The sequence below is a fragment of the Scyliorhinus torazame genome, unplaced genomic scaffold (genome assembly GCF_047496885.1).
Source record: "Scyliorhinus torazame isolate Kashiwa2021f unplaced genomic scaffold, sScyTor2.1 scaffold_959, whole genome shotgun sequence".
Classification (NCBI taxonomy): domain Eukaryota; kingdom Metazoa; phylum Chordata; class Chondrichthyes; order Carcharhiniformes; family Scyliorhinidae; genus Scyliorhinus; species Scyliorhinus torazame.
Window position 1 is genome coordinate 5,493 of NW_027308686.1, and position 72,089 is coordinate 77,581.

Below are 72,089 nucleotides of genomic sequence, written 5' to 3' on the forward strand. Positions count from 1 at the left end.
TAGTAGCTCCCCAGGTTTGGCAGCGCCAACCCTCCTCGGTCCCTACTGCATTCCAGGAACCCTCTCCTTACTCTCGGGGTCTTATTCGCCCACACAAACCCCATAATACTCCTGCCTACTCTCTTAAAAAAGGCCTTAGTGATCACGATGGGAAGGCACTGAAACACAAACAGAAACCTCGGAAGGACCACCATTTTGACCGACTGCACTCTACCCGCCAGCGAGAGCGGTAACATGTCCCATCTTTTGAAATCCTCCTCCATTTGCTCCACCAACCTCGTCAGATTCAGTTTATGTAGGGTGCCCCAACTCCTGGCTATCTGGATCCCCAGATACCGAAAGCTCCCCTCCGCCCTCCTCAGCGGTAGGTCCCCTATCCCTCTTTCTTGGTCCCCCGCCTGTAATACAAAGAGCTCACTCTTCCCTACATTGAGCTTATAGCCCGAGAACTCCCCAAACTCCCTCTGAGTCTGAATGACCTCCACCATCCCCTCCATTGGATCCGCCACGTACAGCAACAGGTCATCCGCATATAGCGACACCCGATGCTCTTCTCCCCTTCAGACCACCCCCTTCCATTTATTAGACTCCCTCAATGACCTGGCCAATGGTTCGATCGCCAAAGCGAACAACAGGGGGGACAGGGGTCACCCCTGCCTCGTCCCTCGGTACAGTCGAAAGTACTCCAACCTCCGCTGGTTCGTCACTACACTCGCCATCGGGGCTCTGTAAAAGGAGCTTAACCCAATTGATCAACCCTACCCCGAACCCAAACCTGCGCAGCACCGCCCAGAGGTACTCCCACTCTACTCGGTCAAAGGCCTTCTCCGTGTCCATAGCTGCCACTATCTCCGCCTCTCCCTCCTCCGATGGCATCATTATCACGTTTAAGAGCCGCCGCACATTGGTGTTTAGTTGCCTGTCCTTTACAAATCCCGTCTGGTCCTCGTGGATTACCCCCGGGACACAGTCCTCGATCCTCGTGGCCAGCACTTTTGCCAGCAACTTTGCATCCACATTGAGGAGCGAGATCGGCCTGTACGATCCACATTGCAGTGGGTCCTTGTCCCACTTTAGGATCAAAGAAATTGTCGCTTCCGACATTGTCGGGGGCAGGGTCCCCTCCTCTCTTGCCTCATTAAAGGTCCTCACCAGTAGTGGGGCCAACAGGTCTGCGTACTTCCTGTAGAACTCCACCGGGAATCCGTCCGGTCCCGGGGCCTTCCCCGCCTGCATGCTCCCCAAACCCTTGCTCAGCTCCTCCAACCCAATTGGTGCCCCCAAACCAGCCACCTCTTGCTCCTCCACCCTCAGGAATCTCAGCTGATCTAGGAATCGTCTCATCCCCTCTTCCCCCGCTGGGGGCTGGGATCTGTACAGCTCTTCATAAAAGGCCTTGAATACCTCGTTTATTTTCGTCGCACTCCGAACCTTGGCTCCCCTTCCATCTTTGACTCCCCCTATTTCCCTCGCTGCCATCCTCTTACGGAGCTGGTGTGCCAGCATCCGACTAGCCTTTTCCCCATACTCGTAGGTCGCCCCCTGCGCTTTCCTCCACTGTGCCTCCGCCTTCCCTGTGGTCAACAGGTCAAACTCCGCCTGGAGCCGGCGTCTTTCCCCAAGTAATCTCTCCTCCGGGGCCTCTGCGTATCTCCTGTCCACTCTCGAAATCTCCCCCACTAAGCTCTCCCTTTCCATACCCTCGGTCTTCTCCCCATGAGCCCTAATGGAAATTAGCTCTCCCCTGATCACCGCCTTCAACGCCTCCCATACCACCCCCACCCGCACCTCCCCGTTGTCGTTGGCCTCCAAGTACCTTTCAATGCACCCCCTCACCTTCCCACACACCACCTCCTCTGCCAGCAGTCCCACATCCAGACGGCACAGCGGGCGTTGGTCCCTCTCCTCTCCCAGCTCCAGTTCCACCCAGTGTGGGGCATGGTCCGAAACGGCTATAGCCGAATACTCCGACCCCTACACCCTCGGGATGAGCGCCCTACCGAGAACAAAGAAATCTATCCGGGAGTAGGCTTTGTGTACATGGGAGAAGAAAGAAAATTCCCTGGCCTGCGGCCTTGCAAACCGCCATGGGTCCACTCCCCCCATCTGATCCATAAACCCCCTAAGTACCTTGGCCGCCGCCGGCCTCTTTCCAGTCCTTGATTTGGAGCGGTCTCGTGCTGGATCCAACACTGTATTGAAGTCCCCTCCCATTATCAGGCCTCCTATCTCCAGGTCCGGAATCCGCCCCAACATGCGGTTCATGAATCCTGCATCATCCCAGTTTGGGGCGTATACGTTTACCAACACCACCCACATCCCTTGCAGCCTACCGCTCACCATTACATATCGTTCTCCATTGTCCGCTACAATAGACTTGGCTTCAAATGACACCCGCTTTCCCACCAATATTGCCACCCCTCTATTCTTCGCGTCCAGTTCCCAGTGGAATACTTGTCCTACCCATCCCTTTCTTAGCCTGACCTGGTCCGCCACCTTCAGGTGTGTCTCTTGGAGCATGGCCACATCCGCCTTCAGTCCCTTTAAGCGCGCGAACACTCGAGCCCTCTTCACCGGCCCATTCAGGCCCCTCACATTCCATGTTATCAGCCGGAATGGAGGGGCTCTCACCCCCCCCCCCCCACTAGCCATCTCCTTTTCTGGGCCAGTCCCGAGTCCACGCCTCCCTCACCCTCCAGTCCCCCAGAGGGGGGATCCCCGTCCCGACCACCTCTTCTGTGTCCCATTCCCTTTCGGCCAGTGCAGCAGCAGCCCTTTCCCCCCCCCCTTCCCCCCGCTAGACCCCTGTCTAGCTTTTTTGCTCCCCCCCATGTCACTCCCGTAAGTCAGCTGACGCCTGCTGACCCCGGCTTCCCCCGCTGTTCCATTGACCTCCCCGCGTGGGAGTCTATCAATCCATATGCATTCCTTCGTTCCCCTTCCAGCCTTTCTTTCCACGCGCGGGAAAACACCCCGCACTTTCCAAAGCCCACTCCGCCCCCTCTGGCGCAGCTCCTGTCGCGGACTTGTCTCTCTCCCCCAGCCCATGTAACATTTCCTGCGCTTGATTGACCCCCTATGTACAACAACCATCACACAGCAAAGCTCAAACATCCCCCCCTACCCTCACAAACCCTCAGTTAGAGTCCAACTTTTCGGCTTGTACCAAGGTCCACGCCTCTTCAGGCGTTTCGAAGTAATAGTGTTGGCCCTTGTATGTGACCCACAGTCGGGCTGGCTGCAGCATTCCGAATTTCACTTCTTTCCGGTACAACGCCGCTTTGGCCCGGTTGAAACCCGCTCTCCACTTTGCAACCTCTGTGCTCCAGTCCGGGTATATTCAGATCTCTGCATTGTCCCACTTACTGCTCCGCTCCTTCTTGGCCCATCTCAGGACCCACTCTCTGTCCGTGAACCGGTGGAACCTCACCACCATCGCCCTTGGCGGCTCATTTGCCTGAGGCTTCTTCGCCAGCACCCGATGTGCCCCGTCCAACTCCAGCGGCCTCGAAGGGGCCTTCGTGCCCATCATCGCCTCGAGCATCGTGCTTGCGTATGCCCCGGCATCAGCCCCCTCCACTCACTCAGGGAGACCCAGGATTCGCAGATTCTTTCTCCTCGACCTGTTCTCCAGGTCTTCGAGTCTTCCCGCCCACCTCTTGTGTAGCGCCTCGTTCTGCTCCACTCCACTCTCACCGCCAGGCCCACGAGCTCGTCCTCGTTCTGACTGACTCTTTTCTGTACCTCCTGGATCTTAGCTTTGTGGACCTTCTGGGTGATCCCGAGTCCTTCAATTGCCGAAAGCATAGGCGCCAACATCTCCTTGCGCATCTCCTCGCGCTGCTCCTCGAAGCAGCGCTTGATGAACTCCTGCAACTCTCCTTTGTCCCTGGCCGCCGCCATTTTGTTTTCTTTCCCTCGCTTCTCCCGTTGCTCCAGTGCCGCTCCTTTGGCCGTTACACTTCTGGTCCGTTTAAAAAGTCTATGGAAACTCCTGAAAAAGGTCAGAGAGTCAGTTTCAGACGGGAGCTGCCGAATGCTCCTCCATGGCCGCCACCGGAAGCCTCGTCCCTGCTTCTTCAATGGCCTTGGTAAATCTTTTCACAGTTGTTCCCTCTGCTGCTAGAATTCACCTTTGATAGAGTCAAGTCAGATTGCAGCTTTAAGCTCGCCCTTCCCCCGCCTGCATGCTGGAAGAGGCCCTTGTCTAAACCTGCAGCCAAAGCCAAATCCTTTACTGTTTCTGCCGGGTCTGGCAGCCAAAAGACATAACATTCCTGGGGGACACTGTCAGGGGAATGCTGCAGTCTTCTTGCCACACCGGGAAATGTCAAACAAATGCCGTGGGGGCCCTGTAAGAGCCCAAAAGTCCGTTCCAAGCGGGAGCTACCGAATATGCGACCTAGCTCTGCATAGTCACACCCGGAAGTCCTCTCTGCAGAGCCTTCTCAAGATTAAGTGGTAGGCCCTGTGGGTCTGCTGACAATAATATTTTACAGCCTGTTATGTCACACACTGCAATTTGCACAGGAACCATCATGCTGCCGTAGTAATTTAGACAGTGGAAGGAAGGCGCACCAAAAAAAAAAAAAAATCAGAGGAAGTTGACGTTACAGCAGAGGAATGAGGTACCAGTCTACCATTGCTGCAAAAAAGTGAGGGCTTGTTGAAGATTCGGCAGCACTGTAGCCCACAACATCTTAACAGAAATAAATCCAAGCAATCTGAGGTTAAAGGTACTAGAACAGAGCACTGTTCAGCTAAGACAGACCAAGCTGAGATGGCGGCTGAGATGCCAGAAAGATATCTGAAGTGATTTTTAGGGATATTTTAACTACAGCCTGAAGAATGAGAGTTGAAATAACTATGGAAATCGGTGTCTGGGTGTGAGAGTTGTTAATATAAAGGAAATCTAAAAGGGGGCAGTGTAAAATCCTGGACTGTTAAAAGTTGAGTGGAAGTTTGGGCTAAAAGAATCATTTGTAAATCCTGGACTAGATTTCGGAAGGCAAATCGCTCAAGGTAAGCATTATTATGATAAGATATTAAAGCCCATTTTTGGGAGTGGAGTTTGGAAACTCTCATCTGGGGGGATTCGGAGGAGAAATCACAGACACTAACCTGGGTTCAGAGCCAATGCATGTATTTGACCACAGTCATCTTGTGAACTTAAAAGGTACTTTTTGTGTTAATGAGACCATTGCAGGGATTCTGGTAGCGGTATGTAGGGGGAAAATGTGCACGAGGTGGCTGCTGCTATGGTACTGTTCTTTTAGCCATTTTTGACCAGTTTCTGGGGGTGTCCGTGTTGTGTTTAAAAACCCACACATTTATTGGAATAAGGTGCCCACATAGAGAAAATGCCCAGGAAGACCAGGGGAAACAGCCTGAAAGTAGAAGTTCGTTGACTGAATCAGAGGCTTCTCCGGGATCATCAGTGGAGGAAATGGCTAAAGCAGTTTCTGTGACTTCGGCCACCCCACTAACAGCAGAGATGCTCACTGGCGGGTAGTGTCAGAGGACATCCAGAAGTCAATAGAGGCGGCCCTGGCTCCCTTCAGTTGGCCTTGGAGAAGACCAACGAATCGGTAAAGATTCATGGTACTGTGATAAAAGGCATGGAGGCGTCTCTTTCGAGGCACAGAGACTGGACTGCCTGACTGGAAGCAGAGATGTCTCTGATGGCTGAGGTGAATGAAGGGTTGAAGGCCAAATTGCACGATCTGGAGAATCTTCAAGGAGGCAGAATATCCAGGTTGTGGGGTCGCCAGAGGAGATGGAAGGCCCAAGGCCCACTATTTTGCAAAGGTGTTTGGGAAGATGGTGGGGGATGGTGGGGGAGGGTGGACTCACGTCTCCTCCCGATGTGGACTGAATACATCCAGCACTCAACGGAAGCCCTATCCTAATGAAACACCCAGAGTAGTTATTGTGAAATGTCACAGCTTTCAGGAAAAGGAGCAGGTCCAAGGTGGACAAAGGAGCCTCACCATTACAGGTGGGAAGGCCATGCCATCAGGCTTGATCAGGATGTGGCTCGCAAAGAAGCGGGCGGTGTTAAACAAGGCCAAAGCCGTCCTGTAAAAAAAAAAAAGGTAAGAATTTGATTTGAGGTGGAGTACACGGCGCAGCTGAGAGCGACATTTCATGGGAAAGATTATTTTTTTTGATGCACCAGAAGAAGCGGATGCTTTTGTAAAAAAGCATGGGCTGGGTGGAGGCTGACTGAGATTTTTAAGGCTCTTTTAAATGTTGGGGGTGGGCATGTGGCTATGGGGAGCTGTTGGGGTTCCTTGTTCATGCACATGCTTGCATTTCTTTGTTCCTGTGTTGGTTGAAGGTTCCGTAAATTGGCCCTGTGTGGAGGTTGAATTCTATGGGGTGCTATGATCTATTTTATATAACTGTTGTGAAAATATGCAGCTTTCTGATGGAGTACTATGTTTCAAGTGTTTTTTATATTTTGTATCCTTTTTCTGAGAGTACTTTTCTTCACTCTGGGGATGAGCCACCTGCCAGCTGCAAAGTTAGCTAATGGGAGTAGTGTGGTAGGGTGGCTGCAGCTCATTATATTAGTTTTGTTCTTGATCATGAGCTTAAGAGTTTTTGTTCTGGTTGGGGGTCAGGTTTTTTGGAAGTAGGTTTTATTGTTTTTTGTTCGCCTTGCTGTTTGTCTGTATATTTGGGTTTGTTTGAAGGTGGGGAAGTAGGGGAAGGGATATGAGTAGTTTGCTGACGGTGACAGCAGTTTTTTTCTTGGTTCAGTCTTGTCAATGGGTTTGGCGGCCATCATGAGTAGGCCTGGTGACTGTACTTTCTCTGAAAAGGCAGAGGGCATTTGCTCACCTGAAAAGGTTAAATGCAGATGTGATGTTTCTGCAAGAGGTTGCACAAGGGATGGTTGGAACAGGTTTTTACATTCAGGCTTTGATGGTTGCATCTGAAGCATGGAAATTTCAGTCAATAAAAGCGTTCACTTTCTGCCGCTAAGATCTTGGCAGATCCCAATGGAAGGCATGTTATGGGTCTCTGGCAGACACCTTGGTGGTCCTGATTAATGTCTACCGCTACAACTGGGGCGATAGGAGTTTTAAGAAGCTCCTAGCATCGATCTCCGATTTAGACTCACATCAGATATCCTTGGGGCATGACATAAACTGTGTCATGGATCCCAGGATGATCTTTATTCTCCCATGTCCACCAGTCCAAAGATGTGAAGGTTAGGTGGATTGGCCATGATAAATTGCCCTTAGTGTCCAAAATTGCCCTGAGTGTTGGATGAGGTTACTGGGTTATGGGGATAGGGTGGAGGTGTTGACCTTGGTAGGGTGCTCTTTCCAAGAGCCGGTGCAAACTCAATGGGCAAATGGCCTCCTTCTGCACTGAAAATTCTATGATTCTATGATAATCTAGGTGTACTCATATACTGACTTTTTTGTGATAGATAGGAGGGGGCAGATTATTTGGTGATTGTGACTTCAGACCATGTGGATTTTGCATCAGAGTCTGGTCCCTCCCAATGTCCACCATGGGGGTTTGATACGGCATTGTTAGCGGACAAAACATTTTGTGAACACATGTCCACTGCCATTGGGGAATATGTTAAATTTAATAAATGTGAGTTTATCTCGCCTTCTACTTTGTGGGAAGCTATTAAGGTGTTATCAAAGGGAAGATAATTTCCCACAAAGTGCATATGGAAAGGACTGAGGGGGGTGGACCCCATCCTTGGGGCGGACCATCAGTCTATTTGCCCCAACCCCAGAGTTGCTGGCAAGGAGTAAACATCTGCAGACACAATTTGAATTACTATCAACGGGTAAGGCAGTGAGCCAGCTGCGACATTCAAGGGGTGTATTTTATAAACACTGGTAAAGGTCAGTTGTCTTTCAGCTCATCAGCTGAGGCACCAAGCAGCTTCCCAGGAGATTGTGCAGCTAAGGAACTCGAGTGGCAGTCTGGTTTCCACCCCACTTAGGGTCAATGGGGCTTTTGAAGCATTTTATCGGGGTCTTTGTAGATCGGAGCCCCCCGGCAGAGAGTTCAGCCATGATGGATTTTTTGGATGGGTTATCCGTCCCAGTGGTGGAGAGGGAGAGGCGGGAAGAGTTGGAATGCCATTTGGACCCGCATGAAATTCGGAAATGTATTGGGTTAAGCAGGCTGGTAAATCTACTGGCTTCCCCATTGAGTTTTATAAGACGTTTGCAGAACAATCACTCCTAATTTTTGTTTAATGACTCCTATCCTGGGGTTCGTTGCCTGTTAGTCTTGCACAGGCCTCTATTTCCCTGATCCTTAAGAAGGATATGGATCCTACAGAATATGAATCGTATCTATTTTGCCATGATGCCAAGTTACTCGCAAAAATGGAGTCCTGCCTCGGCAATTGTTGCCCAATATAAGTGTTATTAAATGTTGTCCTCTCCCACTCTTCAGTACCTGAACTGGAAGTGATTCTTTCCCTGGACGCAGAAAAGGCATTTGATTGGGTGGAATGGGGATATCAAGATTCCTTAGTGGTGCCTCATTATCTGTTCCCACATAGATAGCTGCCCATCTTGCAGAAGTTCACATCAGCCAGGGTCCAGAAAAAGGAGGGATGGATGAAACAACTTTGTACATAACAAGTCACCTTTCCAAAACCATCCAAGCCCATCCATGGGCTGAGAGTTAGGCAGCTATATCGGAAATGGCACCAGATGGTGCAGGATATTCTATGTTCTTCCATAGAGAAGTACACATCCATCTCCACCATAGGGCCTCCACTGAGCAAAAACCAGGACCCCATCACCAAACATTCTTCCCAGAGATAATAGATGCAGAATAAAAGGCTCTCCAACATTACTTAGTACTGTGCCGAAATATCAGCCTCTATTATGTATTCTAATCCATAAACAGGACTTAAACCCACACCTTCTGATGCAGAGGAAATAGTGTTACCAGATGGCCACATGACACCTTGAACTCTTTGGAAAGTTCCACTCAGTGCAAGTTCTGGTCAGCTGGTGCCTCCTTTCTACAGGAAAGTGATGTTTCTCATAAACATGTCGTTTGCACGATGCATCTATGGGCCATAAATTGGCTTATGTGACATGTCATCTGCTGTGGCTTAGATGGTTCTAACTGCATAAAATCGTAATGCATTGGTGACCTTTACAGCTGTAAAAAGAGCTGCTCCTTTTGTTGAATTTATCTGAAGGTCAACCTGGAGCAGGTGGTTTAACTCCAACAATCTCGATTGTGAAGGAGAGGTCTGAAGACAGTTCACTCGCCTTGTCCTGTCAATTCATGTCCTGGGGTAAAATCTGACATTCGCATGAAGTCCCTGGTGTAATCATATGCCGCATACAGTACTGCAAAAAGTTTCGATATCTTTTTCTCACATTAGTCCTGGTTGTTGCAATCAGGGTCTCAGGATGTGATTTCCATCAGGGGGCCTGGCTCTATTGGTACTGAGGAGCTCACTGACCAGGAACCAGATCCCACAGAACTTGTTTCAGCACAAAACATGCTTACTACTACACTCCAAATGGCTTAATATCCCCATTTGTCAATCTAAAACGTACTTTGAAACAGGTTTCCTTCCCTACTGAAAATATTTAAAATTTATAAATAATTGTATGGTCTAATTTTTAAAAATCATTTAAAAACAACAGCATTTAGCTCAGTGAAAAGATAAACCAATCCATATTACTAAGCAACCACCAAGAGGGCTGGAAGAACAGTAAACAGGAGCCATATTTTCTGTCTCTTGTAAAATAAACAGTTCCTAGTTTAAACTAAGCGAGTGCCACCAAATTATGAGATCTGGAAAAATGAGGAATGGGAGGGGAAACAGTTAAAAAAGGATACTATGCCACAAAAATATGGATTGTTTAAATTTTAAGCGATGCTGTAGTTCCAACAACACTTGTTTTGAGGAACATAAAACAACAAAAAAAATGTTTGGCATCAACACTTAAGAACTGTTTGTTCCACCCTAATGTTTGGGTTAATTATTTTTAAATAAAGCTACACCGTCCGTACAATAAAACACAATTGAAATTGATGTTAATCTATGAAAATCTTAGATATTTAAAATTTAACAAAATTGCTGAAGACTTGATTTAGAACAAAGACCAATATCCATTTCAAAGCAACTGGGTCTTAAGCCTTTTTTAAATTTCCAGTCATATGATAGAAAGGTCAATTTTCTAAAACACTAAGCGAGGGCCTTCGGATTTTTTGACAAAAATTGGCACCGGAGTTAAACTATAACTCTAAAACATTACACATTTTTATCTTCAATGAATATTGCAACATTCAGAAATAAATGATTCAGCAATTGCATCAGAACATACTATTTCAAGTTCAGATATACAGCCCTAGCTCTAAATCTGTTGAAACCCAAATGTGTTTAAAAAAAAAAAAAGAAATACTCCAGCCTTCATTTGGATTGAAGCACTCTCGTCACACAAAAGCTATGCGGGCAAACAACAACAAAGGCCTACAGCTCAGTTCAATTCAGCAGCAAAGTTTGTAAAAGAAAACGTTTACATGCTCCAGCAATGCTTACCGTGGTTTAGTTTTCGATTTAATTCTTAGTGAGACTTCAACTTCTACCAACTTAAGAGCCTTGAATCCACTTTCTGGATTTCCTCTGTCGACTGCACTTCTCCCTGTTCTTTGCCTGCTAACCCATCAACAAAGCTCATGCTGACTGAAGCTCTATCAGCAAACAGCATGTCTAGAATATTTGCATTCATTTGGAAGGGGGTGGGGGGGGGGGGGGGGGGGAAGAGAAGGCGAGAAGAGGAGACTTGTGTTTTAAAGTAATATGTATATTGTGGGCAGGCTATTCTGACAGTGCTCATCAGTCACCTGCTCCCAATGTCTCCACCCCCACTTTTGCAGAAGGCTAAAAGGTTAAACTGGGTCACAGAGCCACAAAAGAAAGAAAACCAAATTGGTCATTTGCATTTGCAGACAAAAGTGTCCATTCTAAAACATATGCGATGAAACCAAGCCAATAAGACTCGCGCAGTGGGATTTTATCAGTCAACAATGCAATTAAGATGTGCTAAACCTTTTTGGTAATTTGGTAAATAATTACCAAAACATATGCATTTAACAATGTGCTCATATCACAAACTACCTTGAACAGCCGTTTTCTTGGCAGAAACATCAAGTCAACTGCCCAAAGATAATATTTAAACTTTACTCTGCTACAGCAACAGTATTTATCTGTAAACCACAATTAACAAAATAGCTGATACAAGTATCGTATCGACCAAATATTGGGAGGTTCAAGGTCAAGTGCATTGATTACTTTAATTTTCTGTTGTCTTAAGTCCTTTAAATGTTAAAGGAAACAATTATATCAACTTAATTTTTAAAAACTGCTTTGGCCATAACAGCATGAAACAAATCAGGGCTGTGTTCTTCAACAGTAGGTTACAGATTGATTCCTCAAACTACCTTTAATTAAAAGATTTGAATGTTTAGTCTATTAAGTTAAATTCTAAATTGATGTCTTCAACCACTTCAAAGGACCATCATAAAACTTCAATTTCAGTATGCAATTGTACCTTGTTCGCATTGCTTGTGTGAAAAAATGGAGTATATAGAACCCTAGTGCTTAATTGTAAGAATTAACAATTAGTACTAGGGCTAAGTAAATGGTTTGACAGTCTGGAGCAAATTTAAAAAAACAAAGAACGAAACAAAATGATGACAATCCCGTTTACTTCAAAATTGTTACTATTATTTTTAGGAGACTTTTTAAAAAACGCTATCCAACAGATCAAACCTTAAGCATATGCTAACATTTTGAGTTAGACCCTCAGTCCCTCCAAGAAAGGTTTTACTGCCCATCAGTGAAGGTCCTAAGGTTCACTGCAGGCATCCCACACTCCGCCTTCTTGTCACCACCACATTCTCACGTGAGAACAAAGAATCTCCGTCTTATTGGCTCAGATGAAAATGTTGCGTCTCCCCTCCCTTCCTCATACAAAAGATTTAAAAGGGTTTGCAGGCAGTCATAGTGTTCTGAATGACATTTTAGAATGAAATTTAATGACACAGGATGTGATCCTCACGTGACTTGCAAACACAGAAAGGCAGACTCCTCCATCAGCCAACATTTAAAATTATATTTCTCAAGCTATCTGCAATGAGATTTTACACAGGCAATGCAATTGTCAATTCCAGATAAATACAATCCAAATATAATTTTGTACTCTGTGTACATTTTTCCCAGAACAGGTCAACTTCAAAACCGGAATTGAAGTATTATGTCTCCTGTACCATTTAAAAAAATAAATCACTTACAAATTTCAACAACAGATCAGCATAATGCAAAGGAATTATCATTCAGCAAAACAACACACTGGAGTGACTGAATGGCCTTTGCTGGAAAGATTTGACAATAACCATTTATTCATGGAAATGCTTATGAAAATAAAATTTCTTCACAAGCTATTTTGGTATTCACAGGAGAAAGACGCATGTTGGGAAGGGTCAAGGCAATTACAGTTCGAAGTAGGATTCTCAACTTGACAGCGCAGTCAGCACTATACCAGTCATGTGACCCACCTGACCAAATGCTATTTTGTGACTACATAGTGTTTAATTTATTACCATTCCCAGTGCTCCTTTCTCTTCACCCATCATGCACTTCCACCTCTCCCTTTACCTCTGGATGGTTTCAGACGACTGTCTTTCTGAATTATCAGTGTGCAGGAGAGAAGTTTCAATAGAGAGGAGCTCCCTGGCATGGGAGTTAGCGAGCATTCCATGTGTGGAAACTTCAATGAATAGGGCACTGTTTCTTCTGGAAAACAGAACTTATGTGCTCTCATTTAGTACAATCTACTTATATACAAAGCTGGATTTTCAGTGATAATGAAAACAAAGTACCCAGCCAGGATGAACAGTGACTATGATTGAGGGATTATGCATTTGATGCTGTACATCATTCGAATTATTACTCGTGGGGCAGCACGGTGGCGCAGTGGTTAGCATTGCTGCCTCACGGTGCCAAGGTCCCAGGTTCGATCCCGGCTATAGGTCACTGTCCGTGTGGAGTTTACACATTCTCCCTGTGATTGCGTGGGTTTCGCCCCCATAACCCAAAAAGATGTGAAGGGTAGGTGGATTAGCTACGTTAAATTGCCCCTTAATTGGAATAAATGAATTGGATAGTCCAAATTTAAAAGAAAAAAAGAATTATTACTCGGCATCAGCAACACATTGCCACATCAAGTGAAACAAAAGTTGTTTAATTCGACAACTAATTTTTAATCAAGATAATTTGAGTTACGAGGGTTCATGGAGCTTTAAATAAAACACTTCTATGTTATAAAAATGTAAGCACATATGCATTTTGCCATTCAACAAGAGCTTCATGGTACTCTCCAGTAGGCTCATCTTTATCATCTAAGCCCGAAAGCCAAGAAGTCCTCACTTAAAGCAGTGGTTGAGTCCCTGAAAATCGCTACGACGGGAAACCCCTTTAATTAAAGTATGGTTTCCTATAGGAACCAATGTTAAAGCCAGGGTGAGGTCCTGGAGGACACTTTTTGCCTGGAAAAATAAAAATAAAAATTGAAACAGTACCATACAGTATGGAATGCGGCATAGAGTACAGTGAGTTGAGATTGCTGCCTTGCCTGCAGGCTTCTTCCTTGCAGAGACCTCTTTTAAACATCAAGTATACAACAGGTTCTCCAAACACAGGTACTGTACACAGCAATGCCCCGGTATGGCAAAGAAGTCTTTTAGAAACCAAAGTCCACAGCAGTTCCTCAGGTACATACGGCACAAAGAGAAATTTGAAAATCAAACGTTTATGATACCTGTACTGCACCTGACTGCAAAATACAGAAGCAAATTCTTTCAAAAAACAAAGACAACAGCATTCAACTAGTTCAGGGTACAGTTTTTAAAAAAAAAAGTAAAAGATTGAATTTGGTTCAGTACGGAGGGAATACCTAAAAATTCAGCAAAGAAAAAAAAATGTTCCTCAAATGTACAGCAAGGATAAACTGGCAGCAAAACTCACAAAACCAGACTCCTCCACTCAGAATCACTGGGCCTGGTCACGTGATGACATCATCATGTTGGGCATTTGGCGACACCATCACATTGGGGACGCAATGACATCATCACATTGGGCATGTGATGATGTCATCACTGCTCACACCCATTAAATGGGGAACACCATAAATGGAACCCAACCCAAAAATAAACTTTTTAAAACAACTTCAGGGCGGCACGTTGGCACAGTGGTTAGCATCACAGCACCAGAGACCCGTGCTTAATTCCGACCTTGGGTGACTGTCTGGAGTTAGCATGTTCTCCCCACAAGACCATGAGATACAGAAGGAGAATTAGGCCATTCTGCCCATCGATTCTGCTCTGCCATTCAATCATGGCTGATATGTTTCTCATCCCCATTCTCCTGCCTTCTCCCCGCAACCCTTGATCCCCTTTTTAATCAATCTATCTCGGTCTGAAAGACAAGTCAGTGACTTGGCCTCCACAACCTTCTGCTGCAATGAGTTCCAGTTTCACCACCCTCTGGCTGAAGAAATTCCTCCTCATCTCTGTTTTAAAGGATCATCCCTTCACGTCTGCATGGGTTTCCTCCAGGAATTTTGGTTTCCTCCCACAGTCCAAAGATGTGCAGGTTAGGTGGGGTTACGGGGATAAGGTGGGGGAGGAGGCCGAGGTAGGGTGTGCTTTCAGAGGGTCGGTGCAGACCTGATGGGCTAAATGGCCTCCTTTTGCACTGTAGGGATTCTATGAATTTCAAAGAGGACATGGGGATATACAGCAAAATGATGGATAAATCAGGAACCAATTCAGTGAGACTCATTACGAGATGGAGATGTGAGGAACCTGGGTCCAGATAAGGGATCGAAGATGTAGTAGTCAATTAAGGGGTTAAATAGATGGAGGGGAAAACTGCTAGTACAGAGTCAGAGGGGTACGCCCACATCTGCCCTGAGTTACATTGTCCCATTCAGACTTAAACTTGTTGTTGGGAATACACAGGATGCCCCTTTTCAGCCAGGGTAATTCACTCAATTTATTGTCCTTCGGGACATTCTTGTTTTACCAGTCAACAGCACATTACCGAGTCAGGGCCTCATTTGTCTGTAAATGGGAGGTTAGTTGCATATCAATAACATGGCTCTGTTCTTTTGTGTGAACAGGAGTAGGAAATCAAACATCACAGATAACGATGATGGGTTCCAGTCATGAGAGAACCTTTGTTTGAGGGGCTGGGTAGAACTGACAGAGTTAAAAATAATCCGATTTGAACAGGTGAAAACAAGGATTTGAAAAACCACCAAAACAGGTCATGGAAAACTGCCTCAAAGACATGCTTTCAAAAACGGGTTCTGAAGGAACTTCAGTAACAGCAGAAAAATTGCTTCGTAAATGCGAGTACCACCTTGGCCTGCCTAAGTGGAATAAGAGTTGTGTGTTCATTTGAAGTGCTGTTTAATGGGAACTCGTGAGTTAGGGTTAAGAAACCACATGTGATCTGTTATTGTTTGGGTTGAAGTTTAAAGCTTTAAATATTGTATTTTCTTTTGTCCAGTTTGTTGAGCAAATAACCAACCCCCTATTTCTTATGTTATCACTCCTGGAACAAAACTATCTTTCCGCACTGCCTAAAAACTGAAAGTTATGATTCTGGTCCAGTATCTTCGCCGCTGCTGAGAGCTGACCAGGCATCAGTAACACACAATAAAAAGAGAGTCTGATTACTCTGACATGCCACATATGGTTCCTGAACCACTCCCCAAAGCAAAATGTTTTGTCCCCAAAACACATTGGCATCTTTCTAGTTTGGTTTCTCCATTCTCCTTCAGGCAGACTGTGTGGCTTGGTTTCTGACTTTCAGAACTTTACTGTCATAAACTGAGCTGGGATATGGATTAGAAGAGCATAAAAGACTCCTCACAACAGGAAAAAAGACAATAATGCCTCAGGAACCTCATAAATATGCTACAGGCAAATTAAAAACATCCAACTTGAAATGTTTATGGCACATTATGGTACATTTATGGTACATTATGGCCTGAATTTCACACTTCGTGGGAAGCACGACTAGCGGGACCAAAATGGATATGAAATCTGCTCTCACCTGCAATCGGCTCCCGACAGCAATTTCACGCTAACTGGTCGATTAACTGTCACAAACGTGAAATACCCACCGAGACAGGTTCAGCGTTACTGGCAGGGGTGGGAAGACGCCAGGATGATTGAGGATGTGGGTGGTGTTTAAATGGAGCTCCCTGAAAGCGGACAATCGTTGTGCAACAGTCTCAGGGAGGGAGTATGACTACTTTTTTCACTTCACGTATCTGCAATATGCAATTTGCACCTGATACCCATGGCACTACCTCTGCTGTTCTGATGAGTGCCTGCGGGTTCTTACTTTATTTATTCATGGGATGTGAGCATCACTGGCTGGGCCAGCATTTGTTACCCATCTAATTGCCCTGAACGGAGTTGTTTACTGGGCCATTTCAGGAGGTATTCAAGAATCAACCACATTGCTGTGGATCTGCTGTCACATGCAAGCCAGACCAGGTAAGGATGGCAGATTTCCTTCCCGAAAGGATATTAGTGCATCAGGTGGATTTTTACAATAATGGAAAATGGTTTCATGGTAATTATTAGACTTTTAATTCCAGATGTTTATTGAATTCAAACTCAACATCTGCCATGGTAGGATTTGAACCTGGGTCCCCAGAGCTTTACCCTGGGTTTCTGGATTACTAGTCCAGTGACAATACCATTATACCATTACTTCCCCTTGCTGCTGTGAGATGGAAAGAGGTCACTGCACCCAAAGGCCTGGACAGAGGTGCCAAGTCAGGTCAGTAGACATGGTATTGTGCAAAGGACCAGGATCCAGTACAGAAAAGGTTCAATGGCTTTCTGTGCTCTGCCACGTGAGTACTGAATCCAGTTGTTAGCGTAGATAGATGCCTTTGTGGATGTGAATGTACTAAACCAGGTGCAGGGGAAATTCACCACAATGCTGCAGGGGCTGGAGCATTTTAGTGATGGAGAGGCACTGCTTAGATTGGGTTGTTCTCCTTTGAGCAAAGGCTGAGGAGGGGACATGATTGAGGTGTACAAAATTATGGAAGACATAGCTAGGAAGAAACGTCTCCCCTTATAGAGGGGTCATTAACCAGGCAGAGTAGATTTAGGTAATGGGCAGCAGATTTAGATGGGATTTGAGGATAAACCTGGAACTCACTGCCTGAAAGGGTGGTAGAGGCAGGAAATCTTACATTACTTAAGTGTTTAGACGGAAAACTTCTGGTGGTGTTATGTAGGGGGAAGATGTGCACAAGGTGGCTTCTGTCAGGATACTGTGCTTTTAGCCCTTTTCGCCCAGTTTCTGGAGATGTATTCAAAAATTCAATTGTTTATTGGGATGAGGTACCCACATCGATGAAATATGCAAGATGACCAGGGGGGAAGAAAGCCTGAAAGCCGAAGTTCGTTGACTGAATCGGAGACTTTTCGGGGCTCGTTGGTGGAGAGATTAGCGACAGCAGCTTCTGTGGCTCAGACTCTCCACTAACGGCTGAGATGCTTGCCGGCACCTTGGCGGCAGAATTTGAGAAGCAACGGTAGGTAGCATCGGAGGACCTCTGCAAGTCGATAGAAGTGGCCCTGTCTCCCATTTGATTGGCGTTTGAAAAGACCAATGAATCGGTAAAAACACATGGTGCTATTGTCATGTGAGAGTACCCTTTAAGAAATGGATGTTTAAGAAATGTACCTTTAAGAAATGGAGCTGCTCATGTTACTGGAGTGATGTCAGAGTGTGGGTGGAGCGGAGCTCTACTGCTTTTTTAGTTTCAGTTTGAGAAAAGCTTGGGTGTGTCTGTGAGCTGCACTGCTGGTGATCTCTGCCATCCAAAAACTATATATGGATCATTTGGTGAATTCAGAAGAAGTACAAGTGTTTTCATTCTTGAATGTAAACCCTGATGTGCTCCTGTTTAGGAGGTTTGTTAAGTTTTTGGATGTTAAAAGAACAGCATACAGATTACTTAGTGTTGTATTCTTTGGGGGGGTGTATTTGATTTACTGGTTGCTAAGATGTTCACTGTTTGTTTTAGAAAGGTTTACTTGAGTTCATAGAATAAACATTGTTTTGTTTTAAAAACCACAGGTCCATTTTCTGCTGTACCATACCTGTAGAGTAAGCCGTGAGCTCCCCACACCACAATCTATTAAAAGGTATGGGTTAGGTGAACTTTACGATACACTTTGGGATTCTCTAAACTCTGACCCATAACACTATGAAGGTGTCACTTTCAAAGCACAGAGACCAGATTGCTTCTCTGGAAGCAGAGAGGTCTCTGATGGCTGAGGCGAATAAAAAGGTAAAAAGCCAAATTGAATGATCCGGAGCAGCACAGGAACAGGCGCTTCAGCCCTCCAAGCCTGCACTGACCTTGGTACCTGCCTAAACTAAAACCGTATGCACTTACGGAGTCCATTCCCACTCTATTCATATATTTGTCCAGATGCCCCTTAAAATGCCGCTATCGTACCAGCACCCACCATCTCCCCAGGCTGCGCTTTCCATTTATTTACCACCCTTGGTTGTCATGCGAGAGTGCCTTTAAGAACTGGACGTTTAAGCAATGTACCTTTAAGAAAACAGTGATGTGACTTCCGGTTGCGGCTATGCCTAGGTAGGTCGCACGTTCGTCAGCACCCGCCGGAAACGGACTTTTGGGCTCTTCAGAGGGGCCCCAACGGCAATTGTTCGATTGCTTCCAGTGTGGGAAGGTGACAGCAAGGTCCCCCCTGACAGTACATGGATTGGACCAGAGGTGGAGCGGTTAAAAAAGTGATTCTGGTGCAGCAAAAAGTGCGAGGGAGGAAAAGCAAGATGGCGACGGGTGGAGAACAAGCAGCATGGGCGCAGTGGTCGCAGGAGCAGCAGGAGTTTCTTAAACGCTGCTTTGAGGAGCTGAGGACAGAAATGCTGGCGCCAATGAAGGCGGCGATTAAGAAGCTTGTGGAGACCCAGAAGGCGGCGATCCGGGAGGTGCGGCAAAAAGCCTCGGAGAACGAGGACGAGATCTTGGGCCTGGTGGTGAAGGTGGAGGCGCAGCACTAGAGGTGGGCGGAAAAATTTGAGGACCTGGAGAATAGGTCAAGGAGGAAGAATCTTCGGATTCTGGGTCTCCCTGAAGGAGTGGAGGGGTCCGATGCCAGGGCATATATGAGCACAATGCTCAATTCGCTGATGGGCGCGGGAGGGGGGGGGGAAAGAGAGAGAGAGAGAGAGAGAGAGAGAGAGAGAGAGAGAGAGAGAGAGAGAGAGAGAGAGAGAGAGAGAGAGAGAGAGAGAGAGAGAGAGAGAGAGAGAGAGAGAGAGAGAGAGAGAGAGAGAGAGAGAGAGAGAGAGAGAGAGGAGGAGTAGCCCCCCGATCCGGCTGATAACTTGGAATGTGAGGGGCCAGAGCGGGCCGGTCAAGAGGGCCCGGGTGTTCGCGCACTTAAAGGGACTGAAGGCAGACGTGGTTATGCTCCAGGAGACACATCTGAAGGTGGCAGATCAGGTTAGACTGAGAAAAGGATGGGTAGGGCATGTCTTTCATTCAGGGCTGGATCCGAAGAACAGAGGGGTTGCAATACTGGTGGGTAAGTGGGTGTCGTTCGAGGCACTGAATATTGTAGTGGATAATAGAGGTCGATATGTGATGGTGAGTGGTAGGTTGCAGGGGGTGCGGGTGGTACTGGTGAACATATATGCCCCGAATTGGGACGATGCCGGATTTATGAAACGGCTGCGGCCAAGGTGCTCAGGGGTTTATGGACCAGATGGGGGGAGTGGATCCATGGAGGTTTTGTCAGGCCGCTGGCCAGGGAACTTTCCTTCTTTTTCCACGTCCATAGAGCCTACCCGGATAGACTTTTTCATTCTGAGTAGGGCGCTAATCCCGAAAGTGGAGGGAACGGAATACTCGGCCATAGCCATCTTGGACGATGCCTCGCATTAGGTGGAGCTGGAGCTGGGGGAGGAGGGGGATCAGCGCCCGCTGTGGCGCCTCGATGTGGGACTGATGGCGGATGAGGTTGTGCGCGGGCAGGTGCGGGGGTGTATTGAAAGATACTTGGAGGCCAACGACAACGGGGAGGTGCAGGTGGGGGTAGTCTGGGAGGCGTTGAAGGCGGTGGTCAGGGGAGAGCTAATCTCCATTAGGGCCCACAGGGAGGAGAGGGAGAGGTTGGTGGGGGAGATTTTACAGGTGGACAGGAGGTATGCAGAGGCCCCCGAGGAGGGGCTACTTAGGGAGCAACGGAACCTCCAGACGGAATTCGAACTGTTGACCACGGGGAAAGCAGAGGGACAATGAAGGAAAGCAGGAGGCACGTACGAGTATGGGGAGAAGGCGATAAAAGGCGATAATAAACTCAACGTAGGGAAGAGTGAGCTCTTTGTGGTGCATTCAGGGGATCAGGAAAGGGGGATAGACGAGCTACCACTGAAGAGGGTGGAAAGGAGCTTTTGGTACCTAGGGATCCAAGTAGCTAGGAGTTGGGAGGCCCTGCACAAGTTCAATTTGACGCGGTTGGTGGAGCAGATGGAGGAGGATTTTAAAAGATGGGATATGCTGCCACTCTCACTAGCGAGTAGGGTGCAGTTGGTCAAAATGACGGTCCTCCCGAGGTTTCTCTTTGTGTTCCAGTGACTTCCCATTTTGATCCCCAAGGCCTTTTTCAAACGGGTAAGCAGGAGCATCATGGGATTTGAGTGGGCGAATAAGACCCCGAGGGTGAAGAGTGTGTTTCTGGAGCGTAGCAGGGACAGGGGGGGGCTGGCGCTGCCGAATTTGTGTGGCTATTATTGGGCTGCCAATATGGCGATGATCCGTAAGTGGGTAATGGAGGGAGAGGGGGCGGTGTGGATGAGGCTAGAGATGGCGACCTGTGTGGGAGCCTGAGGGCGCTGGTGACGGCACAGTTGCCGCTCTCGCCGACAAGGTACATCACGAGTCCGGTGGTGGTGGTGACGCTGAAGATCTGGGGGCAGTGGAGGCGACACAGGGGAGAGGTGGGAGCCTCGGTTTGGTCACCAATTCAGGAGAATCATTGGTTCGTCCCGGGAAGGATGGATGGGGGTTTCGGAGCTGGCATCGGGCAGGGATTAGAAGAATGGGGGACCTGTTCATCGATGGGACGTTTGCGAGCCTAGGGGCGCTGGAGGAGAAGTTTGGGCTACCCCCAGGAAACGCTTTCAGGTACATGCAAGTGAGGGCGTTTGTGAGGCGGCAGGTGAGGGAATTCCCGCTGCTTCCGTCACGTGGGATTCAGGACAGGGTGATTTCAGGTGTATGGGTTGGAGAAGGCAAGGTTTCAACGATTTACCAGGAGCTGCAGGAAGAGGAGGAGGCCTCGGTGGAGGAGTTAAAGGGAAAATGGGAGGAGGAGCTTGGGGAGGAGATAGATGAGGGTCTGTGGGTTGATGCCCTGAGTAGGGTTAGTCCTTCCTCCTCTTGCGCCAGGCTCAGTCTAATACAGTTCAAAGTTATTCACAGAGCGCATATGACAGGGGCGAGGTTGAGTAGGTTCTTTGGGGTGGAGGACAGATGTGGGAGTTGCTCGGGGAGCCCAGCAAACCACGTCCATATGTTCTGGTCGTGCCCGGCGCTGGAGAGGTTTTGCAAGGACTATGTCCAAGGTGGTGGACGCCCGGGTCAGGCCGAGCTGGGGATTGGCATTATTTGGGGTGTCGGATGAGCCGGGAGTGCAGGAGGCGAAAGAGGCCAGTATTCTGGCCTTTGCGTCCCTGGTAGCCCGGTGGAGGATTTTGTTACCGTGGAAGATGCAAAGCCCCCTAGTGTGGAAGCTTGGATCAATGACATGGCAGGGTTCATCAAGCTGGAGAGGATAAAGTTTGCCTTGCGAGAGTCTGTGCAAGGGTTCCTCAGGCGGTGGCAACCATTCCTAGACTATCTCGCGGAGCGTTAGGAGGAGGTCAGCAGCAGCAGCCCAGGGGCGGAGGAGGGGTTTCTTTTGTGGTGGCATTTGGGTGAAGGTGGGGTTCCCCCCCTATTTGTGCTTTTAAATGTCATATTGGGGGTTATTGTATATGGGGGAAATCCAATGTATAATTTCTGATTGTTGCGTTTTTGTTTCTTTTTTCTTGATTTTGGGGGGGGGGGGGTTGTTGAAAAATTTGAATAAACATTTTTTTTAAAAAAAGAAAACAGTGATGTCATAGAGTGGGTGGGGGTCAGTTCAGTTCAGCCATTTTGAAGTTTCAGTTTGAAAGTGCCTGGCTGGTTTTGCTGAGAGCAGCTAAAAAATGCCTGGCTGGTTTTGCTGAGAGTAGTTTAAAAGTAGAAAGCCAGTTTGAGACAGCAGCCTGAGAAGTTCTGTTTTGCTGTGATCTGCTTGAAGGGAGAAAGCCAGGTTGAGAAAGCAGTGTGGGTGTGTCTGTGGGTTTCCAGAGAGCTGCATGAAGAAAGCAAGGTGCTGGAGCTGAAGTCACCCAAGCCAATATATCTCTGCCATTCTACAGAAAATATATATATCCTTTCACCTGATGTGATACTGTTTAAAGGTGTTAAGTCTCTTGGAAGTTTGAAGGAACATTTTAATGAGTTATTTACTGTTGCAATATTTTCTGAGTTATCTTTGAAGTAAGAGGTGTTAAGAGATCCAATGTTTATTTCAGATGTTAAGTTGAGTTCATGGAATAAACAGTGTTTTGGGTTTAAAAACCCATGTGTCCACAATTGTAATCCCACACCTAGGGAAAAAGCAGTGTGCTCGGAAAAGCAACAAATCCATTAAAGGGAGAGGTTGGTTGAACTCCATGATACATTTTGGGGTTTTGAAAAGCCTCGCCCATAACACGGTATAAAAAAAAAAACTTGCCTCGCACATCAGTTCTAAACTTCTCCCCACACACTTTAAACCTGTGCCCCCTAGCAATCGACTCTCCTACCCTAGGAAAGAGCATCTGACTATCCACTCTGTCCATACCGCTCATAATTTTAGAGACCTCTATCAGGTCGCCTCTCAACTTCCGTCGCTCAGAGGGTGGGGAGAAACGGTACGTGCGGCCAAGAGCCAGTGTATAAAGATATGTAAATATACCATCGTGCCATGTATATATCTTGCTCAGGGTGATTTTGCGTTATTTTGTTACGGGGGGGGAGGGGGGTTATTGTTTGTAAGGGGAAGAAATTGTGTTGTTAAAAAACCTTAATAAAATTTTTTTTTTTTTTTTTAAACTTCCGTCGCTCCAGTGAGAACAGATCAAGTTTATCTAACCTCTCCTCACAGCTAATGCCCTACATACCAGGCAACATCCTAGTAAACCGCTTCTGTACCCTCTCCAAAGCATCCACATCCTTCTGGTAGTGTGGCAACCAGAATTGTGCACAATATTCCAAATGAGACCCAACTAAGGTCCTACACAGCTGCAATATGACTTGCCAATTTTTATATTCAATGCCCCGACCGATGAAGGCCACCATGCCATATGCCTTCTTGACCACTTTATCCGCATAAGTTGCTACTTTCAGTAATCGGTGGACATGCACGCCCAGGTCTCTCTGCCTGTCAGTACTTGCAAGAGTTCTGCCATTTATTGTGTAACTCCTACATGCATTGGACCTCCCAAAGTGCATTACCTCACACTTGACCCTCCATCTGCCATTTCTCCGCCCAAGACGCCAAACAGTTTATATCTTGCTGTATCCTCTTCACGATCCACAACTGCACCATTTGTGTTGTCTGCGAACTTACTAATCAGTCCAGCTACATTTTCTTCCAAATCATTTATATACACCACGAACAACAAAGGCTCCAGAACTGATCCCTGTGAAACACCACTAGTCACAGCCTTCCATTCAGAAAAGCACTCTTCTACTGCTACCCTCTGTCTTCTGTGCCCAAGCCAGTTCTGTATCCGACTTGCCAGCTCTCCTCTGATCTCATTTGACTTCACCTTTTGTACCAGTCTACCATAAGGTACCTTGTCAAAGGCTTTACTGAAGTCCATGTATACAACATCTACTGCCTTTCCCTCAACTATCATCTTTGTCACTTCCTCGAAAAACTCGATCAAATTAGTGAGCCACGATCTCCCCTTCACAAAACCATGCTGTCCATCACTGATACGGCCATTTGTTTCCAAATGTGAGTAAATCCCATCTCTAAGAATCTTTTCCAATAATTTCCCTACCACTGATGTAAGGCTCACCGGCCTATAGCATCCTGCATTATCCCTGCTGCCCTTCTTTAACAATGGAACAACATTGGCTGCTCTCCAGTCCTCTGGAACTTCACTTGTAGCCAATGAGGATACAAAGATTAGTGTCAAGGCCCCAGGAATTCCCTCCCTTGCTTTCCTCAGAATTCTGGGGTAGATCCCATCAGGCACTGGGGACTGATCTACTTCAATGCTTTTTAAGATGCCCAAATCCTCCTCTTTATTAATATCAACATGACTCAGAATATCTACACTCTATGCTATACTCCTCATCCCCCATGTCCTTCTCTTTGGTGAATACTGAGGCAAAGTATTAATTTAGTATCTCATTTAATATTCAGGTTGAGAGGTTACCAAAGGGGATGAAAGGCCCAACAACCAAAAGGTATTTTGCGAAGATGTTGGGGACGGTGTACTCACATCTCCTCCTGAGCTGGATGGAGCACACCAGACAGACAGTCTGACGGAAGGCCTGTCCAAACGAACCACAGCGAGCGGTTATTGTGAAATTTCACAGTTTTCAGAAAAAGGAGTGGGTCCTGAGATGGGCAAAGGAGCCCATCTCAAACGATTACAGATGGGAAGGCTACGCCATCACCAGTCAAAGTCACCCTATATAAAAGTGGAGTCCAATTTGGGGTGTGTACCAGTGCGGCTGAGTGCAACATTTGAGGGAAACGACTATTTTTTTGATGTGCCGGAGGAAGCAGATTCTTCTGTAAAAAAGCACAGGCTGGTTGCGGGCTGATTGAGGTTTGAGGGTTATTTGGATGTTGGGGATGGACATGTGGGTATGGGAAGTTGATGGAGAAATGTTTGCATTTCTTTGTTCTTGTGTTGGATGAATGTTTTGTAAGTTGGACATGGGTGGGGGTTTATTTCTATAGGGGGCTTTGATCTACTTGTTATAATTATTATACAAATATATAGTTTTCTGATGGAGTGTTATATTTCAAGGGGTTTTTATACTTTGCGTCCTTTTTGCCACTTTGGAAGGGAGCCACCCTGATAGTCGAAGAATTAGCGAACGGGAGTAATGCGGTGGGGGTGACTGCAGCTCATTATATGAGTTTTGTTTTAGATAATGATTTTAGTGTTTTTGTTGTGGTTAGGTTTTTTAGAAGTATGTTTTAGTGGTTTTTGATCACATTGTTTGTATATATATATTTGGGTGTGGTATTATTGTTTGAAGGCGAGAAAGAGGGGGGAGGGTAGTTTGCGGATTGTGACTGCAGTTTTTCTTGGTTTAGTCTTGCTAGTGGGTTTGGTGGCCAACTTGGGTGAGCCTGGTTGCTGTACTTTCTATGGAACTGTTGGGTAATCCTGCTTGGCACAAATAGGAAATGGCTGACTCCAGATTGAGGGGGGGGGGCAATTCATTTGGACACCTGGAGTGTCATGGGGTTGAATGGCCCAGTGAAAAGGCTGAGGGTATTTGCTCACCATAAAAGTTTAAATACTGATGTGGTGTTTCTGCAGGATACTTGGCGGATCCCAATGGTAGACATGTTATGATTTGTGTGTCTCTGGCGGGCACCTGTGGTCCTGGTTAATGTCTACGCTCGAAAATGGACAATACGGGTTTTATCAACAAGCTCCTCGGCCCCAACCCTGATTCAGACTCCATCAGCTAATCTTGGAGCATGACTTAAACTGTGTCATGGATCCCAGAATGGATTGATCCAGGCACAAATTTGATTCCTTCACGGATGTAAACGGCTTTGTTGGTTTTCATGTAGAAGGTGGGGGGGGGGAACATTTGCACCCCGGTGATAGAGATTTTTCATTTTTCACCAATATCCACCAGATGTACTCATGTATTAACATTTTTGCAATAGATAGGTCCCTCCTCATTTCGGTAGAGAGGGCCGGTTACTCAGCGATAGTGATTTCAGACCATGCCCCACGTTTTGTGGAATTGGCACTAGAGTCTGGTCCCTCCCAACATCCTCCATGGGGATTTGATACGACATTGTGAAAATGAAATGAAAATTGCTTATTGTCACAAGTAGGCTTCAAATGAAGTTACTGTGAAAAGCCCCTAGTCGCCACATTCCGGCGCCTGTCCGGGGAGGCTGGTACGGGAATTGAACCGTGCTGCTGGCCTGCCTTGGTCTGCTTTAAAATCCAGCTATTTAGCCCAGTGTGCTAAACCAGCCCGTTAGCAGACAAAAGACTTTGCGAACACTTGTCCACCGCCATTGGGGAATATATTAAATTTAATAAGTGTAAGATGATCTCATCTTCTACATTGTGGGAAGCCCTTAAGGTGATTATCAGGGGGGAGATAATTTCTTAAAGTGTGTATGGAAAGGACTGCGAGGGCGGAATAGCAGAGGCTGCTGGACTCCATCCTTGAGTTGGACCATCAATATTTACTTGCCCCAAACCCGGAGTTGCTGGCAAACAGGAAACATCTGCAGACACACAATTTGAATTACTATCAACGGGTTAGGCGATGGTCCAGCTGCGACGTTCAAGGTGTGTATTTCATGATCACAGGGAGAAAGCCTTTTGGCTCATCAGCCGAGGCGGCAGGCAACTTCCCAAAGGATTGTGCAGATAAGGGACTCGAGTGGCAGTCTGGTTTCCACCCCGCTTGGGGTCAATGCGCCTTTTGAAGTATTTTATCAGGATCTTTATAGATTGGAGCCCCAGCAGATGGATTTTTTGGATGGGTGATCCATTTCCAGTGGTGGCGGAGGAGGGAGGGGGGGGCGGGGAAAGAGTTGGAATTCCCGTACAGCCCAGAGGAAATTCGGAAATGTATTGGGTTGATGCAGATTGGTAAAGCTCCTGGCCCTGATGGCTTCCCCACTGAGTTTCATAAGTGTGTGGAACAATTGATCCTTCCAATTTTAGGTATGTTTAATGACGCCCTGTCCCGGGGTTCATCGCCTATTACACTTGCACAGGTCTCTATTTCCCTGATCCTTAAGGACAAGGATCCTAGGGAATGTGGGTCGCATCGACTCATTGCGTTTTTGAACGCTGACGCTAAGTTACTCGCAAAAGCTGGTGCTGCGGTTTGATACCTGCCTCTCAGGAGTGATCTCGAAAGACCAGACAGGCTTTGTCAAGTGTCGGCAATTGTCGGCCAATATACGCGGCTATTAAATGTTGTCCTCTCCCCCTCTTCAGTGCCCAAACCAAAGGTGATTGTTTCCCTGGATGCGGAAAAGCTGTTTGATAGGGTGGAGTGGGAATATCTAAGATTTTCCAGAGGTTTGGATTTGGGCAAAAGTTTATATCCTGGATTCATTTACTGTATAGGGCTCCCACGTCTCCCACAAATGCTTTGAACTCAGGCTACTTTTCGCGGAATAAGGGCACCAGGCAGGGAAGTCGATCGTCTCTGCTCCTATTTGCTTTAGCAATAGAACCGCTCGCCATAGCGCTGAGGTCGTCCAGCAAGTTTTTTTGTGGGGGGGGGGGGGGGGGCATAGGGTCCTTGTACGCAGATGATCTTCTACTTTATATTCTGGACTCGGTATCTACTATGAATGAGATAACGAAACTACTCAAGAGTTTTGGTTCCTTCTCAGGGTATACAAGTTGAATTTGGATAAGAGTGAATACTTCCCGGTCAACCCCTGGGGCAGGGAGCCCACCTGGGGGTGTTACCTTTTCACCTTGGCAGATCTGTCCTTGGCAGGCAGGGTTTAGACTATTAAAACAAATGAGCTCCCAATATATTTATTTCTTTTTCAGTGTCTTCCCTCTTTTCTCTCCAAGTCCTTCTTTGTCAGAATTAACAAATTAGTATCCCCTTTCATTTGGGCGGATAAGACCCCAAGGATCCGTAGGGTTTTTCTCCAGAGAGACAGACATTCAGGAGGTTTATCTTTACCCAATTTATTATTGGGCAGCCAATATTGAGAAGGTACTGGCGTGGTTTAGTTATCCGAGTTCCGTACTCAATGGCGAATGGAGGCAAGTTCTTGTAAGGGTTCCAGCCTCGATGCATTAGTTGTGGCATTGATGCCATTCTCTCCAGCAAGAGTTTCCTCAAATCCGGTAGTCGTGTCCGTGCTAAAAATCTAGAAGCAGTTCAAGACAGCATTTTAAACTTAGCTCCATGTCTTCGTTGGTCCCTCTCTGCAGTAAACACCTCTTTTTGCCAGCGGGTTTAGATTCAACATTTAGGTCACTGGAGGGGAAAGGTTTGGAGAGGTTTGGGGATTTCATGGAGGGAAGGTTTGCCAGCTTTAAGGAACCGTCGGAAAATTTCAACTCACTAATTCCAACCGGTTTAGATATTTTCAGATTTTCACCTCAGGCTTTTCCCTGTTTCCCCTTGGCACCACCCTCCTCCCTGTTCAAGAAGATTTTGTCTTTGGCCAGGTCTGGTCGGAGGAGCATTTCGTGTATTTACGGCCAGATCCTATCCTAAGTAAAGATGAAATGCAAGGATAAATTGGGTCCTATTCTAGACGATGAGGTGTGGAGCGAGTATCTTCATAGGGTCAACTCCACATCCTCTTGCGCTCAGCCTAGTCTGATTTAGTTTAAGGTGGTGCACAGGGTTCACTTGACCAAGGCGAGGATGAGCGTTTTTTTTCTCTGTGGTGGAGGACAGCTGCGAGTGTTGTTATAAATCGGGGTCCAAATCAATGCTCCCTCCACTCTCTTATATCTCCTCCATTGCCCCCAGATCCTCAGAGCCGCTACTACCACTGGACTTGTGGAGTATCGGGCCGGCGAGAACGGCAGAGGTGCCGTTACCAATGCTCCCAAACTGGTGTCTTTACAAGACGCTGCCTCCATCCACTCCTATGCCGACCCCTCCCCCACTACCCACTTCCTAATCATGGCTAGATTAGCCGGCCAGTAGTAATTGCAGAAGTTAGGCAGTGCCAACCCACCCTCCCCCCGACTGCGCTCCAGCAACACTTTCTTCACTCATGGAGCCCGAAATAATCTTATTCACCCGCTTGAAAAAGGCCTTCGGGATGAAGATGGGGAGGCACTGAAAGACAAACAGAAATATGGGGAGGACCGTCATTTTCATGGTCTGTACCCTCCCCGCCAGTGATAGCGGGAGCACGTCCCATCTCTTAAAGTCCCCTTCTATTTGTTCTACCAACCGGGGATAGGTTTAACTTGTGTAGTACCTCCCATTTCCGGGCCACCTGGATTCCCAGACGTCGGCCTCTTTTGCCCCCTGAACTCCCGGATCTTCCGACACTCCAACGATCGCTACCTCCGGACTCGGGACCACCCGGGTTTTTAGCACCGTGGACACTGCCTTAGCAAAACCCTGCCAAAACCCTCTAAGTTTCGGGCAGGCCCAAAACATGTGGACATGATTTGCTGGGCTTCCTGTGCACCTCGCACACCTATCCTCAACCCCAGCCAACCCCAGGTTGGGGTCCAGCCAACCATACGTACATGTTCTGGTCGTGGCCCAACTTGGTGATCTTCTGGGTATCCTTTTTTAGCACCATGTCCGAGATACTTTATGTAGATTTGGAGCCATGTCCATTGGTGGCCATTTCAGCGGCATCAGACTCACCATGCTGTAGCTGGGGGTGAAGGCAGATGCCCTCTCCTTTGCCTCATTAACAGCCCACAGAAGAGTTCTGCTTGAGTGGCAATCTTCTGCTCCACCCAGTGCCTCGGCTTGGCTGGGTAACCTCATTACCATTTCCAAATGTAAAAATGACAAGTACACCATTCGGGGGTCAGTAGAAAGGTTCTCCCTAAGATGGCAGCCATTAATTTCCTTTATAAAAGAGTTGTCACCGTCAGTTGTTAAGGGATTTAGTTTAATGTTGGGGAATTAAATTAATTGGGGTTCTTGATTGTTTGTATTCTTTTTGTATTGTAATATGACTAACTGCTTTATATTGCTGTAATTAGAATGAAAAACGTCCTAAAAATATTTTTAGGCTTCCAATGGCGGCCATGATGTAACTGGTCGCACGCAGGGTGGCTCCTGCATAGAGGTGTAGGTTTTGGAACTTTCTGCCCATTTGATAGGTGTTTTTTGGTGACGAACGGTGGAGAGAAGGTGGTGGATTCTCCCCCAGTATGGGATGACAACCCGATTAAAGTCGATAAAAGCCCTCGCCCCGGAGTTGGATGACCCTCGGGGCGCAGCAGCTGTGGAAAAGATGGCAGAGGGGATGGGTTGTCGTTGACAATTAAGGAGAGGATGGTATCAGATCAGAGCTATTGAATCGTCTCACTGGAAGCCGTGATGGCATTGATGGGGAGATGTGCCAAGGCGCTGCGGGCGAGGGTACTACCAAGAAATCGGACAAGGCGGCAGAAACTGTGTATTGTGGGGCTGCCGGACGGAGTGGAAGGAACAAGTGCCACCAGCTAGGTGTTGATGGGTTTGGAAAGCTGGCAGACAAGTAGGTCTTTGAGAGGGCCCCTGAAGTGGATACTGCCCACCAGTCCTTAGATTGAGATTTATTGTCACGTGTACAGAGGTACAGTGAGAAACATTGTTCTGTGTGAGTCCAGGCAGATCGTTCCTTTCATGAAAAACATAGTACATACAATAAAAACACACTGTAAATACATAGACATCAGGTGAAGCATACGGATGGAGTGCTACACAGAGAAGATGAGTGGAGAGATCAGTTCACTCTTCAAGAGTCCATAAGACCACAAGACATGAAATGAAATAAAAATCGCTTATTGTCACAAGTAGGCTTCAAATGAAGTTACATAGGAGCAGAGTTAGGCCACTTGGCCCATCAAGTCTGCTCCACCATTCAATCATGGCTGATATTTTTCTCATCCCCATTTTCCTGCCTTCTCCCCATAACCCCTGATCCCTTTATTAATCAAGAACCTATCAATCTCTGCCTTAAAGACACTCAGTGCATTGGCCTCCACAGCCTTCTGCGGCAAAGAGTTCCACAGATTCACCACCCTCTGGCTGAAAACATTCCTGCTCATCTCCATTTAAAGGATCGTCCCTTTAGTCTGAGATGGTGTCCTCTGGTTCTAGTTTTTCCTACAAGTGAAAATATCCTCTCCACATCCACTCTATCCAGGCCTCGCAGTATCTTGTACATTTCAATAAGGTCCTCTCTCATCCTTTTAAATTCCAACGAGTACAGACCCAGAGTCCTCAAACGTTCCTCATACGACAAGCTCTTCATTCCAGGGATCATCCTTGTGAACCTCTTCTGGACCCGTTCCAAGGCCAGAACATCCTTCTTTAGACATGGGGCCCAAAACTGCTCACAATACTCCAAATGGGGTCTGACCAGAGCCTTATATAGCCTCAGAAGTACATCCCTGGTCTTGTATTCTAGCCCTCTTGACATGAATGCGAACATTGCATTTGCCTTCTTAACTGCCGACTGAACCTGCACATTAACCTTAAGAGAATCGTGAACAAGGACTCCCAAGTCGCTTTGTGCTTCTGCTTTCCGAAGCATTTCCCCATTTAGAAAATAGTCTATGCCTAGATTCCTCCTTCCAAAGTGCATAACCTCACACTTTTCCACATTGTATTTCATTTGCCACTTCATTGCACACTCTCCTAGCTTGTCCAAGTCCTTCTGCAGCCCCCTTGCTTCCTCAATACTACCTGTCCCTCTACAGATCTTTGCATCATCTGCAAATGTAGCAACAGTGCCTTCAGTACCTTCTTCCAGATCATTAATGTATATTGTAAAAAGTTGTGGTCCCAGCACAGACCCGAGGCACACCACTAGTCACCGGCTTCCATCCTGAAAAAGACCCCTTTATCCCCACTCTTTGCCTTCTGCCAGTCAGCCAATCCTCGATCCATGCCAGGATCTTGCCCTTAACACCATGGGCTTTTAACTTATTTAACAGTCTCCTATGCGGCACTTTGTTAAAGGCCTTCTGGAAATCTAAATAAATCACGTCCACTGATTCTCCTTTGTCTAACTTGCTTGTTACCTCCTCAAAGAACCCTAACAGATTTGTCAGACACGACCTCCCTTTGACAAAGCCGTACTGACGGAGTCCTATTTCACCATGCACTTCCAAGTGCTTTGCGATCTCATCTTTAATAACAGACTCTAAAATCTTACCAATGACCGAAGTCAGGCTGTTAGGAGGCTGTTCGGAGGGGTGTCAAGTTTGTAAACAGTTATAGTTTATTTATTTAGTTCTTAGAGAGAATGAAGTTGGAGATCTTGCTGGAGGACAGCTAATTTGCATCTCTACCTGGATTCAAGGCCCATTTGATTCACAATGCCATGGGGATGGGCTTTGAGACACAGGTCCGTGGAAAGGCATAGGATTAGGTTGCAGGTTTTCCCAAAACATATCCCTGAACCCTCAGAGTCAGTCTGCAAGAATCTTGTGTTGATCATCATTCTGTTCTCAAACTTTCTTTGCCGGTCCATTTTCCTCTTCATCTCCCCTCTGAAGCTACTGAATTTAACCTGGTTCTCACTTGGAGAATCTAACTGACATTCACCCTTCTTGTTTCACCATAATCTCGACATCTTCCATACAACCGTAGGATGTGTTGGTTCACAGATTCCCAAGATGCCTGTGCTTTTTGCAGCCCTGTGGAGTCCATGGACCATGCATACGTTAATTGTTACAGGCTGAGTCTCCTTTTCAGTTTTCTGAAACACCTTTTACTTAAGATTGGTTTGCATCATCATTCGGCCAGACTGCCACTCATTCACAGCTAGGTATCCTTGGGAGAAAGAACATGCGGTGTCTGCCGGCTTGATCGAGGCCTTCCATTCCAGGTGGGCACTGCAGGAAACTGTGGTTCCTTATCGACCCCTTTCATTGCCTTTGATTTTAAAGTTTGCTTTTAAATTTGTTTTGGTTTGATGCAGTATCCCTTGAAGCAGCTGCCTTTTTAATTTGTCCCTGAATTTGTTGACATGGTTTCACTGATTTATCCCATAATTCGATAATTCCTATATCTTGCTCGTACTAAAGCATCTCATCCTTAAAGATCACACATTGTTCCATTACAGCTTTTCCGCTGGTTAGATCCAGTCTCATCATTTTGAAATTAGTGGAATATATTTTTATGTTTTCTACGACAAAGATAGATACAAAGTATTTGTTTAATGTCTCTACCATTTTCTTACTTTTCATTATAATTTCCACAGTCTCTTCCTCTAATGGGCACACATCATTAACCTCTTTCAATTTACATTGCAATGGAAATATTTACAGTCAGTTTGTCTCTTGTTGGTCTCTCATATTCTTTTATCATTCCATAACAATTTCTTGCTCCTCCTTTGCTAAATTCTACTATTAGTCATTGGATGTTAAGTTTGAGTGTTGCTGGAACTGCACTCAACTAGGTAAGTGGCGAGTATTCCATCACACTCTTAACAGTGCCCTGTAGATGGTAGACAAGAGTTTTAAGGGGGTGAGGAGACAAGTCCCTCTCTACAGAATTCCCAACCTCTGTCCTGCTCTTGTAGCCACAGCATTTATATGGCTGGTCCAGTTCAGTTTCTGGTCAATGGTTACCAAGTGGGGATGAAGCGATGGTAATACCATTGAACGTCATGGGGAAATTGTTGGATTCTCTCTTGTTGGAGATGGTCATTGCCTGGGACTTGTGTAGCATAAATGTTACTTGCCATGCATCAGCCCAAGCCCGAATGTTGTCCAGGTCTTGCTGCATATGGGTATGCATTGCTTCAGTATCTGAGATCTGCAAATGGTGCTGAGCATGGTGTAATCAGGGCAGCACGGTGGCGCAGTGGTAGCACTGCAGTCACACGGCGCCGAGCTCCCAGGTTCGATCCCGGCTCTGGGTCACTGTCCGTGTGGAGTTTGCACATTCTCCCCGTGTTTGCGTGGTTTTCGCCCCCACAGCCCGAAGTTGTGTAAGGTAGGTGGATTGAACATGCTAAATTGCCCCTTAATTGGAAAAAATGAATTGGGTCATCTAAATTTATTTAAAAAAACATGGTGTAATCATTGGTGAACATCTCCACCTCTGACCTTAAGGAGGAGGAACGGTCACTGATGAAGCAGCTGAAAGTAGCTGGACCTAGGACTCTAACCTCAGGAACTCATGCAGTGATGTACAGGGACTGAGATGATTTACTTCCAATAACCACAACCATCTTCCTTTGTGCCAGGTACAACTTTAACCAGTGGAGAGTCGACCCCTCGACCCCCCCCCCCCCCTCCCCCTCCCCCTCCTCATTGATGGCACATTTGGTTAAATGAGTTAAGGGGTTTGTGACCATGGCGGAATCCAAATTGAGCATCAGTGAGCAGGTTCATGAATGGTACTTGCGTTGAATCCTGGAGATCAAATGGGAGGAGTGCTGCATCAACGCTAGTATCCTCCATGAAGTTGCATCGACTAGCATCGAAGTCCTGCTCCTGCAGAACCAACTCTGATGAACGGGCCATTGTGTACCCAGAAACCACCTAACTTGCAGGTTCCCTTCTCCCAGCTCTCCGCTGGCCAACGCCACCCTAAAGCACAGAGACATTAACACCACTGACTGGGAGAAGGCTGCCGACCGCTCGGTACAGCTCCATCAAGCCACCTTGAGGCTCAGCTACTTGACAGTGAGGCAGAACGGCGGCAGCAGAGGAAGGAGAGGGCTGTGAGTTCCACGCTCCCACAATGTTTATTGAGGGATCAATATTGGTCAGAACACCAGGGATAACTTCCTGCTCTTCTTCAAAATCGTGCCATGGGATCTTTTAGATTCACCTGATTCGGCAGACAGGGCCTTGGTTTAATGTCAGCCTAAATTCTTGTGCTCAAATCATGGAGTGGGGCATGAGCCCACAACCTTCTGGCAGAGATCAAGAATGCCATCAATGGAGCCACAGCTGACACAAAAACCTGGTCAATGTTTCATAAGACAATAAAGATAGGAGAGCTACTAATTACTCTCATTTCCTCATGTACTGAGGACACTTCCTCATGTACTTGCACGTAATTATTAGTGATCTTCAATGGCATAGCTTATTGGATGATACATGTAATTAAACAAGAAGCATTCACATATTTGCAGGCCTTCAGGTTGCAGACCAGCCACACACAATAACCACAAAACAGAAAGCATAATGAAGCCAGCCAAAATAATAGAATATAAAAAGTATAACTGAAATTGTGCACACATTATATTGGATTTAAATGCTTGACTGTATGACAAAATACATACAACATTAAGGCCCAGAGAGAGAAATTTTCTTATAAAGATGGAGTGAAACACAGTAATTCAACTTTAATTACTTTGTGATTTGGATTTTCTTTTGTTTGTTAGAAATTTTACTATTAGCAGAATATCTTCAAGTTAGTAAAATAAACCTTGAAGCATTTTCTCTCATTTTTCCTGGATAACATTTATTTCATTAGTTTATTGTTGACGATTGTAATTGTTGGCTTTTCTACATCTGAGGCTATGAGTGTAGCTTAATAGCAATTTGTTGCTTTTTAAGTAAGATATGCAAATCAACCAAATGTCTTGACTCATTGAGCAAATGTAACGTGCACTTTGTAAATACAATAGATACTTGAACTGTGGCGATATGTGATAAGTGATTTTCATGAAACTTATAGTCAACACTAGACTTTAATTACTTGGGTGAATATACATGGATCTAGCTAGAAATCTGCCATGAGGTTCTCTACCTTCACTGGTCAATACACACGTCAGGATTCTTACAGTTCTATAAGATTTGCCTTATTGGCAGCCATGTTACTAGGGTATAAGCCATTTCCTCACCATGCAATCTCAAATTTGAAATAGGGCATTCTGCAGGATAATAGCTATACTGATCAGATCATTTTGAGCTCTATACCACGCAAATTCACAAAATGGGCTAAAGTTCATCACTTTTAACCCTGAAAAGTGCCCAGTCTACCTCCAGTTATCCTGGAAGGGCAAGGTATCAAACAGCATGCCTGTTCCACTACTCACAGCAGGCAAGGTATAGACCACACCCAAACAACCAGTGCTTGCAAAACACAAAACGGTGTCCAACATTAGATGTGATTCTGCGATTGGACAATTTTTGCTAAATAATCCCCAACATTCTAAAGATTTCACCGACAACCAATTTAAGATGGTCAGTTGGGCTCACAGAGTGGCACTGGAAGCTCCATATATTAATACACAGGGCCCTGTTCTTTGCAGCCAGAAACATCATGTATACACATTGTGCCTGTTTCAGCTAAACAAAATAAGTGATAGCCATTCGCTGGTTCGTTCCTCAAGGCATGCCTTGACCAGAGTCAAGCGGCCTGGTTCAAACCATGTTTGGCAGTTAACAGTCATTCTCCATTACATGGTGAATTCTCCATGGCAATGCCAACAGGGCCCACTCGCCAAACAATCAATGCTATATTCTCATACAATGTTGCTTCCCCTGCCCTTGGTATTCTTGCGACTGTCCTGATGAGGGCAAGATAAAAAGCTTTGATAAAATGTATTTTTTCAGCAATAAACACAGATCTGTGCAGAGTAACCATAGATGTACCGTACAATACTAAAGATTAGGGGCTCGATGGGACGAATGGCCTCCTTCTGCACTGCACATTCCATAATTCTATGATACTCATATGAGTTAAACCAGAGACACAAAATATTTTCTTTTTAATAGTTTTCAAAATTGTGTCGTAAAACCAGTCAATTTTCTGGAGCATAATTGTTATTTCTACTCTGCAAAAAACATATAACCACCAGTTCTCTTTCAAAACCATACTTTATATCAAAAATGTTTTTTGAGTTCACTGGCCGGAAAACCCCGCACTGGCTTTTACAAAATGATCCAAGTGACTTGGGATCACAAAGCTGGCTGCACATTTGCATCACTTTGCCTTCTACATTCCAAATCTATTGAAATGGGGACAACCTGTCTGAAAAGTCACAATTTGGAGGAGATTAAATACTCATGGAATTGACAACTATATCTGATTGTTGCGGCCAAATGAGGAAAAGGAAAAGTGGGGAGCCATTTGACCCCTCCTCACCTGATCGTAACACACTGGTCTGTATTACCAACCAGTGAAGCAGTTAGGCAACAATTTGAGCAGAAATAAAAAAGGTAGGATGTTAATAAACTTTATCAGAACAGTGCATAAAAATGAAAATGATTGATGCAGTAAAATACATACAAGTGCTACCAGCACAAGTCCACAACTTCAATGTAAGTTATTATGCAATGTTCATTTTGAAGACCTTGACTATTGACCTGTGCAAGTTAACTTTTACATTACCGATGTTTGTGTGCTGTTAAAACCTATATTCTGGAACAGTTACTAGAGGCTGAAAATAATGAATTTGATAAATATAGCAACACTGACACAATATTCTGTATATTCCATAATGGTGCATTTTTCCCCGCATGTTAATCTTAAATTTAGAACAGTGTTTCTGTCAAACTTGCTACAAAATGATATTCCATTTTAAAAACTTACCTCTATTTCCAGGCGGTTGAAGGCTATCTCCTGTCATACTACACCATCCCACTGGAAAGATATCACGAGAATCACATCTGCACCAGTAGTCGAATGCGCCTCTCCATCCGTCAAACGTGATGAAAATGTCATCTGCTTTTACTTCACTAATGGTTGCTGGACAAATCAGATGAGGATTTTTTCGATCAACTGCTTCCAGTTTCATCCCAACTTTGAAATGGTTTTGCTGTGGGCTCGGGGGTTCCTCAAATAGGAGAGAAATACATGAGCTTTTTCTTTTTCAAGTATAAGCATGAATTTAACATGCAACACAAACAAATTTTATTGTTAAAAATTGAATCCAGTGTTTGACAAAATAAACTAACACCGTTTATGTACTGCGGCTACAATTCAGCATTTGTGGTTGCATATCTTGATATTTTCCACTGTATAATGTTTGCACTATTTTTGAAAGAAACCCAAAGCGCAAGGATAGATCACCACTTGATGATCTTAAAAGGATTGTCAATTATTGTAAATATGACATGCGACAGTTAAAAAACATGTCAATGTTTAAAAGAATCTCAGTATCTGATGAAAAACAAAGTGTAATTCTCTGAGGCTTCCCTACCAGAGCGAAGCCTTGTTTCCAGAAAGCTTGAGTCAAAAAATAAAATGAAGACTACGTTACAATCGTATGTTTGACTTGTGTTCACAGCTACATGTTGTAATGGAGCCTTACAAAATATCTGGAAAAGCATTCAAGCAAGTTCATACCCGAAGTGCAAGATAGAAGAGAAAGGGAGAAACCTGGTTCTGCAAACTAAAGTGTAGTGTCAGGATCCATTTAAATTTTAAAATCAAGATGGAAGACTTTGATTTAAATTCTGCACCACCACTTAAAACTAGAAGCGGAACCAGGAATGAATTTAGAAGAGAAGGAAAGTTGCCAATTAAACAAAGTACGAATCATTCGGCAGAGTAACAGCTGAAAAAAAGCAGCTGATAAAAATGAACACCACTCTTCCAGTGGTGTAATATTAAATAAGCGACTACTTCCCCATCCCAAGTGCCACCTGAGCCAAATTGCAGATTTTAAGATTCAAGTCTGATATTTAAATTTGCGAGAGGTTTTGTCGGTCTAGATTAATATACTATTGCACAATAAATTAAGATTTTCTGTTTGTTGTTTGAAGTGTTTAGTCCCAATTTATTCATCACATGTAAAAATACAAGCAAAATTTATCCTTCGTTCAAAGTTCTTGCATATGTCTCATCATAGCTATGTTCATTTTTTGCACAGATCAAGTATGCACATAGTGCATTCACACAGGCCTTCATCATGTCCCAAAGTTCCTTATAACCGATGCAATACTTTTGAAGTGCCATTATTGTTATGTAGGCTGTTAATGGAATAAGGTGCTACAAAATGGCAAACAACCAATCTGTTTTATGCTGATGTTAGAAGAAAGGACGGGGCAGAAAGAACATGGCAGGGGGAAGAGCGCTGTGGCCAGGGCACAGGGGAACGCTTTCTTCTTCAAATATTGACAAAGACTCTTTTATATCCAACTCAATGCCTTTCAAGATTGCATCTCCATCAATGCAGCATCACTTCAGTACTGCATAAAATGTCAACCTCTATTTAGGAATGTCTTGCAACTGAAGCAGTCCGCTTTATCCTTAAGGGTTTCCTTATTTAATATTTTTAACATGATGTGGTTTATCATCAATTTTTACAGGTAATATCATTGGTATTTCAAGGAAATGTACTTTTACATGTAGTTTTGGTTATACCTGAATGGAAGGAAGCATCCTCATTTTATTTACGTGGATGAGAACATTTAAGATGCCACCATCTAACATTAAAACATGCTTCATAATTATTAAAGGGGATAGTCTTGGACAGTAAATTAACAAACTCTAATTTTATTTTTAAAATTCCAATAAATAATCAAGCAGCAGGCATCAGAAAATTCCAGCACTTTTTGTTACGTTCTTTTAAACTTCTTACCTTCTTAAATATGGATGCTGGAGCCATTTCTGCTCCATTTAGAGTTCTCAACAGAAACATTGGCCAGGATGAAGCATTCATTCTGAATCCTGTTCATTCATGCAAAACAAACATCAGTTATTCTTCAACAGTACCAAAAACTGAAGTGGGTGTGCACTCCAAATAACGCTTTAAATGCTCAATATAGTGATGGGATTTAATATTAATCTAGCATGCCAATCTATTTTTGGTAGGGCTGGAGTTCCACCAGTTACAAGGATTTACTTCTGACTGTGGTTAATTTTGAAGGGTTAGGATCAAATCCATTTACATGTTTTATGCATGTTCCCCAGGGTTTGACGGGGTCCATCTGGCCCCGTCAAAACAGTTGTAATTGGGGACGCTTCTGTATTGGTGGAAAATAGTTTTAAAAAGGCCTTCTTTTAAAAAATTGACTTTGTACATTGCACTGCAATCAATTATGCAAGATTTCTGTTCTCTGACATTCAGAGCAATGCTAACAAGCTATGAATGAATGATCTGGGTTCATTTTTGCCCTTGTGCCTTGAATGTTCAAATGCAAGCAATTGACAGAAACGATGTTGCATATTCAAGCAGATAGATTATATACTCTATGGCACCTCCAACTGACTACGGTAGAAATTGATGTCCTGACTAAAGCCTAATCTCAGTTATCATAACCTTTGCAGAGGTCGTCAAATTCTTTGTAAATTCTACGATCTATCATAGAATCATAGAATTTACAGTGCAGAAGGAGGCCATTCGGCCCATCGAGTCTGCGCCGGCTCTTGGAAAGAGCACCCTACCCAAGGTCAACACCTCCACCCTATCCCCACAACCCCAGCAACCCCACTCAACACTATGGGCAATTTTGGACACTAAGGGCAATTTATCTCGGCCAATCCACCTAACCTGCACATCTTTGGACTGTGAGAGGAAACCGGAGCACCCGGAGGAAACCCACGCACACACGGGGAGGACGTGCAGACTCCGCACAGACAGTGACCCAAGCCGGAATCGAACCTGGGACCCTGGAGCTGTGAAGCAATTGTGCTATCCACAAGGCTACCATGCTGCCCATATATCATATGCTGCCAATGATCATAAAATCATTTTATTATATCAGATTCTTCATTTTGCTTTATCAGTGCCATGTTGCAATACAAACAATTTCTCATCACACTCAACCATTGCAAAAGGCACCTGCCATATGTCACCTATGCTTACGATGCATTGAATGGGATGCATATTACTCCAGGGTAACCATCTATGCTTTTACCACTGTGTCATGACACCATGGTTCGTGCACTGTCAACTCCAGCCCCACTTGACCTGGAGTCACAATTTAGGTGAAATTAGATTTTATTAAAATATCCTTGGTTGAGTCCAGTAAACTACAGTCACCAGGTTTATAACCTTAAAACACAAGTAACATTTTATTATGTACAGTATTATTATACAGACAGAAATATATATACATATTTATATTATCTTGCCACTCTGCTTTCAGAGCAGTTCTTTCACTTCAGAAGCAGGATAGAGAGAGAGAGACAGTCAACTTCCATCACAACCAGTTCCTAAGATCCACCCCTTGCCGATGTTTCAACTTAACAGTCTTCTATTTAAAGGCACACCCCAATTATGGGTTCATGGACCAACATAACAGAATTAAACAAATGGGAACAAAGGAAATACACAAGAAATACTCCTACAACTGTGCAGTACTTCACATAGCACAGAGATTCCCACGGCTATGTTCTTGTCTCTTCAACAGGCAGAAAAATCCAAAGCTGCCAAGATCATATACTTCAGGCTGAACTACAATTTTTATGAGTAAGACGACAACAATAAATTATTTGAGAATACAAAATAATAATACAACAATTGGCATAGAGGCTTTCTTTTCTTAGAACAGGGATGGAAAATTGCAAACGTTACACCCTTGTTAAAAAAAGGCTGTAAAGATAAATCAGCAACTACAGGCCAGTTTATCCTAGTTAGTGGAAATGCTTTTAGAAATGATAATGTGGTATGATAGGGACAGTCACTTGGACAAATGTGGATGAATTAAGGAAAGCCAGCACAGATTTGTTCCGGGCAAGTAGTGTTCTATCTAATTTGACTGGGTTTTTCATGAAGTAACAAATGAACGATGAAATTAATGTGGTTGATGTGGTCTACATGGACTTCCAAAAGACATTTGATGAAGTGTACATAACAGGCTCGTCAGCAACATTAAAGCCCATAGGATAAAAAGGACAGTGGCAGCATGGATACAACGTTGGCTGGGTGAGAGGAAACAGGGTGAGCAGTTGTGAATGGTTCATTTTTGAACTGGAGGAAGGCATCTTGTGGGGGTTCTCAAGGGTCAATATTAGGATCATTATTTTCCTTGATCTATACTAATGACTTAGACTTTAGACTTGGGTGTGTAGGGCACAAGTTCCAATTTTGGCACAAAACCTGGACATTTTGTGATGCGAGTGGGATCGAGATAGACTTCAGGACAGTGTCAAGCTGTAGAATGGTGGACACGTGATAGATAAAATTTAATGTACAGAAGTGTGAAGCAATACATTTTGGCAAGAAGAATGGGGAAAGGCAACACAAATAAAGAATACAATTCTAAAGTGGAGGTTGAGGAGCAGGGGAACTTGGATGTATAAGTGCACAAATTGATGAAGGTGGCAGGCAAAGCTAAGAAAACAGTTAAAAAGGCATATGGGATCCTGAGTTATATAATTAGGTGCGCACTACATTCATCCCCCACCATCTGGCCTGCGAAATCCTACCAACTGTCCTGGCTTGACACAATTCACACCTCTTTACCCTGAGGTTACCCCATCTCTGGATCTGTAAAGATTTAATCACCTGCTAATGCTTGCATTCCAGGCATTGTCTGGCATCTTTGAATCTGTCCATATATGTGTTTCTGGAACATATCTCTTCATTCACCTGAGGAAGGAGCAGCGCTCCGAAAGCTAGTGACATCGAAACAAACCTGTTGGACTTTAACCTGGTGTTGTAAGACTTCTTACTGTGCTCACCCAAGTCCAACGCCGGCATCTCCACATCATATAATTAGGGGCAGAGTATAAAACACTGGTTTGACCAACGGGACTATTGTCACCAAACCTGTGCAGTACACTTTAGGAAGGATTTGAAGGCAATAGGCAGCATGTAAAAAAATCTATGACAATGGTTCTGGGAATGAAAAATTTTATTTATGCAAGTAGATTAATTATAAGAAATAGAAATGGGCCACTCAGCCCATTGAGCCTCGATGCCATTCAATAAGGTCAAGACTGATCTGGTTACTGCCGACTCTACTTTCCTATCTGAACCCATAACACTTAACTCCATTGTCGATCAAAAATCTGTCTAACTCAGCCTTGAATTACTAGTTCCCACTGCTCTCTGCAGAAGAGAATTCCAAAAACCGGTGATCCTCAGAAGAAATTCCTCATCTCCATCTTAAATGGGAGATCTGCTAATTTTAAACTGTGCCCCCAGTTCTTGCTTTCCCCACGTGGAGAAACATCCTCTCTGTACCCATGTCAAATCCCCTCAGATCATACAAGTTTCAATAAAATCACCTGTCTTCTAAATTCTAATATGTATAGGTTCAACCTCATTCCAGCAATCAGCCTGATGAACCTTCTCTGAACTGCTTCCAAAACAAGGATAATCCTTCCTTAAATAGAGACCAGAACTGTACATTATTCCAGGTGTGGCCATACCAATGCCTTGTAGTTATAGCAAGATTTCCCTTGACATAAAGGCCAACATTCAATTTAACTTTGTTACTTGCTGCACCTGCAAGCTAACCTTTGTGATTAATGTGCAAGGGCACCAGATTCCTCTCGAAGGCATCATTCTCCAATTAAATAATATTCTGCTTCACTTTGCTCCTTCAAAGTGGACCACCTCATATTCCATCAGCCAAATCTTTGTTTTCTCACTTAACCCATCTACATCCCTTCGCAGACTCTTTACAACTTGCCTTCTTATCTTTGTATCAGCAGCAAACTTGGCTACAATACAGTTGGTCTCTGCATTCAAATCATTCATCTAGACTATAAATAGTTGATGTCCCAACACTGATTCCTGTGGCACTCCACTAGTTATTTTCCATTCATTCCAAATGATCCATTCATCCCAACTCTCCACATCCTGTTAGTTAATCAATCTTCCATATATGCTAATGTCTCATCCCGAAAATCATGAGCTTACCTTGTGAATTAGCTTTGTATGCAGCACCTTGTTGAATGCTTTTGGAAATCCAAATACACTACAGCTACTGGTCTCCCTTTAGCAACGCTACTTGTTATATCTTCAAAGAATGCTAATAAATTTGTCAAACACAATTTTCCTTTCACAGTATCATGCTCACACAGCTTGATTGTAGAAGGTTTCCGAAATGTCCTGCTGATTCCTAAGCTAAAGTAAAGTTGCCACAATTCCCAATGACCAGAGATTGCTTTCTTCTTTGAGGGGGGGGGGGCTCACTGGTGGCGATTTAACCCGAGGATCACCACACCTCCGTTGAGGGGCATGGTTGAATAACCTCGGCCGGTACGGGAATTGAACCTGTGCTGCTAGCCTTATTCTGCGCCCCAATCAGCTGTCTAGCCAAGTGAGCTAAACCGGCCCCCTACTATCTACCTCCTTAATAATTAACTCCAGCTTCTTTCTCCATTGCCTCCCTCCCTTCTTGAATAGTGTTACATTTGTGGTTTTCCAATCTGCTGGGACCTTTCCAGAATCTAGTGAATTTTGGAAGATTACCGTCTCTGCAGTGACTTCCTTTAAGACCTAGGATGCAGACCATCAGGTCCAGGGGACTTATTAGTCTTTAATCCCATTACTTTTCCGAGCACCTTTTCTCTCGTGATTGTATTATGTCCCACCCTCCATTTTGCCCCTTGCTTTTCAATTACTCTTAGGATGCTTTTTGTGTCTTCCACTACAAAGACAGGTAAAAAATGCTTGTTCAAAGTCTGCCATTTCCTAGTTTCCCATTATGGATTCCCCAGTTTCATCCTCTAAGGAACCAACACTTACTTTAGCTACTCTCTGCCTTTTTATATACTTGTAGAAGCGTTGCTGTCAGTGTTAATATTATTTGTTAGTTTCCTGGCACATTCCAAGTTCTCCCTTCATTTTAGTCATCTTTTACTGGCTTCCAAAATCTTCTCAATCTTCTAGGCTACCAATACAATTTGCAGCAATATTACGCTCAACTTGATGCTATTCTAACTTTCTTAGTTAGCCACTTCCTTCTCAGAACCTTTTTTTCTCAATTATAAATTTGTTGAGATTCCTTAAATATTTTCTGAAATGTCTGTCACAGCTTCCCCACCTTCTTAGATTTTAACCACTCCAGTTCAACCAATACTCTCTTCACGCCCTTGTAATTTCCTTTAAGTTTAAGACCCAGCTTCAGATCCAAATTTCTCACCCTCAAACCGAATGTGACGTTCTATCACATTATGATTGTTCTTACCTCGAGAATCTTTTGCTCTGAAGCCATTAATTAACCCTAATTAATTATTGATGAAACATGGAGGTGTTCTCTTTAGAGAAGGTTGAAGTGAGATGAGAGAGAGGTTTCAAAATCATGAGGTCTGAATAAAGTAGATCGGGAGAAACTGTTGTATTGGCAGACAGGTCGAGTACCAAAGGGCACCAATTTAAAGTGCCTTGCGACAGAATAAGAGACACTATGAGGAAAAAAAGCCTGTCAACGCAGTAAGTGGTCAGGATATGGAATGTACTGACAGAATGTGGTGGAGGCAGATTTAATTGTGACTTTCAAAGAGGAATTGGATAATTATCTGAATATGAAAAGCTTACAGGGTTACAGGGAAAGGATAGGAAAATGGGACTAGCTGAGTAGCTATAAAGAGAGATGGCACAGTACTTTCATGTGAGGTAAACTGAAAAACAGCTCAAGCACCTTTCACTAAAAAAAAAAAAAAACTTTTGTCACAGATGGATTCAGACCATTTCTGTTTGCCTGATCACACTTAACACAGGTGAAAAACTGAATAATAATTCCTTTTAGAAACAAGTTAACTTGAACAAAAACAGAAATTGTTACTAATAAACAACTATTGCAGGTCGGAAAAGAGCATAGACAAGTTATTGGTTTGGGGGCTTTGGTTCTTAAAGTTATCAGAAATATCGATCTACTTTTTTCTTTGCAGATACTTATTGATCAATGTAGCAATTGCTTGTGCTTTGACAGTTCTTCAAACAGAGCTGTCAAACTAAAATGGAAACTTCAAGAAGCGACAGCTATAATGATTTCCACTGTAGAAATTCCAGATCCCGTCTTGCTTTAATTTACATGAAAGGAAAAAACAAAAGACATGACCCAGGTGTCGCCCACGAACACACACCTGTAAGACATCCGACCCGATAGACGAGCGATGATCCCAGAGCGCGCCATCAGGTGCGAAGCAAAGAGGTCGACATCGAGATGGGCAACGCCCTTGCGATTCTTGGTTACGGCGCAACTTAGTGCCAATGTCCAGCATCAGCAAACACAGTCACATCCAAAGCAGTCACTGCATTAACAGCGTGGCCAGGACCACACCAATCACCACGAGTGGCCCTGTACGAAAACAGGAATGTTGCCAGTCGGGTATCCATCTAACCAACAGTCTGCTTCTTCAGCCCCCTTGTAACCGGCATACGTCTCTCTCAGCTAACCAATTCGATGCTGGGTAATAAGGGGCGATACAAACATGGTGAATCCCATTGCACTGTGCAAAAACGGCAAACTCTTTGGTCGTAAATGAGGCTCGATTATCAGTGATGAACACCTTGGGTATGCTATGGAACAAAAATGTAGTACCTAGACGCTCCGTGGTCACTCGGGGCATGATGGATGTCATCTTGTGGACCTCCAGCCACTTTGCGTGGGCATCCACCATGATCAGAAAGATCGACCCAAAAAAGGACCAGCAAAATCCACATGGACGCGAGTCCAAGGGTGACCCGGCCACTCCCCAGGATGTAAAGGCTTCGCCGCGGGAAGCTTATGTTCCTGACAAACGGGATGGTCCTGGGCCAACCCCTCAATTGCCATGTCCAACCCTGGCCACCAAACGTAGCTTCTGGCCAACATCTTCATCCTAGACAATCCAGGATGCCCCACATGAACATAAAAAATACAGCACTAACGGGCCCTTCGGCCCACGATGTTGTGTCGAACTTTTGTCCTAGATTCATGTACCTATCCAACAGCCGCTTGAATGTCCCTAATGTTTCCAACTCAACTACTTCCACAGGCAGTGCATTCCATGTACTACTCCAGTACTACTCTCTGGGTAAAGAACCTACCTATATCTTCCACCGCTCACCTTGAATTTATGTCCCCTTGTAATGGTGTGTTCCACCCGGGGAAAAAGTCTCAGACTGTCTACTCCATCTATTCCCCTGATCATCTTACAATCCTCTATCAAGTCTCCCCTCATCCTTCTCCGTTCCAATGAGAAAAGGCCTAGCACCCTCAAACTTTCCTCGTAAGACCTACTCTCCATTCCAGGCAACATCCTGGTAAATCTCCTTTGCACCTTTTCCAAAGCTTCCACATCCTTCCTAAAATGAGGCGACCAGAATAGCACACAGTACTCCAAATGTGGCCTTACCAAGGTACTGTACAGCTGCATCATCACCTCACGGTTCTTAAATTCAATCCCTCTGCTAATGAACGCTAGCACCCCATAGGTCTTCTTCACAGTTCCATCCACTTGAGTGGCAACTTTCAAAGATCTATGAACATAGACCCCAAGATCTCTCTGCTCCTCCACATTGCCAAGAACCCTACCGTCAACCCTGTATTTCGCATTCATATTTGTCCTTCCAAAATTGACAACCTCACACTTTTCAGGGTTAAACTCCATTTGCCACTTCTCAGCCCAGCTCTGCATCCTATCTATGTCTCGTTGCAGCCGACAACAGCCCTCCTCACTATCCACAACTCCACCAATCTTCGTATCGTCTGCAAATTTACTGACCCATCCTTCAACTCCCTCATCCAAGTCATTAATGAAAATCACAAACAGCAGAGGACCCAGAACTGATCCCTGCGGTACGCCACTGGTAACTGGGCTCCAGGCTGAATATTTGCCATCCACTACCACTGTCTGACTTCTATCGGTTAGCCAGTTCGCTATCCAACTGGCCAAATTTCCCACTGGCCAATTTTGAAGATTCTTCAAACCCAAGCCTGCTGTTTCACAGGGATGATAACCTTCTTGCCCCATAGGAAGATACTGTCCTTCCACGGTCAATTCTGAAAATTTGGAAGACAACGCCTTCAACTCTCCTGGAAGCTGTTGCCACTACACAACACCAGCTGACACACCTTAGCCAGCACAGGGTTAGTCTGTATCCACTCGCAGACAGACAAAGGAAACAGTCACAGGCAAAGAGTCCATAAAGTTTAGCACCACAATGACTTTGTCCACCATGGGCGGGTCAGCGGGCACAACCGGCAGGGGAAGAGGACTCAACACCTTCGTATTCGCAATGTGTGTCCCTGGATGGTGTTCAAAAGAGTACTTTCTGCGGCAACAGCAAAGCCCAGCGCTGGATCCATGCGGACGCTATCGGCGGGACTGCTTTGTCCTCACAAAAGAGGCAGAGTAGCAGCTTATGGTGAGTTATGACGACAAAATGGCGACCGTGGATGTATTGATGAAAACGTTTGATGCCAAAAACTACAGCCAGGGACTTCCGGTGGCGGCCGTGAAGTAAGACAGTGGTCGCACACAGGGCAGTTCCTGCTCAAGGGCATACATCGGAGAGTTCTTTAACCGAAAATGGGAGAATTTTGATGGGAAAGTGTAGATGAAGGTGTGGAGAAGTCTCCCCTGAGTGTGGCATGTCTGCAGGTCATCAGACCTGGCAGAAGGTGATAGACCTGGCCAAGGAATTGGAAGAGACCTGTGGTGCAAAAACAATTGGAAAGAGCAGGGGGAAGCGTTGTCGCAGGTTGGAAAGCCCCAGGTGGAGCAGTTGATGCCGTTTATTAGAGAGGAGTTTCGCCAACAAAGAAAGGAAATACAGGAAGACTAATCGAAGGAGCGGTTGCCCTCGAAAGGCTCGATGGAGGAGGCCGAGAAGTATTTGAAGGTACATGGGTCGCAGATCCGAGTGATGGAGGGTGATGTCTGATCACTGTGCTTGGGTGGTGGCATTGGGGCTCCTTTGCAAGTCATTAAGAGCAACGGGAGAAGAGCAGGAGAACAGGTCTAAGAAGACAGAGCCTGCATATCGTCGGCCAGCCTGAAGGGGTGGAAGCCACGAGATATGTCTCGAGGATGCTGGCAGGGCTGATGGCGGAGGGAGTATTGGACAAGGTCCCAGAGGTCATAGAGCGCACAGATTTCTAAGGCAGAAGCCAAGAGCGGGAGAGTCGCCGCAGGCGATGATTGTAAGGCTCCACAAGTTTGTGGAGAAGGAAAAGATCCTACGGTGGGCCACGCAGAAACGGAACTGTGAATGGGAGGGGAACAACGTCTAAATATACCAGGACACTGGAACAGAGCTGGCAAAAAGGCATGCTGGGTTCAACAGGGCCAAGGCAGCTCTCTATTTATGGCAGATCAGGTTTGGGGTGCTGTACCCGGCAAAACTGTGGGTGACTTTCGAAGGCTGGAGATACTATTTTGAAACCCCTGTCATGGGAGTGTCCCTTTAAGAAAGGTTTTTGGCTTATCACATTGCTTCAGTGATGTCATTGTGTGGGTGGAGGGGAGCTGTGGCTGTGAGGTTTGTTTTCAGTTTCATTTTCAGATTTTGACTGCTGTGGACTCAGAAGGAGAAAGAAGTACTTTTTCCTGTCTTTCTATGGTTTATTTATCCCCAATCCCCAGTGGCATAACCTATTAATCCCATAATTAAATCTTTTACTGCTTTACCTGTAACCGAAATTAAGCAATACTGTTAATATCTCCAAAACTTGTAATTGCCCTTTGCAAAAACCTCCATGGAAGCCAAATCCATATACTAGCCCAACTGGTTATACTGGGTCTATTGGTATCAATTCAATATGTCCATACCAGTGGACACAGAAACCAAGAAGGTCCTCGCAAAAATATCAAGGCCCTGGAACCTCAAGTAAGCGCTGAAGCAAATGATTAGCACCATATGCTTAGTATAGGTTGCTATCCAAGATCGGCCAGGATGATGGGAAGTAGTGAGACCAAATTTGCGATACTAATTTAAGGCGTGTAAATGGTCTATTCTTCTTCACGAGTCCTGTGCTCATTGCCTAAGTTAGTTTGTTTAATTGACCCTTATTAACAGGTCATATTTTAAAGATCAGTATCATGCCTTTCACTCAACCTTCTTTTCCCCACAAAAAATTAATTATTGATGCCTTTAAGTTATATCATACACTGAATAATTCTCTAAGCTGTTGCCTTTTGGGAGTTAGCACAGCAGTAATTCTTGCCATAAACTACAATTGGTCTCAACTTGGCTTGGGCGATTTTATGGCATCGTGGTATTGTCACTGGACGCGTAATCCAGAGACCCAGGGTTATGCTCTGGGGATCGAGGTTTGAATCCCACCATGGCAGATGGTGACATTTGAATTACACAGAAATCTGGAATGAAAAGTCTGATGGTGACCCTCGTCAATGGCCATAAAACCTATCTGGTTCACTAATGTCCTTTAGGGAAAGACATTTGCTGCCGTTACCTGGTCTGGCCTACAAATGACTCCAGACCCACAGCAATATGGTTAATTCTTAAATGCCCTCTGAAAAGCCTAGCTTGCCACTCAGTTCAAGGGTGATTAGAGATGGGCAAAAGTGCTGGCCTAGCCAGCTATGCCCACATCCCATGAGTGAATTAAAAAAAAATTACATGTGAGCAAAATTGCCGTTGATCTGTCTGTAACCCAAGTTCACAGGCCCACCTAAAATAGAACCTTGTCATGTTGCTCAAATGTAATGCTGGTACCCACATATGAATTGGTTGCTTTATTTTTTTTTTTTTTTTATAAATGTTTTATTGAAATTTTTTTGAATTGGTTGCTTTATTAAATATACATTATCAGATCTGAAAAGAATATATCAATATTCCAAGTTTGATAATCTTACCAAGTGGAGGCTGCAGCATTCCACTGTTCTTCTCACAAGTTCCAATAGGTTGTATATCAGATGAATCAACCAATCTCCAAAAGTCATTTTTGTTGTCACTCCCATCTAACCGTAATCGTAGCCTTGCTCCAGTTATTCCAACCACAGTAGCTATACAAATTGAGGTAACGTTTCTTGGGTCCTGAGCCTCAAGTTTCATGTCAATTTTGAACTCATTGATGGGTGGAATTCTAGGCTGGAAGTGGGCACACAATGGAAATATACTTTTTGAATAAATCCTCTTTGCATAACAGTGCTATAAGAAATTATGTACACATTTCAAACTCAATTTTTTCTGGAAATACAGTGACAACAACTATCCCACTGCAGGGAGCCCGGTTATGGTCTAATTAAGGGTTCACAACCAGAAGTCTACAAGAACCTCCAACCGAACTCTGGAGAAACATTTGTCCAAATGAAACACCCCAGAAGTGCCAAATCTGAAACTGAAAAATCAATCACCATAGTAAGATGACTGATTAACTGGCAAAAGGCATTCCTGGGCCCCACAATTTTAACATGACTCAATCGGTTTTGGGGATTGACACATGACTTCCTCGAGTCTGACCCAGTATAATTTGGTACTCTTTTGGCTTCTCTGTTCAAAACAGCATATCCAAGGCAGACAGTTGCAGGCCAGAGAATTCAGTCGACAAACTGTCCTCCACTTCATAGTTATCACAATGCCCAGCAAATCTGCGAGCACACAGGCTCGTTGCTGCCTTCCCCAATTCAGCAAATTACTGTTGACCTGGAGGAGATCCGAAGTTCCAACCCAAAGTTATTACCAGAAAATCAGCCTGAGTGAGTACACTTAGCCTGGCAGTGGAGTCACCATTTTAATTTTAATTCCAGCCCCACTTGACCTGGAGTCTCAACACAATTGAAATTAACAACTTAATGGTTAGAAAATACCCAAAATCTTTGGTCTCTGACCAATAACTACAGTCACCAGGTTTGTAAATTTAAACACTATTAATTATTAATAACTGAACTCTAGGAGTTTGTTGCAGGGACGTTTTCAGGGTCACTTCGGGGGTAGTGCACGTGAACTTGGAATCTGGGCCCCTAGAAGCCATTTTCTGGGTGGTGGACTGGCTCGGGCTGCAGGCGGGTGCGGGGTTGGATGTTTAGCCTTCGCCTTGCTGATTGCTCGGAAGCAGGTCCTGTTGGGGTGAAGGCTAGCTTCTCCACCCTGTGCCTTGGCTTGGCAGGGGGACCTACTTTTGAACTTTTTTTTTTTACTTTTGAGAAGGCAATGTTCGAGCTGAGGGGGATGAGGGAAGGGTTCTACAATTTCTGGGGGCTGTTTGTTATGCACTTTCTAGAATTGGTTGCCATTGAACATTACGGGGGGGGGGGGGGTGAGTATTGTTGTCTTTGATTACACGGTTTACTGACTGACTGTTAATTGTTGCTTTTACTGGAATGTAGGGAGGATGTTTTGGTCTGTATATTGACCAGGATGCTGTTTGTGTGTGGGGAACTGTTCTTGTATTTGTTTCAGGTTTTTTTTTCTTTGGTTGTTTATTTGATGACAATGTTGAAAATGAGGAGAAAAATATATATTTTTAAAAATTATTAATCATAACTACAAGTAAATAGGCAGCAAATACAACTGGTTAACTATTATTTAATTTCTAGCCCCCTCTTTTAACTTGCCCCCACCGTCTACAGACACACAATACAGGCAAACAGGATAAGAAAGATAAACAGGATAAAAGTCTCTGTTTCAGGTGAATGTCTTCCAGTACACCTTTCTTCAATCTAGGCCTTCAGTTCAAGGTTTTGCTTTCAGTCTGTAATGGTTTTCAGTGTTTCCACAGATTCATTAATGGCTCAAAAACCTCTCTGCAGGTCCAGAAAACAGCAGGTAGGCAACATTTACGGAGAAAGAGAGAGAGACAGCAGCTCACAGCATCTCTCTGTAGCCAGGACCAGACTGTCCCTTCCTGGGTTCTCTGAAAACCGTTCCACATGGGTAAAACCTAGTCACCACTTGTCGCAGGGCAGAATATTACCTTTTGCTAATTCATTGGTCACCAGCCAACCAATCGAACCAAATCCCTCCGATCTCTCAGGTGCCAGAAAGTCGGGAGTTCTGCTGGTCAAAAGCTAAATCTACAATAGCACAACGTATTATTTTGCAACTTTTGAGTTCCTCACTTCCTCTGCTCAGCTTAAAGGTATATGTCCATTAAATGTCCATGGATCAGATTGATAACGACAAGGAAAACAAAATAAGGGAATCATCAGGATAAATTTGGACTTGGTCTCTGGAGGCATTTTCCACTTTCAGTTCATCATTTATTAATTTGTGCAGCTTTTATTTTACAGTTTCTTTGCTTTCTCATTACCTGTTTCCCTTTGGACTTAATCTCAGAACATGATTTTTGATTGCTCAATTCCTTGCCATTTGTTGACTTGGGTCTTTGCTACGTTTAATTTCTCGGTTAATTGGTTCCCACTTTTCACTTGTTTTTGTTGACTATACCTCCATGTCTTGGCATGACTGCTGCTCATTGCCAGCAACATGTTCCACATTAAGTAAAACTAAAGTAATTAATATGTATAATTGTGTAACCAATCTTTAAGCAAAATAAACTATGGCTGCGTACATGGAATGTTTAGACCACAGAAAGGGAGAGTACAGAAACAAAATGTTTGAGAACCGCTGCTTTACTTAAGAAGTTCAGAAATAGGAATGGGAGTAGATCATACGCCCCATCAAGGATGCTCCGCCATCCAATAGGATCATGATTAATCTTTGGCTTTAACTTCACTTTTCCATCCACTCCCCATGTCTCTTAATTCCTGAGACACCAAAAATCTGCCTTAGATATTTTCAATGATGGACCCCTTCTGGGTCGACAATTCCAAACATTTACAAACCTTTTTGGTGAAGGAACTTTTCATCTCAGTCCTTAACAATCATCCCCTTAGCCGGAGACTGCTCCAGTGTGTTTTAGGTTCCCCAGCCTGTTCCCTGATAAGTTCCTTCAGAATCTTGTATGTTTAATAAGATCATCTCTCATTCTTTTAAATTTCACAGAATAGACCAGATTTGCTCAACCTCTGTGTAAAACAAATATTTCAAACCAGGGACTAATCTAGTGAACCTTGGTTGTACCAACTCCAATGCAACTACGTTCTTTGTTAGGAGAACATAGGTAATTTTTTTGAAGGGAGTTATATTTATATTCATAAACATTAGAAGTAAGGTATAGTTTGATGTGTTTAATTTAATGTTTGTGCCTGGAAGGGTAAACCTATAGCTTGATTCATGCTAGACAATGGTGTTTTGTATGTGTGGGGGTCAGTTAAGTTTCAACTTTGTTTCTATTGTGCTGAGAGAGGGCTACAGTGTGAAGAGTAAATAAATACACCAGCAGTGGTGTGCAAAGTTGCTCAGCAACTGGGGCCTTGTAAGGTAGATACGCTTTTAGGTTTTATTTTAGCTAATTTGAGGGCAGTTGAAGACAGAACACTGGGGCGTGATCAGCTCTCAATTCTGCCAGAAGCTGGACACTCACTTAACTTGTCTATATTTATTTTGGCCTGTGTTCTCTTCATAGCTTGTATTTCAACCGAGTTATGCATCATCAGCAAAAAACTGTGCCCCCAGTTCTAGATTTCCACAGCCCCCTCAGAATCCTATATATTTCAATCTCATTCTTCCAAAATGCCAATAAATAGAGGCCCGAACTTTACAACGTTTTCTCATAGCCAACCTCTTCATCTCTAGAATCTGCCTAGTGAACCTGCTTCAAACGCAAGAAGAAAGGAGGTCAAAACTGTACACAGTACTTCAGGTATGCTCTCAAATTAGTGTCACAAGTAAGCTTACATTAACACTGCAATGAAGTTACTGTGAAAATCCCCGAATTGCCATACTCCGGGACATGTTCGGGTACACGGAGGGAGAATTTGGAATGTCCAAATAACCTAACAAGCACGTCTTTTGAGACTTGTGGAAGGAAACCAGACCACCCAGAGGAAACCCACGCAGATACGGGAGAACGTGCAGACTCCACACCGACAGTGACCCAAGTCAAGAATACAGTTGTAGCGAGATTTCAGTTTAGACTAACAGCAAAAAAAGGGGCAGCACGGTAGCATAGTGGATAGCACAATTGCTTCACAGCTCCAGGGTCCCAGGTTCGATTCCCGGCTTGGGTCACTGTCTGTGCGGAGTCTGCACATCCTCCCAGTGTGCGCGTGGGTTTCCTCCGGGTGCTCCGGTTTCCTCCCACAGTCCAAAGAGGTGCAGGTTAGGTGGATTGGCCATGGTAAATTGTCCTTAGTGTCCAAAATTGCCCTTAGTGTTGGGTGGGGTTACTGGGTTATGGGGATAGGGTGGAGGTGGGGGCTTCGGTAGGGTGCTCTTTCCAAGAGCCGGTGCAGACTCGATGGGCCGAATGGCCTCCTTCTGCACTGTAAATTCTATGAAATCTAGACAGCAGCCCCCTTGAAATAAAGGCCAACATGCCATTTGCTTTCCAAACTACTTGCTGCATTTGCATGTAATCCTGTGACACACACATCCAATTCAACAGCCATCATCCTTTTAATTAACGTTCTGCTTTTCTATTCTTCATGCCAAAGTAGACAAACTAACATTTTCCAATATCGTAATGTAGCTACATTCCTTTACAGACTCTTTACAGTATTCATTTCACAACTTGCTTTCAGACCTATGTTTGTACCATCAGCAAATCTGGCTATAACAGTCGGTCTGTTTATCCAAATTATCTAAATCGTAAATAGTTGAGGTCCCCAGCACTCATCACTCAATTAGTTGCAGTTTGCCAACCTGAAAATGACCTATTTATCCCAAATTAACTCCAACTCAGGAGTGTTTTACTGTGTGGGAACATAAATTTCATGCGCCAGTGCTGCTTGGGAAGTTTCTGGCACTATTGCATCAAAGTTGTCATATACATTATATGGTATCCCCAGAAGGTGTTTTCTGACTTGGCTCTATGCCAGGGATCTGTAAATAAAGACGCATGGAGTGTAGTCAATTATGCTCAAATACTCAGCAATATTATTCTTGTCACTGAAACCAACCATGACTTTGCTCCCTACATCATACAATCCATGGGCATTAGAAACTTGACACAATGGAATCAAGGCGAATTACTGTATGCAGTTCCAAATTCAGTTTCTGTGGTCACATACCTGTTTAAAACAATGAGAAGGAGCAGGGACTTCTCCATTTTCTTTTAAGTAATCATCCCAATTAAACTGTTCTGTAATGAATAAGAATTTAGAAAGTCATTTAATGGAACCATTTTACATCCTATAATTGTACTTATGGGCAAATTAAATCCATACAAAAGATAAACAAATATTTATACAAGTTCTGCTTCATGTGGTTTTGGTTACTCATGCCACATTCACAGCAAAGCAATAAAATCCCATACTTGGCCTATTAAGTCATTTTAAATAAATCACATTGAAGTTTAAGTTTAAATCTGGACTAAAAAACCTTACTGAATCGCAGGATATTATGCTGGACCGTTTACAAAATTCGGCAATGAACTAAATGGTTATGCGTGATCAAGTGCGCAGTTCAAAATTGCATTTATGGTGTTGGACATGAAGAGAAAATGAAATGTCCGAGATAGTACATATATTGAGATTATTTCCATTCTTCCAAATTGTTCTCTGCCCCTACTCGATAAAATGCTGCTTTGCTCAAAAGTAAAAACAAGTGCAGCTTAAACAGGCCATGAAAGTTTAAACAAAAGCTTATAAATGAAGACTACAAAAAAAACCTCAAGAGTCTCTGTATAGGTTGGAGTGGTACATTAAACTCCGAAGAGCAGCAATAATATGTAGTGTTAAATGAGCATTTATCAGTTCCCCTAGTTTTATGCTCAGTGGCTCCTTATCAGCAGCTTCATACATCTAACGCAATCCATCAGCAGCATATAAATATCAGTAGGTGCTTTAGACACCAACCATTACTTCTTCAATGCATCCAATTATGTATGAGGAAAAGTAGGATGAACGTCGAACTGATAAATAGTTATGTCACGCATCCAGCGTAAGCTGGTGGAGACAGAAAGACTCTTGGATAGGTACCCAGAGGTGTGTGTGTGCACGCGCACACGCACGCGCACACGCACGCACGCACACTCTTGAAATATGTACCAAACAACTTTGAGATGTCAACCAAGAGTGAGATACAGGGAAACTTACACAGTTTATAAAAACTGTGTGCCAAGAGGTCGGTTCCTTATACTCGTGGATGTGAAATTGGAACTAAGATTTGTAGTGGTAGCAGTGAAATTGGAATGGAGCAACCTTCTGTGACACTTGGAAATGATGATATGGATGAATTATGTTAGTTCCAGAGCTACAAGTCAATCTCCTGAACAGGATCAGAGTATAGATAACATTCTACGCGGCGAGTTTCCAAGCCAGGAAACAATTTCATGAACTGTCAAATCTGAAATCTGAATCCTGTACAAGGGCCCCAATAACTCCAAACAGATCCTGTACAAAGAACAAGGAAAAGTACAGCACAGGAACAAGCCTTTCAGCCCTCCAAGCCTGCTTCAACCATGCTGCCCATCTAACCTAAAACCTTTTAGACTTCTAGGGCCCGTATCCCTCTATCCTATTCATTTATTTGTCAAGACACGCCCTAAACATCACTATACTACCTGCTTCCACCACCTCCTCCAGCAGCGAGTTCCAGGCACCCACTACCCTCTGTGTAAAAAAACATCCCTTGCACATCTCCTCAAACTTTGCCCCTCGCACCTTAAAGCTATGTCTCTCCTAATAATTGACTCTTCCACCCTGGGAAAAAGCTTCTGACTATCCACTCTGTCCATGCCCCTCATAATTTTATAGTCTACTTTTGAAATGGGCGACTGTGGTCTGAAGGGAAATTGAGATCTTCTAACATCCAACGCAAGTTCCTGCAGGCAATCTGCGTGCGAGTTTGAGAAAATTCAACCTCAGGATCCGGAATGAACATGATTAAGGCTTTGAATGAATTACACATGGAAAAGCAGGGAATGGAGCTATTCCTCTAATTTCTTCTCAGCGCAGAAATTCACCAGTAGACTGGACAACAAATTCCTCATGCCATTAAAACTCTGGATACTCAGCAGATATCCATGTTGACATCAAATGAATCAGGTCATCCCAATTATAGGATAATTGTAGGAATTAATACCAGGTATCGAATTACCTGTTGTATCCTGGAATTATGAAACATCCTTTTGATACTTGGTTCACATACATACAATTCCACTTTATTTCAGGGGCTACAGATTATGGCCAGAAGAATTATTTTAAACATATGCAAATACACCACTTAAATGCAACTCTCATTCAAAACACTGAAGGTTAAAAATCCTCAAAAATATTACTTAGCTTAAATGTTCTTTTTACTCCTCAAGTGGATATGCACACTCCACAAAGAGAACTATGACCGAATTTGACACTCGAGTAAACCTTCTGCTAATCATGCAACTAAAATTTGCCATTATAAAACGAACAAGCAGCCCTACGTGTGATTTGCCATGGTGCCCCAAGATATGCTCATTTTGGCCTCCGGCAAATATGTAATTATTACAAATGTGGCTTAATCAGTTTGCATGGTTCCATGAGAGCTTGTGGTTGATTTGACAGACACTCAGTGGTAAAAAATGGGTGGAACTTTGTTCTATTGGAGGTGCACGCAAATAATGAAGCCCCTAACATGGGGATCGATCTTCAACGTATATCCACCACACAAAACTGTGCACAATTAGGAAGGGAGGCATTTGTGTTGAAGCCAAAATACCCAGCAGTGATCTGCCAGTGGTATTTTGCACTACAGTTAATATTCAACTATATTTAGAAAATATGTGATGATTACTTAGTCTGAGGACCCAAGGCAAGACTGCCACATGACAGGAAGCAATTAACTATCAAGGGTGTCAAAATCGCTTTGTAGTAAACATAAATTAGCTCTAGGCACCTCAAGCAGCGACAAATGGTACACATATTTGAATTATGACACGTTTGTTCGCTGATAAAGTGAACCAATTTCCGAGTCAAATTTAATTGGAAAACAGCCTTAGCTGAAAATTCCAGTCGAGCCACTGCCCTGTAAATGTGCTAAATTAAATCAGAGTTGTGCCATTAAAATAATCTGCAGGTCAGTAACTCAAATAGAAATAGTTTAAGCAATTATAAAGTACAAGTGTTTCAAAACTTGTACTGCACTAGATTAAAGTGAGAACTTAATTTCCAACAAAGTCATCCAATTTTGTAATCATTCAAATGTAAAGAGATCACATTAAAATCAGAACTACACTTCCAGTGACGGCATGTTGAGAGCAAAACACATGAAAGGTGGCTCCCGCTAAGGTTCTTGTTTTTAGATTCCTTTTGTCTGTTTTTAGGGGAAGCTTTGTGTTTAAATTGAGCTGGCCAAACTGTTAGTCGAAGGAGCTATGTTGAAAATTTCATTGCAAAATCTCACTGGAAAGAAAACTCAGGTTGGTAGTCCGGCAAGGGAATCAGAGGGAGAGAAGATGGCAGAGGCCGCCGCGCCCATCACGGTAGACACGCTGGCTGTGGAGTTGTCGCAGGAGCTAGAGAAGCTTGGGAAGCAGATTGACAGGCAGTTTGATTGGCAAAGAAAGGAGTTGAAGGAGTCTTCCAAAGCCACCATTGAGGAGGCATTGGGCCCGATTCGGGAGCAGCTGGGTAAGATGGCAAAGACTGCGAAGGAGCAAGGTGAGATGCAGAAGGGTGTGGAGGAGGCCTTGGCGAGCTTCGCTAGAAGCAGAGATGCTACGTGACAAAGAGCGACAAGGGCCTGAAAGTAAAGTTGAGGACTTGGAAAAGTGGTCAAGGCGATTGAACCTCAGGATGGTGGGGTTGCCAGAGGGAGTGAAGGGACCGAATACTTCTCGGAGATATTCTCTCAGTTGGTGGGGGCGAGAGATAAAGTGTTCGCCCCTCCAGAGTTGGATAGGGCCCATCAGGCACTCAGGCAGAAACCACAGCCGAATGTGCCACCATGGGCAGTGATTATTTGCTTCAATAGCTTTTGAAGGAAGGAGCAAGTCCTGGAGTGGGCCAAGACGAACCACAATATTGACTGAGACGAACACCTAGATCTACCTATATCGAAAGCGAGCTGCAAAAGAGACATGCAGCCTTCAACAAGGAGAAGGCAGTGTTTTACAAAAAGGGGTGCAATTCGGGGTGGTTTATCTGGGGAGACTGCAAGTCCAGATATACTCGACAGACCATTACTTTGACATGCTGGAGAAGGCAGAGGTCTTCATTAAAGAGAAAGAACTGGAACTGGTTTGAGGAGGGCTGATGGGGATTTTTTTGTGCGAAAGACAGGATGGGTTTGTTGAAGATGTTGCAGTATTGTATGTTAAGTCATTGTGTGTTAAGTCTCTTTTCTTCTGGGGGCAGCATGGTGGCGCAGTGGTTAGCACTGCTGACTCAAGGTGCCGAGGATCCAGGTTCGGTCCCGGCCCACTCAGTTTTGGTGAAGCACAATGAGTCTAATTTGTTTGTTTGGTGGTTGTAGGGGGTGGGGGGGTTGTCGGAGGTGACAGGTAGTCTGCAAGCTTGGGGAGGGAGGGACAGAAAGCCAACAGTGACCACGGCATTTTCTATGTCTCATTCTTTGGGTGGGGCTGGTGGCCACCTTAGGTGGGCCTTGAACTGAGGAACTTGCAATGAAGGGATGATTCATCATGGTGGTAATGGCTGACTCAAAGGTTTGGGCGGGGGGGAAATGTGGTGAGAGACCCCCAACAAAGGTTAATAACGTGAACGTGCGGGGCATGTGAAAAGAGCGAGCATTTTCTCTAATTTAAAGAGGGAGCCGATAGTGTTTTTACAGGAGACCCATTTGCGGGTGCGAGACCAGACCAGATTTCGGAAGGCCTGGGTGAGCCAGGTTTTTCCACTCGGGCTTTGATGGCAGAGCCCGGGGGTTTGAGGGTGGGGCAATTTTGATAAGAGGGTCCGCTTCCAGGTGGGGAAGGTCTTGGCTGAGCAGGGGAACCGGTACGTGATGGTTGCAGATACATTGGAGGGAAAGTCATTCGCCTTAGTAAATGTGTACACCCCAAATTGGGATGTAACATTTACAAGGCCACAATACCGCATCTACTCACCACTGATAGAATCATAGAAGTTTACAGCATGGAAACAGGCCCTTCGGCCCAACCAGTCCATGCCGCCCAGTTTTTACCATTAAGCTAGTCCCAGTTGCCCGCACTTGGCCCATAACCCTCTATACCCATCTTACCCATGTAACTATCCAAATGTTTTTTAAAAGACACAATTGTACCCGCCTCTACTACTACCTCTGGCAGCCCATTCCAGACACTCACTACCCTCGGAGTGAAGAAATTGCCCCTCTGGGCCCTTCTGAATCTCTCCCCTCTCACCTTAAATCTACGCCCTCTAGTTTTAGACTCCCCTACCTTTGGGAAAAGATGTTGGCTATCTACCTTATCTATGCCCCTCATTATTTTATAGACCTCTATAAGATCACCCCTAAGCCTCCTACGCTCCAGGGAAAAAAGTCCCAGTCTATCCAGCCTCTCCTTATAACTCAAACCATCAAGTCCCGGTAACATCCTAGTAAATCTTTTCTGCACTCTTTCTAGTTTAATAATATCCTTTCTATAATAGGGTGACCAGAACTGCACACAGTATTCCAAGTGTACAACTTCAACAAGACGTCCCAACTCCTGTATTCAATGTTCTGACCAACCAACCAAGCATGCCGAATGCCTTCTTCACCACCCTGTCCACCTGCGACTCCACCTTCAAGGAGCTATGAACCTGTACTCCTAGATCTCTTTGTTCTATAACTCTCCCCAACGCCATACCATTAACTGAGTAGGTCCTGGCCTGATTCGATCTGATGGGGCGGGGGGGCATTAGAACAGAGGCTAGATTGCATTAAGCAAAGTCGTTGGCCCCTTCCGGGATGGGGAAAGTGCTTTCGGTGTTCATGGAGGAGACAGGAGGTGCAAACCGGGGTAGGGAGCTCTCGTTTTATTCCTGGTGCACAAGGTGTATTCGAGAAAAGATTCTTTGTTATGGGTAGGACTCTCCTCTCCAGGGTGAGGATGGTGGAATATTCGGTTGTGGTTATTTAGATCTGACCATGCAAGGGCAGCACGGTGGCGCAGTGGGTTAGCCCTGCTGCCTCACGGCGCCGAGGTCCCAGGTTCGATCCCGGCTCTGGGTCACTGTCCGTGTGGAGTTTGCACATTCCCCCCGTGTTTGCGTGGGTTTCGCCCCCACAATCCAAAAACGTGCAGGTTAGGTAGATTGGCCATGCTATATTGCCCCTTAATTGGAACAAATGAATTGGGTACTCTAAATTTATTTTTTTTAAATAAAAAAATATCTGACCATGCTCCACATTTGGTAGACCTAGTGTTGGAGGCGGGCCGGACACAGCGCATGGGAAGGATTGTTTGTAGGGCTTTTGTTGGATATGGGGTATTGCGGGAGGGTTTCAAGGGCCGTAGGGGAATATGTGGAGTCCGATGAGAATGGGATGGTCTCTCTATTCTGTGGGGGGCATTGAAGGAGATGATTAGAGGGGAGATCACATCATATGAAAAGGCAAACATGGACAGGGTGACTAGCGCCAGGAGTTAGTTGATCAAATCTTGGAAGTGGACCATAGGTATTCGAGTGACCCAACTCTGGAACTCTTGGCATGCAGGAAAAAGATGCAAATGCAGTTTGACCTGCTGCCTACAGATCGGGTGGTGTGCCAGCTGAGACGTTTGAGGCATACGAGTATGGGGAGAAGACTAGCAGTCTCCTGGTTCACCAGCTGAGACAGCAGGTTACTTCTAAGGAGATCATAGAGGTTAGGTATTCGGGAGAAAAAGCTGGTTTCCACCCCGGACAAGGTGAACCAGGTATTACAAAAAACTGTACAAGTCAGAGCCGCCAGAGGGCGAGTCAGAAATGGCAGAGTTTTTAAGAGGGACAGGAGTTCCCCAAGGTGGGGAGGAATTGCGGCAAGATCTGGAAGCACCGTTAAGTCTGGAGGAGGTTCGAACAGCGTTGGGACAGATGCAGACTGGGAAGGCACCGGGGCCGGATGGAATTTTATAATAAGTTTGCTGACCGACTGGTTCAGTTATTGATGGAGATGTTTAAGGACTCTCTAGCGCGGGTTCCCTCCTCAAGATGCTTGGGCAAGCATCCATCTCCCGTCTCCTGAAAAAGGATAAGGACCCAACATAATGTAGGTCCTGCCGCCCAATTTCATTGCTTAATGTAGACAAAGCTATTGGCTAAGGTTCGAGCACGGAGGCTGGAACCCTGTCTCCCGGAGGTTGCTGTGGAGGACCAGACGGGATTTGAAAAGGGCCAGAAATTATTGTGCAATGTGAGGTGACTGCCAAGTGTGGTTCTCACCCCAGCGGTTGGGCTGGAACCAGAGTTAATTGTGTCGTTAGATGCAGACAAAGCCTTTGATAGGATCGAGTGGAGGTACCTCTGTAGTTGTGGAGAAGTGTGTGTTAGGCCCGAGGTTTGTTGCATGAGGCTCCTTTTGTCAGCGTTCGTACCAACACCACAAGACCTTTGCATTCAGGTGGAAGAGGCAGGTGTATCCTATGTCTCCTTTTCTGTTCGTTTTTGTGACTGAGCCACTGGTTATTGCCCATAGGGTCTCCAACAAGTGGAGTGGGATAGTTAGGGGCGGTATGCAACACAGGGTATCCCTATATGTAGATAATCTTTTGTTATACGTGAAGGTCGGTGCAGATTCAATGGGCCGAAAGGCCTCCTTCTGCCTGCAGGAATTCTAATTCTACTTGTGACCTTCTGTTCACCGATGAAGAAGTTGAAGATGTTTGGGCTTCAGGCACTATGCTGAGAAATTATTTCAGGGATATCCTGGCTCTGAGGAGATGGACATGTACAACCATCTTCCTTTATGCTCAGTATGACTCCAACCAATGGAGCGTTTTCTAAAATGTATTATTTCATGAGATATGGGAGTCACTGGTAAGGTGAGCATTTGTTGCTCATGTGGTTTGCAACACTTAGAGGCAGTTAAGGGTCAACTACATTGCTGTGGATCTGGTCTCATATGTAGGCCAAACCGGGTATGGGTGGCACATTTTCTGAGTGAACCAGACGGGTTTGCATGACAATCAACAGTGGTACCATGGTCACCATTACGGAGATGGGCTTTTCAATTCCAGATTATTAATTGAATTTCAATTCCACCAGCTTCCATGGTGAGATGTGAACCTTTGTCGAGAGAACCCAGGCATCTGGATTAATAGTTCAGTGACAATACCACTACAACCCCAGGACTAGACCAGCTCAATCAGTAGTGGTGCTTCCGAGCCACTCTGATCAACATTCAAGTTCCCCCACCGAGAGCACATTCTGGGCCCTTGCCACCTGCTTTTTCCAAGTGTTATTCAACATGGAGGAATGAATACGGGTTAGTCAACTGGGGTAGGGTGGTAGGTGGTAATCAGGTGGACGTTTCCTTGACCATGCCTGACATGATGTCATAAGATTTCATAGGGTTCAGAGTCAATGTTGAGGGCTCCCACCCTTCCAACTGTACACCACTGCTTTGCACATTCTCCCCGTGTCTGCGTGGGACTCACCACCACGACACAAAAATGTGCCGGGCAAGTGGATTGGCCATGCTAAATTGCCCGTTAATTGGACAAGAAAAATAATTGGGTACATTAAATGAAAAAATAACAACTTTAAACCACTGTGCTACCTCTGCTTTTGCGACGCAACATACTCCAGGATGGTGATGGTGGTGTCTGGGATTTGGTATCAGGTATAATTCGGTTAGTATGTCTATGTCAGAGGTACAGCTCTCAATTTTGGCACAAGTATTCAGGTATTTGTACGGTGGACTTTGACGGGGTGACAGAGCGAGTGCTGCCATTGTTGTTTCCAGTGGCCAAAGGATCCATCCAGTTTATTCCTTTTTGACTTTTCTGCCGTGATTCGGTACAACTGTGTGGCTTGCTAAGCCATTTCAGAGAGCAGCTTAAAGTTAATCACGTTGCTGCGGACTGGGTCAGATGTATGTCAGACCAGGCAAAGATGGCAGATTTTCTTCCCAAAAGGACGTTAATGCACTGGGATTTTTTTTGTTAAACAGCATCCGATGAGTTTCATGGCACCATTACTGAGATTAGCTTTCAATTACAGATTCATTAAATAATTGGATTAAGTTCCACCAGCTGCCATGGTGGAATTTGAACTAATGTCTACAAGGATAATCCTGCCATTTCAGGAATCAGTCTGATAATGTTTGCTGCATTCCCTCCAAGGCAAGTACATTCTTTGAGGTAAGGAGACCAAAATTGCACACCATACTCCAGGTGTGGCCTCATCAAGGCATGTCCAGCTGCATTAAGACATTATTGCTTCTGTAACTCTCTAGCAATCAAGGCCAATATATAATTTGCCTCAACTGCTTGTTTTGTCTGCAGGTCTCCAAATGAGCACTTCACCCAATGCCATTCCCCGGCCTTCTTGTACCCTGCATATTCCTTTTCAGAATACAGTCTGAATACCTTATTTGAACCTCCATTCATCACAGACTCGGGCAATGCATTCCAGACCTCAAACACTCACTATATTAAAGTTTTCTTCATGTTGCTTTTGGTTCTTTTGCAATTTACTTTAAATCCATATCCTCTCGTTCTCGACCTTTTCCATTTACTTTAAATCCATACTCTCCTGTTCTTGATCTTTTCATGAGTAGGACCGGTTTCTCCCTATGTACTCTGTCCCATCTCCTTGGAATAACTTATCAAATCTCCTTTTAGCCTTCTTTTCTCCAAGGAAAACATTCCAACTTCTCTCATTTATCTTCGTAACTGAAGTCCTCATCACTTGAAGCATTCTTGTTAATCTTTTCTGCACCCTCTCCAAAGCCTTCACATTTTTTCTAAAATGGTTGCCGAGCGGAGGTGGAATTACTGTCTTACACAAGTGCAACAAGCTTGCCTCCCTCACACTGATTCGGTATACACCTCCCGCTGCCTCAAGAAGGCAGACAGCATTATCAGAGACCCCTCCCACCCAGGCATTGCCTTCTTCCAGACCCTGCCATCAGGCAGAAGGTACAGAAGTCTGAAGACCCGCACATCCAGACATAGGGACAGCTTCTTCCCCACAGCTGCAAGACTCCTCAACGACTCCCCCTCGGACTGATCTGTTCCCTGTAAGAACACTATTCACGACGCCCTATGCTGCTCTTGCTCATGTATTTGCTTTGTTTGGCCCCTTGTTCCGCACTACAACCAACCACTGTTTGTCAATGTACCATTTGTCAATGTTCTCTGTTGATTATTCTTTTGTCTACTATGTACGTACTGTGTACGTTCCCTCGGCCACAGAAAAATACTTTTCACTGTACTTCGGTACATGTGACAATAAATCAAATCATCAAATCAAAATAACGTCTTTGCTCTTGTACTCTATCCCCCTATTAATAAAGACTGAAATTCTGTATGCTTTTATTAAACACCAAACACCTGGAAAAGCATACTCTTTTTGTGTTTGAAGCTCTCTGAAGGCTGGCAACGTGTAATTATTTAATAGTGAGGAGCTTCCAACCACACATTTGTTGCAAGGTGCTGGATACAATTCAGCAGGTCTGAACAAATCTTTGTAGCCATACATAGATGAACTACAAGTGTTTATTGCCTCTTAGAACGGTTTACAAATATACAGTAAAGGAGCAAAAAGGTACAAGCAGGGTGCTATCTCCATGCTTGCTGGTACACATGGTTCTGTCCAATACTCAACGACCTTGGGTGCGGGACATGCGCCCTTACATCACTGTATGGCCAGTTCTGTACAAAGTCCCACATTAACCCTATATTCCAGAAATGCCCATGTCACCAAGATTGCCCATTCGCACCTTTTGCCCATTCGCACCTTTATAACATTGCCCAATTTGGCGGTTGCTTCAGTCAATCTGCTGCTAAAACTCTCACACATAACTGTTACTTCTAGACTTGACAATCCACTAGACGAAGGCTCACCTCCTGTGCCTTCTCCTCTAAACCAGAGGTCATGAAAAATGCTGCTCTCATTGTCCAAACTCAATCCAAGTCCTGTTCACCCAACACCCTAGCTTGCTGATCCACCAGATCCTGGGTAAGGAATACTGCAAATATAAATTTCTTATCATAGTATTCAATTTTCCGCGTGGTCTCACCCCTCCTATCTTTGTAATTGCCTCTTATCCCACAGCCATCAGAGATATCTATACTCCTCTAATTCTGGCCTCTTGAGCATCCCTGACTTTATACGCTCCACCATTCCCAGCTGTATTTTCCGACCTGTGGCACCATTTTCTCCAGGCCATAACTGGAGTACGTCACAGTCCAGACTGAGATTCTGGCCCAGCCACTATTCCCTTCCTCTCCAACAGGTACGGTTTACCTGGGCCTATACGATTATCTATTCAGATACTCATTCGATGAATGAGGGAAGCAATGCTACCAAGTCACAGGAGGGATGATTTTCAACATTTGCACCCCAATTGATGTCCACTGCTGCAGAATTCCAACAGTGCCAAATAAATGTTAACTGATTTTAATCAAGTGACGGAGTAGGGATGCTATAATTAGCTGTGGTTCTGTTGGTAGCACTATTGCCTTGTAGTTTGGGGTTCAAGTTCCACTCCCCATCTTGAGCATAAAAAACAAAACATTGCACGCAGTAGAGAGAATGCTGCGCTGCAAGAGGTGCTGCCTTTCAGATAAGACATTAAACCAAGGTCACATCTGTCCTCACCCAAAAGGTCCGATGTTACTATTTCCAAAACAAGCTTGATGTTCTGGCCAATATTTATATCCCAATCAATATCACAAAAACAGATGATCCAGTCATAATTATCTGCTGTTTGTCACGGCTTGCTGTGCACAAACTGGCTGAGTTTTTCCTATATCACACCAGTGACTACACTCAATGTCTCAAAGCACTTTACAGTCAATGATCACGAAAAGGATAAAGAAATGCAATTTATTTTAAAACAATTGCCCTCCACATCCTTATGCTAAAATATAGCCCGCAACCTTCTCTTGATCACTTGCCAACATCTGTTGCAAGTATATTCAAAAGGATTAGATAAAGGCAGGACCAGTATTAATTTTAGTTGTGATGTTGAATAGCCCAGTTCGATGAGAAAATAGAGTGACCAGTACATGCAACATAAGTTTAAAAAAAGTCAAAAGCAGTCCACGTGTACTGCTTAAATAAATTTACTTTTGCAAATTCCTCAAGTAACCCATTCCTTGTACTCTTGCGTTATCATATTAGCACACATATGGTAGCCATGGGTTTAATCACAATTCCAGCATTCACACTCTGTCGCCACCTTCTGCACAGTAAAAGAATGATCAGTTCACCAGTGTGCATTGCATGAACAAGAGCAAATATTATGACAAGATTACACCATTGGAGGGCACCAGTGCTTTATTTACTAGCTCTATATTGTCCTTCTGTAAATCTTAAACCATTCCAGATATCACGAGCAAAATCATTGCATTCCAAAATTTGACAATTGAACCAATTTTTGCCTGAAATCAACTTGAAATCTTCCTAAAAATTAAACAGCATCCAATGTTTTAAATGTGGCTTTAAATGTACATCAACACCAACTTGCATTTGACACCGAATCAGGTCCAGAGGTTCTTGACAGATGTGTAATCAGATGAAAATGGGCCCTCGGCCAGAGGAAAGATATTGGCAGGTGTGTTCACAAGCTTAGCCAAAGAACTGGGATAATGAAAGGGTTCTTTTTAATTTCTTGGAACTAACTTACCTTTTGACTGCTGAGTGAACGTTTGCTTCTTGCTTTATTGTGCCGGTATCACAGATGTTATGGGCCAGGATTTCGAGAACCCCAAAGTGTATCATGGAGTTCACCTGACCCACAACTTTTACTAGGTTGTGGTATGGGGAGCACACAACCCACTCTACAGGTGTGGTACAGCAGAAATGGAAAAGTATTTTTTAAAGCAAAATAATGTTTATTCTATGAACTCAAGTTAACCTTTTTAAAACATAGTGAACAACTTAGCAACCAATAATTCAAATACAACCCACAAAGACTACAACACGAAGTAAACCTTTAAGCTTTCCTTTTTAACATCCATATGACTTAAAAACAAAACCTTGATCATAAGCACATCAGGTTAAAGTCACTACTGAAAACATTTATAATTCTGAATTCGCCAAATGATCAAGAGATAGTCTTTTGATGGCAGAGGGAACAGCAGTACACCTGCTTGGTCTGGCTTCAGCTCCAACACTGAAAACAAAACTAAAACACACCCTGCAGCCTGTTCAAAAACGAAAGTAAAAAGCTGACAGACAGCCCAGCTCCACCCACTCTGACATCACTGCAGTAGTAAACACCCATTTCTTAAAGGTACCCTCACTACAGATATTTATATACACACCCGTTTATAAACACCCATTTCTTAAAGGTACTCTCATATGACACAGATAATATTTGTATTCCTTCAACATTTATATTTCATGCCAAAGAAGGTAGTACAAGCGCTCCCCAGCCATAAACCATGGTTTAACCAGGAGATTCACACCCTACCGAAGGCCAGCTCTGAGGCGTTCAAGACAGGCGACCCTGACCAATACAAGAAATCTAGGGAAGACCTCCGCTAAGCCATCACTTACGTCAAGAGACAATGTCAGGCTAAGCTCGGGTCACAGACTAACGACACAGACTCTCGTCGGATGTGGCAAGGCTTAAATATAATGGGCTACAAAGCAAAGCAGAGTAGAATCTCTGCAACAGAGCACCCCTTCCTGATGAACTCAATGAATTTTATGAACCGGTTCGAGCAGGAAACCAACAAACCCTGGATGAGAAGGGATCTTATTGAAACGTACAATATACTGCAAGGCCTGGATAGAGTGGACGTGGAGAGGATGTTTCCACTTGTAGGAAAAACTAGAACCAGAGGACACCATCTCAGATTAAAGGGACCATCCTTTAAAACAGACACGAGGAGGAATTTTTTCAGCCAGATGGTGGTGAATCTGTGGAACTCTTTGCCGCAGAAGGCTGTGGAGGTTCGTGATTAATAAGGGGATCAGGGATTATGGGGAGAAGGCAGGAGAATGGGGGATGAGAAAATATCAGCCATGATTGAATGGCGGAGCAGACTTGATGGGCCAAGTGGCCTAATTCTGCTCCTTTGTCTTATGGATTAAGTGTCAAAACCCATTTTAGTAGTGGAAATAAAATCATAGCTTTGTTTAAATAAAAGCTATACTGTGGTCTTTGTGGAACACTACACAATCCATCCTGAATAAGCAATACGAAGAACACCATAACCCCCACAACCACGGCAGCACAAGTGATTATCACTGTGGCTTCACAGCGCCAGGGTCCCAGGTTCGATTCCTGCTGGGTCACTGTCTGTGCTGAGTCTGCACGTTCTCCCAGTGTCTGCGTGGTTTCCCTCCAGGTGCTCCAGTTTCCTCCCACAGTCCAAAGATGTGCAGGTTAGATGGATTGGCCATGATAAATTGCCCTTAGTGACCAAAAAAGGTTGGCGGGGTTATTGGATTACGGGGATAGGGTAAGTGGGTTGGTGCAGACTCGATGGGCCTAATGGCCTCCTTCTGCACTGTATGTTCTTTGTAACCCAATGATGTGCAGGGTAGGTGAATTGGTCACAATAAAATGACACTTAATGAAAAAAAGGAATTGCAGAGTGTTGTGAACACAGCCTAGTCCATCACACGAACCCATCTCCCATCCACTGACCCTGTCTATACCTCCCGCTGTCTTGGGAAAATGGGAGCATAATCAAAGATCCCTCCCACCCGGGTTATTCTATCTTCCAACAGGCGGAAGATACAAAAGTCCGAGAACACGAACACACATCAACAGATTCAAAAACAGCTTCTTCCCCACTGTTACCAGACTCCTGAATGTTGTTTTTATTTTCTACTCGCCCACTTCCAAAGTCCTTCCAGTCAGCTTCCAGAGATCACAGCTGTCAACAACAGTGTTGGCAGTGTCTGCCATCTTCATACCTTGCTTGCCGGTGTAGCGAAGGGATGGACACCCAGGAGGTCATAACCCAGTGGGCAGCAGTTCACCATAAAGAATGTCTTTAGGTATCCAGCCACCATCCAACTGATGAACGCAGCCAAACCAGCACAGATATCATTTGCCTTGCAATAAGTGTATGCTGATTGAGTTCCTGGAGCATGCTAATTCTGAGTTTGTGACCCATCTGCCTAAAGGTTCCAAGGATATGTCCGAGACAACAAAAGTAGAAACTTTCAAGCTTTTTCTCCTACTTAGTCAGGTTACCCAGGTGTCACCATTGTAGGGGAGTGAACGGAAGATGCAGGTGATGCTGCACTAGCATTTTATACTGAGCAACACCTTTAGCAGTAAATGGACATACTCATGCCTACAGTTAAGTGTGACCATCAGCATCAGGAAGACAACCTTGGTGTCATAGTGCCTGCCTATAGGCGGCGGGCAGTGTCAAATTGATGTTGGAGGTTAGTAGCTTCAATACACCTCAGCTCCACAATCACCAGCAATCTGTCATTTGATGTGAAAATCAACAACTTATTTTGTTTACGAGGTGTGGATGTTGCTGGCTTGGCCAATATTTCTTGCAGATCCCTATTTGTCGCTGACAAGGTGGTGGTGAGCTGCCTTCTTGAACCGTTGCAGACCCCGAGGTCTAGGTATACACAGTGCTATGAGGGAATTAATTCAACGATTTTGACCGAGGAGGAATGCTGCTTTTTTTCCAAGTCAGGATGGTGAGTGACTTGGAGGTGAATCACCAGGTGGTAGTGTTCCCATTTATCTGCTGCCCTCGTCCTTCTAGCTGGCATGGCCGTGTATTGGGGAGGTGCTTCCTAAGGAACATTGGTGACTTCCTGCAGTGCATCTTGTAGATAGTTGTTGCAGCTGCACTCGTCCAGGCAAGTGGGGAGTATTTCATCACACTCCTGACTTGTGCCATGTAGATAATGGACATGCTTTGGGGAGTCAGGAGGAGTTACTCGCCACAGGATTCTTAGCCTTTGACCTGTTTTTTTTGTCACAGTATTTATATGGCCTTTTCAGTTTATGGTATTTGTAACCCCCAGGTTATTGAAGCATTTGTAATTTTCAGTTAAACAAATTAACATTCTAAACAGCCTAGCGGCCTGACACGCGCAACAATATTACAATGAATTTCCCCCCCCCCCCCCCCCCCCCCG

The 72,089-nt window shown here is 44.6% G+C and overlaps 1 protein-coding gene across 1 annotated transcript; it reads right to left on the reverse strand.

The window, feature by feature from the left end:
* Nucleotides 1-37,608: 37,608 nt before the first annotated feature.
* On the reverse strand, nucleotides 37,609-59,133 carry LOC140406865 (polycomb protein SCMH1-like). Its single transcript, XM_072494743.1, has 6 exons — nucleotides 59,117-59,133; nucleotides 57,208-57,299; nucleotides 55,977-56,047; nucleotides 50,757-50,991; nucleotides 39,634-39,722; nucleotides 37,609-37,884 (listed from the first exon to the last, which is right to left on the reverse strand). Exons 1-6 carry the CDS (start codon nucleotides 59,131-59,133, stop codon nucleotides 37,609-37,611), a joined length of 780 nt encoding a protein of 259 aa, XP_072350844.1.
* Between the last annotated feature and the right edge of the window lie 12,956 nt (nucleotides 59,134-72,089).

What these genes read in the sequence shown, in the direction of transcription:
- LOC140406865 (XM_072494743.1), bottom strand. An exon ending in CTGGCTTGGAAACTCGCCGC is followed by an intron (nt 56,048 to 57,207) that starts GTAGAATGTTAT and finishes TATTCATTACAG; the next exon opens with AACAGTTTAATTGGGATGAT. An exon ending in CTTCTCATTGTTTTAAACAG is followed by an intron (nt 50,992 to 55,976) that starts GTATGTGACCAC and finishes GCCCACTTCCAG; the next exon opens with CCTAGAATTCCACCCATCAA.